Source organism: Humulus lupulus, chromosome 1 (assembly GCF_963169125.1).
Source record: "Humulus lupulus chromosome 1, drHumLupu1.1, whole genome shotgun sequence".
NCBI lineage: Eukaryota > Viridiplantae > Streptophyta > Magnoliopsida > Rosales > Cannabaceae > Humulus > Humulus lupulus.
Genome location: NC_084793.1, coordinates 265,246,827 through 265,318,915, shown reverse-complemented (window position 1 = coordinate 265,318,915; position 72,089 = coordinate 265,246,827). Strand labels below are relative to the sequence as shown.

General features: G+C 36.3%; 2 protein-coding genes and 1 non-coding gene across 3 annotated transcripts; 2 read left to right on the top strand and 1 right to left on the bottom strand.

The window, feature by feature from the left end:
• The first annotated feature begins 16,246 nt into the window (after positions 1-16,246).
• LOC133806234 (very-long-chain (3R)-3-hydroxyacyl-CoA dehydratase PASTICCINO 2) lies at positions 16,247-18,646 on the top strand. The gene is made up of 9 exons (XM_062244360.1): positions 16,247-16,479; positions 16,613-16,724; positions 16,827-16,845; positions 16,933-17,021; positions 17,144-17,197; positions 17,773-17,843; positions 17,950-18,031; positions 18,124-18,220; positions 18,309-18,646. The coding sequence occupies exons 1-9, from the start codon at positions 16,409-16,411 to the stop codon at positions 18,377-18,379; spliced, it is 666 nt and encodes a 221-aa protein (XP_062100344.1). The 5' UTR covers positions 16,247-16,408; the 3' UTR covers positions 18,380-18,646.
• A 108-nt stretch (positions 18,647-18,754) lies between these two features.
• LOC133806227 (guanosine nucleotide diphosphate dissociation inhibitor At5g09550-like) lies at positions 18,755-23,023 on the bottom strand. The gene is made up of 13 exons (XM_062244353.1): positions 22,935-23,023; positions 22,764-22,826; positions 22,587-22,670; positions 22,122-22,229; positions 21,823-21,995; positions 21,568-21,679; positions 21,014-21,094; positions 20,874-20,936; positions 20,558-20,659; positions 20,326-20,450; positions 20,013-20,223; positions 19,470-19,544; positions 18,755-19,254 (listed from the first exon to the last, which is right to left on the bottom strand). The coding sequence occupies exons 1-13, from the start codon at positions 23,019-23,021 to the stop codon at positions 19,195-19,197; spliced, it is 1,344 nt and encodes a 447-aa protein (XP_062100337.1). The 5' UTR covers positions 23,022-23,023; the 3' UTR covers positions 18,755-19,194.
• Positions 23,024-50,696: 27,673 nt separating this feature from the next.
• Positions 50,697-50,803, top strand: LOC133813525 (small nucleolar RNA R71). The gene has a single exon (XR_009884534.1). It is a non-coding gene; the product is annotated as a small nucleolar RNA R71 (small nucleolar RNA).
• The last annotated feature ends 21,286 nt before the right edge of the window (positions 50,804-72,089 follow it).

Genomic DNA, 72,089 nt, shown 5'->3' with positions numbered 1-72,089 from the left:
AGCTTGAATCCTCAACAAGTGCTCAAAAATCACAAAGGAAATGAAGGAGAAGGAACGTACGGGTAAGCTTCAATAACTTGCTCTGTTTTCCCCCTGTTTCACAGCCAAAGGTAGTTTATACTAATCCTAGGGGTAAAAAGGCCATTATACCCCTAGGTCAATTAAGGGTTTCTAAAGGCTCCCAACGGCAAATTTTTCCTTTCCAACCTATCTCGTTAATCATAATTAACGCTTTCCAATTCCCGCTATTCTCGATAATCCCAAATACCAATAATTCGTATCCTGTTACCCTTTAACTCCCGGTAACGCTCTAATCATTAAAATCACCCCGAGACTCATCCCGAGCCCCGAACTTAAACCTGTTATGACTAGACCGCTAACTAATATACCATGGTCGTCTCATGCCGAATAGCTCGACCAAACCCACATTATAATGTGGTCTCAACAACATATCACTGACATGCATACAATTATACAATTATGCCCTCAACGGGCCAAATTACCATCACACCCCTGTAATTAAAATGTGGACCCACATGCATGCATATAACATCATAACATAATATAATTCACATAAACATGCATATATTCATTTAATGACATAATTAAACAAGTATGGCCCTCCCGGCCTACTATTCCCGCCATTAAAACACATCGGAGAATTCGGGGCATTACAACTATCCCCTCCTTACAGAAATTTCGTCCTTGAAATTTACCTGAACAACTCGGGATACTGACTCTGCATATCTGACTTCAGCTCCTAGGTCGCTTCCTCGACCTTGTTGTTCCTCCACAACACCTTAACCAAAGGTATCGTCTTATTCCTGAGGACCTTATCCTTTCTGTCAAGTATCTGAACTGGCTGCTCCTCAAAGGAGAGATCTGGCTCAAGCTCCAGATCTTCATAGCTCAAAATATGGCTCACATTAGATACATACCTCCAAAGAGCTGATACATGAAATACATTATGCACGGCTGACAACGCCGGAGGCAAAGCCAATCTGTAAGCCACCTGACCAACCCTCTCCAGGATCTCAAATGGACCTACAAATCTAGGACTCAACTTGCCTTTCTTCCCAAACCTTCTCACCCCTTTCCATAGCGAGACTCTAAGGAAAACATAGTCTCCCACCTGGAACTCCACGTTCCTGCACTTGGGATCTGCATAGCTCTTCTGTCTACTCTGAGAAGCGAGCATCCGAGCTCTAATTTTCTCAATGGCCTCACTGGTCCTCTGAACTGCCTCAGGACTTGAGTATCTCCTTTCACCTATCTCATCCCAATGAATGGGAGATATGCACTTCCTACCATACAGCATCTCATAAGATGCAACTCCAATGGTATACTGATAACTATTGTTGTAGGAGAACTCTATCAAAGGCAAATACTTACTCCAAGATCCACCAAAGTCTAGCACACATGCTCTGAGCATGTCTTCCAGAATCTGGATCAGCCTCTCAGATTGCCCATCTGTCTGAGGATGATAAGCAATATTGAACTTCAGTTGTGTCCCCATGGCCTTCTGCAAACTCCCCCAAAACTTGGAAGTAAAAGTAGGGTCTCGATCTGACATGATCGACCTAGGTGCTCCATGGAGGCGCACGATCTCTCTCACATAGAGATCTGCATACTGGTCAACTGTATAAGTAGTCCTCACTGGCAAAAAGTGAGCTGACTTGGTGTAGCAATCCACTATCACCCAAATAGAATCATGCTGACCAACAGTCCTGGGTAAACCTGTTGGATTAGCTTATACAGGATCTTTATTTATTTTCATGTATATCTAATATTAAACAAATTAATACGAGATAGCCTAAAACATGTTTCTAAAATTGAATTCAAAGAAAAACAAAGAATAGAATACTTACAGTATACGCAGCGGAATTAAAGAGTCCTTCCTTCAGTTTCTCTAACTCTTGTATCCTCTCTGTCGCAGAGTATTATCAAGAAACTGAACCGATCTTCCATTTTCTTCACAATCTTCCAATGTATCCTTAGAACCACCTAGACTAGTGTGGGCAATTCTCAACACATGAGATAGATATAGAGAGAAGAAGAGAAAATAAAAAAGTGGCTTAGAAAAGGACTTGTGTTTAGAGAGAATCTAAAACTATCAAAAAATCTGAATTGTGACTTATCAAACTTATGTTTTGACTTCTCTCTAAGCACTCCTTTTATAGACTCAATTAGGGCATTTAATTTAATTAAAAAATCAATAAAATAGTAGCCATTTTGAAGCCCTAGGTCGAAATTATCATGGGCTATAGGCCCGTGAAATTTCTCATTTGATTATAAGCCCATTGGACTTAAAATCAAGGCCTGTATTATTTTCTATTGATTTAATTAATTAAATAATTATTTAAATCCTTTATCAAATTAATTATTTATAATTTGAACCTTGATTTAAATTTATTTATTAATTTAGATACCAATTTATCTTAATTAATAAATCTTCCATAATTTCTCTTTTCTTCTCAAAATTACACAACTCTGTGAAACTATCCAAAATTGACCTGGTCAACTTTGATAATTCTAATTTATAATTAAATCAATTAATTGAGACTATATAGATGATTTTATCCAAGGTACAATGGGGACCATAGGCCTATGAAATCAAGCTCCAATAAGTTACTAACTTATTAATTCCTCGTGACTCCAGTATAGACTTGGAATTGCACTCTTGAATTCATAGAACGCTCTATAACAAATATAGATACACTATTAATTATCCATTGTTACAACCATAATTGTCACTCAATCCTCTATAGACAGTCTACAATGAGATAGGACTAAAATACCGTTTCACCCCTCATTGTATTTTATCCTTAAAACACTTAGTTCCTTGTAAATGATATTTCAATAAACTAATTTAATTACTGAAATGAGATCTCTATCATTTAACACCTTGAACCAAACTAAAAGGAAACCGTCGTTTCACTTCTTCATCAGAAGTTATAGATGTTTATATCTATGATTAACACTCCCACTCAATTATACTACCGAGTTCCCAAGATGTAAGTATGGGCTAGTCCGTAGGGTAAGCTGGTAACGAACAAGTCAAAGAACTCAAATAATACAATCAGGTAGAATACTAACCACTCAGAATTGAGGTTGAATTGACCTATGGTCAACTATATGATATGACTAGAATAGATAATAATGGTATGTTTACTTATCTTATCAACTGTCAATATCGGTCCAGTCCGATGTAGTCCGATGTAACAAATACATCCGATCTTATCTACTTTGCTAATGTTCTGGAAAGAACATAACACTATAATGTGTAAGTAGATTGGCAAGTCAGTGTAAATCTTGGGCACTGACTAATCTTAGGACTAACTTATTTTGAACATATAATCATATTTATATTCCACTGTGATTACGTCACTATACATAAGATTAGCTATATGCTCGGGATTTAATAGAAGTTTATATTAAACAAATAATCATGAAAATAAAACATGTGAGCAAAGTGATTGACCAAGTCAAAAAATGATTTCTATTCTTTTATTGATAATAAAATGAGATTACAAAGAATTTGGGTTTTAATTAGGGCATAAAATCCCAACAAAACCCACCACAAAATCCATTGTGATGTCTTCCCATTTCCACTCTGGGATATCCAGATGCTGCAATAACCCTGCCAGCCTCTGATGCTCAGCCTTGACCTGTTGACAAGTCAAGCACTTAGCCACATACTCTACTACATCTCTCTTCATCTCTGGCCACCAATACAACGATCTCACATCCTGATACATCTTCATGGTGCCTAGATGCAAAGAGTAAGGTGTAGTATGAGATTCATCCAGAATCTCTCGTCTCAAAACAGTGTCTAACGGAACACATATCCGCTCTTTGTTTCTCAGCAAGCCTAACTCAGACACTGTATAATCTCTGGATGCTCTAGCCAAAACATCCTCTCTGATCTTGATCAGCTGTGAATCACTCAGCTGACCCTCCTTGATCCTCTCCAACAGTGTAGACTGTAGCGTAATATTAGCCAACTGGCCCACCAGCAACTCTATACCAGCTCTAGTCATATCATCTGCTAACTCTCTGGCTATCAGCCTCATACCATGAATCTATCCCGGACCCTTCCGGCTTAAAGCATCAGCTACCACGTTGGCTTTTCCTGGATGATACAGAATCTCACAATCATAATCTTTTACTAACTCCAGCCAATTCCTTTGCCTCATGTTCAGGTCTTTCTGGGTGAAGAAGTACTTCAAGCTCTTGTGGTCTGTATAGATCTCACACTTCTCTCCATAGAGATAATGCCTCCATATCTTTAAAGCAAAAACCACAGCCGCCAACTCTAAATCATGGGTAGGATATATCTTTTCATACTCCTTCAATTGACGAGAAGCATAAGCAATTACCTTCTCTGACTGCATCAGAACACAGCCCAAACCCTGATGAGAAGCATCACAGTAAATCACAAACTTCTCCTGATCTGTCGGAAGACTCAGAATCGGAGCTGTAATCAACCTCTGCTTCAGTTCCTGGAAGTTGTTCTCACATTTATCTGACCACACAAATTTCTGACTCTTGCGTGTCAGTTCAATCAAAGCATTAGCTATCTTTGAGAACCCTTCCACGAAACGCCTATAATAACCTGCCAATCCAAGGAAACTTCTAACCTCAGAAGCATTCTTTGGCCTTGGCCAATCTCTGACCGCTTCAATCTTCGCTGGATCTACTTTAATCCCCTCCTTACTGACAATGTGTCCAAGAAAGGACACCTGAGACAACCAGAACTCACACTTCTTGAATTTAGCAAACAATCTTTGTTCCCTCAATCTCTGTAGAACCAACCTCAGATGATGTTCATGCTCTGACTCAGTCTGAGAATATACCAGAATATCATCGATGAAGACGATCACAAACTGGTCTAAATAATCCCTGAATACTCAGTTCATCAGATCTATAAAAGAAGTAGGGGCATTAGTCAATCCAAATGACATGACTAAAAACTCATAATGCCCATACCTAGTACGAAAAGAAGTCTTCGGTATGTCTCCCTCCTTGACCCTCAACTGATGATAACCAGAACGAAGGTCGATCTTAGAGAATACCTTCTTACCTTGCAACTGATCAAACAGATCATCTATCCTTGGCAAAGGATACTTGTTCTTAATTGTCAGTTTATTCAGTTCTCTGTAATCAATACACATTCTCAGAGAACCATCCTTCTTCTTCACAAACAGAACTGGCGCACCCCAAGGTAAGAAACTAGGTCTGATGAAACCCAAATCTAGCAACTGTTGCAACTGCACTTTTAATTCTATCAACTCAGCTGGGGTCATTCTGTAAGGAGCTCTAGACACTTGCTCCGTCCCTGGTGCCAGTTCTATAACAAACTCAATTTCTCTGTGTGGTGGCAACCCTGGCAAATCTTCTGGAAACACATCCAGCAACTCACAAGCAAGTATGGTATCCTCTGGTCTCACTGGCATGACCTGAGTAGTATCAACCACACTGGCTAAGAATCCAATGCAACCATTTTGCAATAAATCCCTACCCCTCAACACAGAAATCATAGGAATGCGAGGTCCATGCATAGCACCAACAAACACAAAAGGATCCTCACCTTCAGGCTCAAAGGTGACCATCTTCCTTCTGCAATCAATGGTTGCCCCATACTTCGCCAACCAATCCATACCCAATATCATATCAAAGTCAGTCATAACCAACTCTATTAAGTCCACTGACAACTCTCTGCCCTCCACTGTCACTGGCAAAGACCTGACCCATCTCCTGGATACCACTAACTCTCCAGTGGGTACCAAACCCCACAGCATAAAAATTACAGGGTCTACACAGTCTATCAATAACACTACTAGCAACAAAAGAGTGTGTAGCACCAGAATCAATCAAAACATTATAAGGGGTCTTGGCACTAAGAAGCTGACTTGTAACAACTAAGGGAGAAGCCTCAGCTTCTGCTTGAGTCAATGCGAACACTCGAGTTGGGGTTGAGCTATCCGCCTTTATGGGTTCTTCTTTTCTTGCCTTAGGGCAATCCTTTTTAAGAAGACCCACTGCTCCACATGAGAAGCAAGCCTTCACCCTACACTCTCCCAAGTGATACCTCTTGCATCTAGGGCACTCAGGATAAGACTTCCAGGCTTCACTACCACCTGGACGACCCACAGAAATGCCACGGGGCCGCCTATCAGGACTCGGAACTGGGAACGTGTCAGGAACCTTCCTCTTCTGATCACTGGGGCCAACACCCCTACCTGAACCCACAAATGGAGGACCTGTCCTCCTGAAATCCTTTTTGGCTGCACTATCTCGCCAGATCTTATTCTCTGCACTCTCAGCTGTGAGTGCCTTCTCAACCACCTGTGCATAGGTAGTAACCCCAGCCATAGTGGTGATACATACATCACGGGCTAATCTGGGCTGTAGCCCTTGCAAGAATCTCTCCCTCCTAGTCCCATCAGTGGGCACCAACTCCATGGAAAACTTTGCCAAACGATCAAACTTTAAGGCATACTCAGTGACTGATAAATTTCCCTAAAGTAGCCTAATGAACTCCTTAGCTTTAGCTGCCCTGATAGCATCATTATAATACTTCTCATTAAACAGAGTCTGAAACTCTTCCCAACTCAGGGCATTAACATTCTTGGTCTGGGTAATCACCTCCCACCAAATCCGGGCAACCTCCCGAAACATATAGGTGGCACAGGCCACCCTCTCATTACCAGTTACCCTCATGAAATCAAGGATAGTGGTAATCATACTCATCCATTGTTCAGCCTTGGCAGGATCTGCACTGCCCTAAAAAACTAGAGGTTGTTGCTTCCTGAACCTTTCATAGAGAGGTTCCCATTTATTTCCAACCTCAGGTAGCTGCCCAGCTGCTGGCACCGACACAGGAGGTGCCTCTGATACACTGGCCACAGCAGGCGCTTGCTGCTGTTTTAGGAGACGAAGCTCTTCTCCCTGTCTTAGTATTGTAGCCTGCAGATCACTCACTATCTGCTGCCAGTTTACAGAAGCTGGCTGTGGAATCTGAGACTGGTCATTTTCTTGACCCTAACTGTTATTATTATTATTATTCTGGCCCTGATCACTCTGGCCAGCTGAAGTATTTGTCTGCCCTGGATTCATTCTTATCTGTTACCTTGCTGAAACAATGATCAATACGGCCAGTCAGGCAGTAATAACTAAACCTCTTGCCGCCTTACGGTCTAAGAACAAGCAGACAACTATCATATTCCACAGTCATTCAATTATACAGACAGATACATGTATCGCATAATAATTCATCACCAACAATACTGATGAGTATGTTCCAGCAATTTCAATACTAATTAGCACACAGTTGCTGAGGATATCATATTTCAGGGCACAGGTTTAACATGGTGTCTCATGCATACAGGTAAAGCATATATACCACATTTCAGCAGTTATACATATAACTACATAAATAGTTACCAAACCATGAGTCGAGCTTGACTTCAGTGATGTGTGTGCATACCCAACCAGTCTACAGAAACCTTCACCTTGGCATGCTCTAATACCAAGTTGTAATGCCTTGGTTACCCCAGAACCGTTACGGTGAACCAGAAATTTGACTCGCTACCCGAGTCCTTTGGTTAAAAACGTGTATCTAAGTGCTATTAACAAGCTAATGTGGAAAAATCAATAAAAAGGAAATGATATATTTTATTAAGTACATAAAACTGTTCATGGGCCCATAAAAACATTTACAAGTTATTTACAACTCAAAATGGTCATTACAGTTTCAAAATTACAAACCCGCCGACCTAAGCAGCAAAAATAGGGTAAACCCCCTAGTTCCTCTAAGAACTCCTCGGCCATGGTGGTCAAGCGGCCGCATATGTACACATCACCACCTAAGCTCTCCACTCAAGGCTGGGTGAGCTTTTCTTTCCCTTTACCTGCACCACATAGCACCCATGAGCCAAGGCCCAGCAAGAAAACACAATAAAGCATGATATAATATCATCAATGATCATTATAATCATACAGGCCTTTCAGTCCAAACAAGTAGGTGATATTTGCAAAAGTCACTAAGTTGGATTTAGCTCCCTTTAGCATTGTGACGATAGGGTCACCGGGGCTTAATAGATAGGTGTACCTTTTATTAGTTCGAACAAGATAGGTGCATGGTGACTAGTCACCAACATAACCTTCCTCATGACCATAGAGTCATAACTTTGGAACATCGTTCCCTAGCCATGTGAGAAACTGTCACTGGGGCCTTAGGCCTTGGCTCTAGTAACTAGTCTTAGACTAGCCAAGCGCTTATACGTTCATCGACCTTAGGGTCGGTACAACGTTAATGCCTTAGAGCCATTCAACGCTGATATCGATTAGATCTAATCTTCATTTGGCCATGCGTTCATGACGCTATGCCATTTCTGACTCTTAGGTCAGTGTCCCTGACTAGTCAGTACATATGCAAGTAAACAACATTCGCTAGCATTTAATAGGCAATCCATGTCCACATTTATCAATCAACATGCCTCAATAACAATCACGCATGTCATATATACACAGGGTGCCGTTTTCTTACCTCCTGTTCAAGCGAGAGATAATAATAAGAACGATCGACCTTTTGGTCCTTTAGCGGTTACCTGGTCATAACCAATTATGGGATTCCATCAATAAAATGAATAACAAAGGGTTCCCAAACCAAAACCTAGCCTCCGAGCGAATACCACTAAACCGGGTAGTAGGATCGATCCCGAGGCCTAAGGCTAGAATCCCAAAGCCAAAAACTTATTTCTGGCCAAAATTCCACTAAGGGCTGCGGCCCTCCCTAGCCATGCTGTGGCCCGCCCCTCAAACAGAGGCGGCCTCCTTCAGCACCCCTCAAGAGTCGCGACCCTCCTTGGCCATGCCGCGGCCCAACCTTCAGTTCAGCCAATACCCTGGTTTTTCTTCCCTTGCGATTTCCCTTGGAACCTACCTTTCAAACCAAGCTTAAACACCACTCAAACATCCAATACAACCCCTAAACTTGATCTATATCACATCCTTATCAAAACCCAAGTTAAACCCCAACCAAAACTTCCATTAATTCCAACTATCCACAACAAAATCACAAGCTAAAATTAAACATCAAAACAGAGCATACCAGGAAACTAGTGGCTAGAAACTTACCTCAAACTCAGGTTGTGATGCTCTTCAATGGTGGAACACTCTCCCAAACTCCCAAGGTCTACTTCCCAAGCTTGAATCCTCAACAAGTGCTCAAAAATCACAAAGGAAATGAAGGAGAAGGAACGTATGGGTAAGCTTCAATAACTTGCTCTGTTTTCCCCCTGTTTCACAGCCAAAGGTAGTTTATACTAATCCTAGGGGTAAAAAGGTCATTATACCCCTAGGTCAATTAAGGGTTTCTAAAGGCTCCCAAGGGCAAATTTTTCCTTTCCAACCTATCTCGTTAATCATAATTAACGTTCTCCAATTCCCGCTATTCTCGATAATCCCAAATACCAATAATTCATATCCCGTTATCCTTTAACTCCCGGTAACGCTCTAATCATTAAAATCACCCCGAGTCTCATCCTGAGCCCCGAACTTAAACCTGTTATGACTAGACCGCTAACTAATATACCATGGTCGTCTCATGCCAAATAGCTCGAACAAACCCACATTATAATGTGGTCTCAACAACATATCACTGACATGCATACAATTATACAATTATGCCCTCAACGGGCCAAATTACCATCACACCCCTGTAATTAAAATGTGGACCCACATGCATGCATATATGATCATATCATAATATAATTCACATAAACATGCATATATTCATTTAATGGCATAATTAAACAAGTATGGCCTTCCTGGCCTACTATTCCCGCCATTAAAACACATCGGAGAATTCGGGGCATTACACATTCCTAAAGTAATTGGGGGAGAAGTATTCTTATTCTTTTCTCTCTTATCCAACCAAATTCTTTCATTCCTTATTTTAGTAAATATGTGAATAAAAATCATTACTGAATAATTGTCATTAACTTTAAATAAACATGCCATTAATTATTCAATTTTCTAAAAAGGGCATTTAATTCATTGTGACTACAATGAACAACTTTATGTTAAAAAAAACTCTAGTATCCACATATTTAAAGTTGAGTGATGATATGTGTTTCCAAAATATGCATTCAGATTAACTAAGTTAAACTATGTGTATAATCAAGGACGGAGCCACATGGTGATTTGTGTATACACTAGAATTTAATAAATATATTTTTTAGTTAATTATAATAGTAATTTTACTTGGTGAAATGGTAAGTTTCTTCTTCTACCAATTCCTGAGTTCAAATTCTATTTTGTTAAAATTATATTGATTTAGAGGGAAAAAAATCTTAGGGGTTCAAACCCATGACTTGAGGAAATATAAAACTCACTCAACAATTGAGTTAACACTTACATGTATTTGATAATTAAAATATTTATATATTATTCTTTAAAAAAACATAAAATAATCATTACACACCAACTAATTTAAAAAAAAAAAAAATCAATTATCAAGCTCTCTCTGAATTTCTAGCTCTGTCACTGTATATAATATTTAGGGGCATATTTTAGGCGCACTTATCGTTACTCTTTAAAAATATATTTTGGTTGTACCCTGTTTGAGAAAGCTTTCACCGGAAAAAAGTGTGATGGTGTTAGAGAAGAATAAAACGACAGACACTAGAAATTGATGGAATTGCATGGTCATTAGAATGCTTAAATTGGCCATGGTTGATTGTAGGAACAAAAGTGAGAAAAATGAGAATAACCCCTTACATTTTGCTACAGATAATTTTGGGAATGAATTTGTCGGAAGCAGACAAATGAACACCACCACAATGACCACCACAATGAAGTAAAAGATGTCTATTTAAAAAATTAAAGGTCTTCTTAATTTGGGAAAAAGACAAATAATAATAATTTAATAATATATCAATATTTTATAGCTCCTTAACTAAAACCTATATTTGGTTTTTAAAATCTAAAATCTGTTTTTTGAAAACAAGTAGGGGTGTTTTCAGAAAATAATTTTTAAAGACAAAGTTACAAAAGACAGAAAATTTTGAGAACAACAAAAAGTTATTTTGTTGTTCTCAATTTTTTTTGTCAATTTTTTTTCTCACATAACTTCCTATATCTTCATTATCTTATTATTTTCTCTATTCTCATTTTCTCTCTTATCATTTTTTCTATCTCACAATTTTCTCTCTCATTTTTTTTCTTGTATCAATTTCTCTCTTCTCAATTTTTCTTCCTCAAAATTTCTCAACTTATTTTTCGTCACTTTTTCTTTCACATTATTTTATCTCATTATTTATTACAAATTTTTAAAAGATTTTTCTCTTTGTAAATATATTTATTAATTTTTATTTAAGATTTAAAAAAAAAAAAAAACTAAAAATTTTTAGAAAACATTAATCATACACATGTTGTTTTTTGAAAACTACAAAAACTGTTTTCTGTTCTCATTTCTGAATGCACAATTTTGAAAACAAAAAACAGAAAACAATGTCAAACAAGCTCATATATACTAGTTTTGATAGTGTGTTTTCACCCGTTTTTTATTAACTAAATATGATTTTTTTTAATAATCAACTAAGGTATAAATAATAAACTCTTAATTAATTTAATTTTAGTGTAAAATTCTACAAATAAAATAATCTAATGAAATTTTTATCCATATTTTATAAATGAAAAAATTAAGAATGAAATGTAAAGAACAATATATTATAAATGGAGTAAGTGTTTTTTATCAATCATGTAAAACTTTCTTATCTTCATTACTTTAAAGTAATGTTTCATCAGATTTTTCAAACCATTAATGTTAGTGAAAACAATAATCTATATGTAAAAGATTATAATTATGATTATATAATTTAGTTAAAAAGTTTTTAGAAAATATATATTTTTTTAAATAAATACCAGTACATGTAAAAATTGATGATTATTAAAATAATTATATAACTTAGTGAGGCTAAGAATTTAACAAACAAAACAAAACAAGTTAAAAAAAAATTAGGAAACAATAAAAGAAAACCCACAAAATTAGAATAACGGGTTGTGTAACGCCCTACTTCCTTAGAGTTGTTACTAAGTGAGTTTAAAACGTGTTAATCACTCAATAATCGAGATTTTAGGTTAAAAGTGTAGCCAAACTGGGATAAAACCCGTTACCAGTCATTAAATATAAAATATTTGGTTATTTATTGAAATCTCATAAAGTTTTACAGTTGGGATCCCAAAATACTATTTAGAAAATATTTACAACTCAAAGTACATTAAGGGTCGACTAGGTGACAAGTTCAAGTCTATACATAACATTTTCCCAAAAATACCCCTAGCCATCGCAGCCAGGTAGGCCTAACATGTACCCGTTGCTCCACGCTCTCCGTACTCATGGTTGGTCGACCTTTCCTTTGCCATTACCAGCATCATAGAGCATCTATGAGTTGAAGCCCAGCAATAAAACTCAACACAAAACAAATAACATATGCATATTTATCAACATCATAAAACAAAGCAGCCAACAGGCTAAACATATAGCGGTCATGTCGTCCTAGGCGCTTTACCAGGCCCTGGGTTCACGGTCTTCACCGAGAGGATGAATTCAGCATCCTAGGAAGGTATCGCCCTAACAACGTGCACTCTGCGTGCTCAATGCTGTTCCCGGCCCCTTGCCGTACTAGGCTTCCTGCCATTCTCGGCCTTCGCCGTTCCCGGCCTTCGCCGTTCCCGGCCTTCGCCGTTCCCGACCTTCGTCGTTCATTCACAAATATGCAATACATAGCATAATATCAACAAACATTTAAACATATACTAAACATAAACAATAGGGCTACGCCCTGCAATTCAATCACATAGGGTCATGCCCTGCAATACAAACAATACGGCCATGCCCTGCTCTATGGGTACAACAGTTTTCTTACCTGTGTCCCAAGCTTCCTAAGCACCGCAATCCCGAGCACAATCCTCTAACCCGAGCCTCCCTGAAAACCTAGTCACAATGCATTAACAATAGCCATCCATCAAGTTCTAATCCAATAAATAACTTCGAGATATAATTCTAGCCTCCGGGACCTTGGATTCTACCAATCCAGGTGGTAAAATCCTTCTCGAGCCTTAACATTAGGGTTCCCAAGATAAAAACCTTCAAACAGCCAACACTACGAACTTGAGCCGCGGCGCGCTCAAGTCAGAGGAAAAAAGCCTCACTGGTTGAGGGACACGGGCCGCGGCGCTCCCATCCTTAGGACGTGGCGCGCCTGGGCAGACAGAGGCTTCCAGCCTCTTCGACACACACAGGTTGCGGCGCTTGAAGAGCAGGGCCGCGGCTTGAGCCTCCAAACCCTGAAAACACCATTTTTCCCTGCGTTTTCCTCAAGCCTAAACCCTCTGAAATCAACCCAATTCAAGGCCTATACTTAGAATCCTTATTCCCATAGTCTAAACACCTTAACCATCCCATAAACAACCCCAAGACTTCTCCAAATAACCAAGAGTAATACACAATTCAGCTCACATGCATATCACCAATTCCCACAAAATTCAACAGAGTGAATTGAGTTTAAGAGCTTACCTCAGAGATGAATTCAATCTTTAAGCCACTACCCAAGCATCACAAGCTTCAATCCTCACAAACTCTAGCCTAGAATCCTTGATCTTTGGTTAATTTTCTTCAAAAATTTCCAAACTTCAATGAGAGAAGGAGTGAGCCGAGAGAGAGAGAAAGAGAGCTGGAATTCCTTCTGCTTATCCTTGCCTAATTCTGGTGGTTTCTCAAACCATCTAATTGTTTATTTAGTTTGAGCAAAAAGTCTAAAATGCCCCTTAAGTCCTCAAATATCATCAAGGGTAATTCAGTCAATCGCAAGTCCCGTTAATTCTTCGAGTATTCCTATAAATCTCCGTTTAATCCTGACATGTCTAAATCATTACTAAATTACTACACGTTACTCAATAAATCCCGAACACATATTATATTCCCAAAATACCCCTAGGCTCCTCCCGAGCGGGGTATTTGACCCCGTTGTGACTTTCTAGACAAACTGCTCCTTAGGACGATCTCAAATCGTGCATCACAAATATATCACCACTCACACGTGGTATCAATCACAATATACACAAATATTGCATTTATGACATCAACGGGCGAAAATTACAAATATGCCACTAATAACCAAATAAGGCCCACATGCATATTTACTTCACCTAAACATGCATTTCTAATCACATACTCATCAAATTGACATATTAACATAATTAAATCAATTATTATCATCCAGGCATGTTAATCAAGGCCATAAGCCTAATTAGCAAATCTGGGACGCTACAAGCTGGGTTAAAATTTGGCTTACAACCCATTCACAATTAGAGAATAAAAAATACAAAAAAAAAGGCAAAATACTTTTTTCCCCGAACTATAGCACTCGTAGACTTTTACTTCTGAATTTTTTTGCTTGTAAAAAATAGCAACTGAGCTATTCCATTTGTAAACTTTTGCCCATTCCGTCCAAAATAATAACGGTTTGCTAACGTGGCAATTAAAAAAATATTTTAAAATAATTTTTTATTAGTTAATTGATTTTAAATTAAAAAATAAAGAAATATAATTTTAAAAATAAAAAATTAATAAAAATTGAATTTTAAATTTATTAAATTATATAAAATTTAATAAATAAAAAATCAATAAACATAAATAGGTTTCAATCTAAATATAATTTAAACAAAATTTAAATCAATATTTCTAAATTAAATTATACTTTGTACTAAACTAAATTAAAATCTTTAATTTTTTGCTTGATTTTTTTCTAAATGTGTTTGATTATCTACGTTTAAAATATAGATTTGGTTGAGTTTTTAATTTAAATTAGTTTAAAGATTTTAATTTAGTCTAGAAATATTGATTTTTTTTTAATTTTTTCAAAATTATATTTGGATTATGAAAAATTTATGTTTGCTAAATTTTTTTATAGGATTTTATATAATTTCATAAATTTAAAAATCATTTTTATTAATTTTTATTTTTTAAAATGATTTTTATTTATTTTTTCTAATTTAAAATCAATTAATTAATTTAAATATTTTTTTAACTGTTACGTCAGCAAACCGTTACTATTTCAGACGAAATGGGTAAAAATCTATAAGTGTTATAGTTTGCGAGATATTTTTGGCAAGAAAAAAATTTGGGGGCAAAAGTCTATAAATGCTACCGTTCACGAAAAAAATAACATTTTGTTCAAAAGAAAAAACTAAGCCACAAAAGGACAAATATCCTCTGTCATATTCATTATTCTTAGAGCAACTCCATCCAAACTAGTCATTTTAGCTAATAATATGATCATTTTTTTTTAGCTTTTTCTTACTCCAACTATAATCTCATCATTCTAGCTATTATAACAATTTATTTTTGGACTAGCCAAATATAACTAAAATAAAAAGCTAGCCAAATTAATTGTATATTATTTTAATAATAAAAATGATTAAAGAAGGGACATAAAAGCAATATTGGCAGCAGATATCCAATATAAATATGAGATAATAAAATAATTAATTATGTAAATTATTAAAATAATCAACTCATGGTTGGAAGAAGTTAAAAAAATGACTAATTATAGTAGTTTTTTTAGTTATTTTGACTAAAATTTAGTTATTAATTAGCTAATGTATTTGAAGATGCTCTTGTATAATAAATAAATATAAACAGAACACGTTTGTTTGGTGCTAACTAAACATTTGTCGTTAAAGCAGTAGTAGAAGAGTAACCAAGTGTCCATTTTTCATTTGATGGACAAGAAAAGTCGACAGAGGATCCTGGTCCATAAAAAAAACCATAATCATCTACTAAGTACAAAACTATTTATTATAAATAATAAGAGATATTATATTTTCATTCTAAGAATATATATAGTTACTGCTAATTAAAAAAAATTATTTTTAAAACTTTATCTCATTATTTTTTATGAAATTTTTTATTTATTTTTATTTCAATAATTTTATTTTCATATAATTTTTTAAAAATAATATATAATTTTTTAGGAAGAAAACTCTTGCTTTAACAAGTTATTATATAAATATACATTTTATTTTTTTTATTTAAATATTTAGAATATATATTATTTAGAATATGAAATTAATTTTTTTTTTAAATATGAGTATTAGTTGAAAAAATATATATTATATATTATTTTTTTTAATAAAAATAGGTGTGTTAATTAAATTTTGGGGTGCATTATTATAATCATCATTTGTCGGAGTTGTTAGTTGAGGCGCTGCGGGGGTTGAGCTACACCAACATCCCTTTAATGGCGTCCTCACTAAATTAATATATAAATACCAAAAAGTTTCTCCAATCCAACCCAACATTTGATCTCTCTCCTTCTTCTGCGACTCATCAACATCCATGGCGGGATTCCCCTCTCTCCTCAGGGGCGTGTATCTTACTCTCTATAACTGGACTGTCTTCGCAGGATGGTACTCCCAATTTCCCATAATTACAATTACAATTACAATTACTACTACTATATTACTAGCTCTACTACGTCTACGTCTACATCTACATCTCTTAGATTCAGAATTATAGTCTTTGTTCATGGCGGTGGTTCAGGTTACAAGTTCTCTATTTTGCTGTTACAACGCTCAAAGACGCCGGCCACCAACATGTCTACAATGCCGTTCAACGCCCTCTTCAGCTCGCTCAATCCGCCGCCATTTTGGAGGTTTCTTTTTTCACCCCTTAAATTTATTTATTTATTTATATATATATATATATATATATATATATTGATTCGTTTTAACACTTTCTCCTTCTTCTTTCACAGATCCTTCACGGACTAGTAGGTCAGTTTTTTTTTTTGGATCATCACATTGATATTATTTATAATTTAAAATATTATATTTTGTTAATCCTGATTTTGAATGAAAAAGGCCTTGTGAGATCTCCAATTACGGCAACCCTGCCCCAGATAAGTTCAAGATTGTTCCTGACTTGGGGAATCCTATATAGTTTTCCTGAGGTTAGATTTGTTTAATTTTACTTTTGTCTTGCTTTTACTTTGTACTAATTCGATCACTGAGCATTATTTGTGTATATGCATATAATGTGTTTATGTATATATGATAAGGTTATTCATGGCAGATTCAAAGTCATGTACTTGTGAGCTCTTTGGTCATCAGCTGGTCTATTACAGAGGCAAGTATTACACGACTGTCATAATTTCTTACATATGACAAACTAGTGGTTTTCTTATATTGGTTGTCTCTATGCTTGTTGGTTACATAATCTTCTTGAACACTGTCCATGGACATATTACTTGTGTATAGCAACCTAGTCTGTTTGGTAGGAGGAACGATATCGTGTTTTCCTTTTTGTATTTGGTAAGACAGGAACTGGAGAAAATTTCACATCCTTGTATGGTTTGTAAATCATATATATAGGAGGGAAACAATTTTTTTTTTTTTGTATTGATGTACAGTGTATTGTAACTTTATTTTGGATGGTTAATTTTTTATGATTTATAGGAAGAGTCCTTCCTCTTTCATCTTCTATAATTTTTCTAATCTAGAAAAGATGCTAAATGTTGCTTAATTGATAATTTCATATCTCATTCCCTCTCTTAGGCTTTGTTTAGAACTAAAGAGAAAGTGGTCTCGTGCATATATTCTTCACACTGATTTTTGGTTCTGGTCAAGCTGATTTTGCTTTAGGGGACAAGTTACTACTGATTCCTGAATGATAAAATTTTAGATATCCTTCTGTAATTGCAGATTATACGATATTCTTTCTTTGGCATGAAGGAGGCACTTGGTTTCGCACCTTCGTGGCTCCTGTGGCTCAGGTACTAGTTGTGTTTCAAGTCCATCCAATTCTATAGAAAGGTGAAGTTGTTGGCTGTTATACTTTATTTTAAAAAAAGTATAATGATGATAATTCATGCGATTCAGATATAGCACCTTCATATTGTTGTATCCAAGTGGTATCACAAGCGAAGTTGGTCTAGTTTATGCTGCCCTGCCATACATCAAGGTAGAAAAGTGTATGCTAAATGGAGCTATTGCTTTTAGTTCTTTAAAGTTCTGCTGGAAATATGTTCACTAAATGAGATGATGTCCTTGCAGAAATCCGAGTTGTATTGTTTAAGGATGCCAAACAAGTGGAACGGCTCGTTCGATTATTTCTATGCCTCCATTCTTGTCTTAGCTATCTATGTCCCAGGTATGAGCTCATCCTCTTCCTTACAATAGGAGAATTTGTCTAGCTAAGTTATTTTATTCACTAGGCATGGCTACACCTATTATTGCAGGTAGTCCCCACATGTATAGTTATATGCTTGGGCAGAGGAAGAAAGCTCTCTCAAAGTCCAAGAGGGAGTAAAAGGGCAGCATATTTATAATGTTTCTCATAGTTGATTAGAATATTTTTTTTAATAAGAATTAGAACGCTCGTAGCCTTTTATCCTCTATTAGCAAATCTGACGTTTTGCATGTAGCACATCCAATATATTTGTCTTTGTGATTTGATATAATGTTGTTTCAATAGAATCTATTACAAAACCGAAGTCTCGTATTTGTATACTTTCAATGAATGTACAAGGATTGCAACAACAAAAAAAAATAGTTATTCTATGGAGCTTTTTCTTCATTGTGCGTGCTTTAAGGATGCTATTCTTTGTTTAATGAATTCAAAAGCTTTTTAGCAAAAAATGAAAACCACTTATTTCTTTGAATAGGCCACAGTGCTTTTGGTATATAGTCCAGGGGTTATTCCCTTACCTTAATGATCTTAGTCTCCAGAGCACATGAAATTTACAGTCAAGTAAAATCTCATGTTCATGAGGTTGTTTAGTCACAATGAACAGTTTTACTTTGAAATGGAAATGAGTCCTTGCAAGGTCACACTCAAGAACAGTTGGAGTAACTATTAGCCTATTCAAGCAGTGAATTCCAACTTTTGATATATACCAAAATCAAGTAACAATAGATAGAGCCACATCTTTTAGTTGTGGTATGGTGCATGATATTGGTAAACAAATTAGGCAGAATTAGGCAGAAGGAGCAAAATAAGTTGAAGAAATTACAAAACTAAAAAACTTTAAAGAAACACCACAAAAGATTTTAAAGCTTAAGAATGAAAGATGGTATTGTTGGACTTGGAGCTCATGTCTCCTGACCCCCTCCATGTGAGAAATCTCATTCTTCTGAATCAGCAGCAGCACTGGCAGCACTCAGATCCACAGACAAGTCGAGAGCCTGTAGTCGTGATTGTTATCATCAATATATGTGCCTTTAAAACTAATTATTTCTTCAAATTATCTTAACTCTTATCTGAGATATGTGGAGAAACACAAGAGATTCTTTTTTTGAAACTAGGAACACAAAAAATTCTTATAGAAAGTCCTGGGTTTTCTCATCACTGTGAACCGTAGCTTGTAAAATGCTACGTGTAAATGGTGGAAAATTCATACCTTTCCAGTTATTTTACTGTACAAGGCAATAACATCTTCTACAGTGGTCTCGAAGTGGGTAGTTGCATCATAACTCTGCAAAAACATTCAATTCCCAAGAGTTTATGAAAGGTTTTAATGTGTCAAGAAATAATTAAGAAATAAACAACAACGAGTTTCAATGTGCATTTAAATCTTGTGCAACCCAGCAGTAAATGTCAACTGCTTTCTCTCAAATGATCCTTTTGTGAGAAGTTATGAGTTGGGCACAGTACACAAGCTTTAATTCCGATCTATCTGGTCATTAAATTTTGTTAGTAGGACATAATTAGCCTGATTCATTCACTACTCTGGGCCTCCGGAACTAAAGTTTCAATAGGGATGGCTATAGCCCGATTAGATGGATAATTTGAGGCATAAAGTTAGGTGGGGAGAACTCAAAACATTAAAACTTTCTCATATGCTCAATCAAGTACTGATTGAAAGAACTTGCTGTAAATGTCAAAATGAGAAATTGAAATTGTTCAGCATAAGAGTGAGTAATTGGGTTTATTTTTCACTTACAGTAGATATGAAACAGTTGTCATCATCATTCTGGTTTGTAGGTTCATATCTATCATAAGTGTCAAAGAACATTTCATCTACAGGTCCAAGGAGATCTATCCCAGGCTTCAACTCCACCTGAGGGTCATCAGTCTCTGCCTCTGTCAAAACAAAAGCTATGTATTTCCCTTTTGGAGCTATATTGTGAGAATAAGAGCAGCAAAACAGGTACCTGAAACAAAGTTGTTTAAAGATTCACATCAAGAAAGATCTGATGCAAAACTATAAAGAGGAAGTAAAGTTCATAACTTGTTTTACTCAAGTGTAAACTTACATATCAGATTTACGTCCAAGTTGCTTCTGGGGCAGAATAACCTGAGCTGAATGAGAATCATTGGTATGTGGAATAGGATGACTCATAATACATATTGCACGAGCAACTTTGCCAACCTTCTTCACCTGTTGAACCACAAAAAACAAACTTGCATTTTCAATAAGCCAGAAGTCACAAAACAAAATAATGAACATTGACTAACTTCTAAAGATTTTTTTTATAAAATGTTTACCTTGTCAGAGAGATATGAAGGATCACATACAACTTTTTTGCATTTTGCAGTTTCTCCTTCTGAGGTCACTCCGTACGCCTTCCCGTTCTCGTCAAACTCCACCTGGAAATCACCCTAAACAGGTCCATAAAAACTTATAGAAACTATCATATTCATTTTTACTATCCATGCAAAGATGAAAAATAATTTTCCTAATATTTTTTGGATTGAAATCGATGGCTAATTTGGTTCAAGCACATTCAAACATGTTCGACTGATAAATTGTTAGAAGATTTGAGACTAGAATTCAGATCACTGATTTATCATAAAACAAAACCTTGCATTCTGGCTTGCCGAGCATGTAAGTGCCACCATAAACTGCACTCAACCGAGCGAATCCCTGAAATTTTTACGCGAATAAAATGTCAGGAAGAAGCTACAGACATCAGAAACTTTGAATTTCTGATGAAGATGTACCTGGGGCAGCTCTCCGAGTCCATAATGGGGATAAATATAAGGAGACCCTCCCTGGAAGCGTGCTAGAGATTCTGCATACAACTATTCAAACGAAAGACCAAACTGTGTTAGGACAGTATGTTTCATTGTTGTAGATAATGTAGAAAAAAAATGGTTCATTTTCAACAACATCAACTATAGAATAAAGAACACTACTTGGAAAATTGTTGGGAAGAAAGTCTTTCCCTTTTTAGGCTGTCTATAAATATAACTTGGCCATTATCCAATGATTTGTTTTATCAGTTTAGAACAAGAAAGAAGAAAGGAAATCACCAATGTTTTTCATGGAAGAATCTACCACAAAGTTATCATTTACTACATACAGGCTAATACCAGAAATAACTTTCATGGAATCAGTTTCATTACTGCGAAAATTAGTACCGGAAAGAAAGTAAGGCTTCTTTATGTTATATAGAAAAAATGTATGAAATGAAACTGACAAAGCATGGAATGGAGCATCTAGTAGATTGCTTAAAGCTCATAAACAACTGATACAAACAAAAGCAATTCAGTACCTTAACCCTCTTCACAAAATCCAAAGCAGGCTCGTCCAAGTAAGTATCGTTGCGATGAAGTGCTAGCGCATGTCCAATGAAGTCAACTGTGTTGTCATCAAGTCCATACTTCCTATATTAGATAAAAGAAATTGAGTCATTCTACAGCGACAAAATAACTTGAGAAAGGTCTAGTTTATTTTGAAACTGGCTTGCAGAGGAAATAGTTTCAAGTCTGGGAGTGGAAAAACTTAATAAGTCAAAAGATGCAAGTACGAAATAAGATCTCTTGCTGTAACTTTGTTGAGGTCCAGTCCTTCATGAGACTTTGGATCACTGTCTTCATAGTCTTGAACATAGATGAAAAACTTTCTAGCTCGACGCTTCTCAAACAACCCCATAAGGGGAGATTTAAGAGCTTCCACATCATTAGATGGTACTTTATGGATCTGGGAACAAAAATAACCAACCAAACAAGAAACTAAGGCTATCCATTTACATGTTCTATCCTAAAATTGTTATAACATTATATAAGTGTTTGTTCAAACAACCATTTGTTATTACATATGACATACCTTCCCTTTGTTGTACACAAAACTACCATCAACAGCCTTGAAATTCAGATACTTAGTAACATCAGTATGGATAAGGACGCGAACCAGACCGCCATTTGCCATCGTGAACTGTAGTAAAGCACAGAAAAGAATATGTGTCAACACAACACATGACATCCCTTGATTTTAAAAAAATGAAACTCTAAAAGCCCTTTGGGATGATGAAATCGCTTATTAAGTCCAGTTTTTGAACATTCATTACCTAGCCAGTGAATAAAAACCATACATGAATCGAGCATGTAAGCAAGAACAATGATGTACTGTCTGAATGAGCCCTAATCAAGGTTTTAAATCATGAAATAATAATACAGACAGGTTGAAAATGAGAATATTACCAACTCTCCCAATAACCTTTCAAGCTTTTAGAAGGTGGGCCAGCATTATATTTTTCATAATCTGAAAGATAAAGAAAATATCTATTGGTACCTTGGGGATCATGTCAACATTATAGTCTTTGCTTGAGCCCAAATGCTCTGGAGGCTTGTCAGAGTCTCTGAATCGCTTCCAAAGCTAAAGAACGAATGCATAAAGAAATGAAATCTACATAATAAAACTGAAAAATGATATAGACAGATAATTATTATACAACTCAAACATATATACCTGATTGAGGTTAAGTGAAGTAGACTCCCCTCCATAATAGTCATTCCTATCCATATGCAGTACCTAACTCATTAATTTTGATCCAAGTTGATCTTCCATCAGCCTCAATCATAAGAGATTAAAAAAAACACCCATTTTGACAAAATTGAAGAGTTGCTACTTTTAACTTACTTTGAGGCCATCAGCGGAAAGGAGGCCACTGAGAATGCATTCTTTGAGGCCCGTTCCGAGCACTACGACGTCGTATTCTTCATCCATGATTGTGTGGAAGAGGAAGAAGAAATGAGAGCAATGGAGGAAGAAGAAGAATTAAAGTGTTTGAGGCCTTTTTATGTTTTAACAAAAGCTGAAGAAAGAACTAGTCTCTAGCAAGTGAGGCGACCCTTGAGTTTCGGTTAAAACCGTTATGTATTCCGCACGTGCGGATCTAGGGCTTACTTGCACGTGGTTGGTCCCCCGCACACTCATTAGTTAGTACTCTTCTAATTTGATAAAGTTTCATTCTCTTAATTAAACAATTATAATAAACTAGAAAAAATAACCGTCTCTTTTGTAATTATTAAAAATTATATATATTTTAAAATATTTTTTGGAATGCTCTTTATATGGACACGTGAGGCGTATTGACTATAATTTTTTTTATAATGATGTTCATTATATAGCAAATATCTTACAGGTTTTTGAAAAATTCTGAATAAATAAATTACCGAAAACAAAGTTAAAAAAGTTTATTGTAGGTATGTTTTTATTTATTTTTATTATTATTATCATTATTATACGTTTTGCGTGATTTTTTTTATTAAAAAGTCTAAATTATGTATAAGAAAATTTATGTTTTGTGTAAGACTTATTTTAGTCGATTACCCATTTGAACCATTTATTTTTAAAAATTAACTTTTAGACCTCGTGTTTTGTCAAAATGTTAAATATAAGAATGAATTATTGATTATTAATCTTTTTAGAGTCAAGCCATGAAGCTAAATAAATTATGATATACAAAAACTTAAGGAAATGCTAGTACACTTGGAAAATATACTAATAGGATTTACACAAACTAACAATTTTAGATATACAATTTGTATATATACACATATATTCATATATATAGAAATTGAATATATTAAAACTTGAATTATTGATTATTACTCACTTGAGTAATTGAGAGTCAAACCATGAAGCTAAATAAATTCTTAATGAAATTAATAGTATGTGTATATATATATTGATATTTTTAATTGTTAATATATTTTTGTTTTGAATTTGAAATTTTTTACTTTTTAATAGCTCTTTAAATAAATTTTTAATCAAATTAATATTATGTGTATATATATTGATATTTTAATTGTTAAGATATTTTGGTTTGAAATTTGAAATTTTTTAATTTTTTGTTTTTTTTAATTTTTTTAAAAGTTAGATATTTAATTATTAATTAATAGCTCTTTACATTTTTTTTATCTATAGATAGATGCTATTTTTAAACTACATTTTTTTAAACACATATATCTAAAATAAAACAACATTTACGTAAAATGCATTACTACATTAATTTGTAAAACATATTTTTTGAATGTATTAATTTATATAAAGGTATAGTTAGTAGTTACGTTTTTTTATTATTACTATATTTTTTTAAATGTGTAAAATAGATAGAATAAATAATAATATCTTGTAAATATCTTATTTAAATTTAACAAACATGTAACTACATATTTTTTAATTATATGTACTTGTATTATTTAACACTCTCCTTTCTTTAATTAATTTAAAAGTATGAAGTTAAACTCTCTAATGAAGATAAAAAAAATCTCTTATTTCTATGAATGCATGTGGACAATTTGATATTAGTTAGCAATACATTTAGAGATTATTACAACTAATTTATAAGTCATCAAGTCATGAGTACAAAGAATTAAACAATGCCCAAAATTTTAACAATACTATAAGATGTACACATAATACATATATGCGTAACATACATGATTTTATCATTTTGTACAATTGTATATATATAAACATATTATTAAAACTACTCATTTAAAAATATATATATATTAATATATACATTCTTGTGATTATATATATATATATATTATTTAAACTAACACACAAATTAATGATGTAATTTTACTCATAATAATATTAAACTAAAATAGAGTAAATTATAATATATTTTCTTTTATAGAATTGTGTTGTAAATATATATTTATATATGCATACACAAATAGAGTTAATAGTAATTAGTTTATTATTATATATAGATAGAAATTTAGAAAATAAAATACAATGGAGTTAATATGCTATTATTATTATATATTTTTTAAAAAGGTAGAATAAAAATATTTTTTTTTAGAAAAAGTTGAATAAAAAATGAAAAAAAATAAGAAAATAGATTAAATGATTTAGAGCAATTTTAGAGTAACACATCATCTCATTTATATATATAGATAGATATATATTGAGAGATTTTTTATATTTTATTAATTGTAAATGATAATAGTAATTAAATAAAAAATATAAATATATTAGAACTCACAATAGCTTTCACACCATTGGAGATGGTGGAAAATCTTTCGATTAATGATGCTACAGAATCTATTTAAAAATTTATCGATTAACTTATACTTACTAATTTGTTAAAACTTGGATGTCTCTTTTTCCCAACCACCTCCAACAATCTCAATATCACCCACACAACGTAATGATCTGTAACATCTAAAACATGATTAAAAATAAGATGAAGATGTTAGAATATAAAGATTAATAATTTAAAATAAAAACTTTAAAGATTAACAAACATTAATAATTGAATAAATACTCAAACTTTAATGATTAACAAACATTAATAATTGAATAAATACCCGAGAGAATTGTGTTATCATTAATACGTAAATCAATCATATTTGAAAATATGAATTGGAATTCATTGAAAGTTGAAATTGAAAGAGTTTAAAGAGAAGAATATAAAAAAAAATTAGAATAGAGGAAAATATGAGATTAATAGAAATTTTTTAAAATATATATAGATTCACAAAGAGATATTTATCTATATTTAAATAATAATATCTTATAAATATCTAATTTAAATTTTAAAAAATTACATTTATTATTTTAATCTAAATGAATAAAAAAATTAGATTAAATGACAAAATAGATAAAGTGGTTTGAAGAGTTTTTAGAGTGTCACATCTTTTTGGTGTTCTCATTTATATATATATATATATACACAACATAATCATCCGTAATATCTAAAACATGATAGAAAAATAATATGAAGATGTTAGAATATAAAGATCAATAATTTAAAATAAAAACTTTAAAAATTAACAAATATTAATAATTGAATAAATACTCAAACTTTAATAATTAACAAACATTAATAACTGAATAAATACTCGAGATGAATGCATTATCATTAATATGTAAATCAATCAAATTTGGAAATATGAATTGGAATTCATTAAAAGTTGAAATTGAAAGAGTTTAGAGAGAAGAAGATAAAAAAAAAATTAGAATAGAAGAAAATATGAGATTAATAGAGAATGTTTAAAAATATATATATATTCACAAAGATATATTTATCTATATTTAAATAATAATATTTTATAAATATCTAATTCAAATTTTAAAAATTACATTTATTATTATAATCTATAAAATGAATAATTTTTTTTATTAAATAACAAAATAAATAGGGTGGTTTGAAGAGATTTAGAGTCATCTTTGGTATTTTTAGAGTGTTCTCCTTTATATATATATACTAGAATATTAACTACTATAAATAATAATAATAAATTAATATCATACACAGTAAGTTTAATGAACATAATATGTTTGTTTGTTCTTATATAATATGTTCCATTCTTAGAGCAACTTCTAGAGCTTCCTATTTTCTAGTAATTTTATTTTTTAGTTAAAATGATTAAAAGATTATTTTATGGAGCTATTATTATTAATTTCATACAGTTATATTCTTTATTTTAATTAATATTGGTCATTTAATAATTTTTTATACAATTAAATTTGTAAATTTGATTAATTAAATAGTTAATTATTTTATTTCTGATTACTATATTACTACTTTGTCTTTCTTCTTTGGCACTACTTTGTTGCCTTCCACCAATTTGAGTATAGTACCGCAGAACTTATTCACCAAAAGTAGAATTCTCGATTATCAGTGCATTAATGAATTAGCATTGCATTCATTCATGTGTAAGAAAAATAAAAATGTGTTTATAAAAGTAATTGTAAATTATTTGCCAATATTTCATATATTTTTTATTCTTATCTAAATTAACATCACACGAATACGAGAATATTACATTTTTCAGCAGAAATTTTTTAGGACTTTTGAACTTTCTTGATTGAATAAGATCTAGCTTGAGTATAAATTTGGGAAAGTAATGTGAATTAGGTAAGAAAATTGATGTAATGTGAATAATTTTAAGAATTCATAATTATTGAAAAAAAAACACTATAAATAAGCTATGAAAAAATAAATAAAAATGTTCGCACTAGTAGATTATATATATGTATAGTGAAATAAAGTTGTCAAGAGAAAATAAAAAGATAAAATATAGTTGTTACATTTGTTCATAAATTTAGAGGACTCCATTAAAAATTTAATTAATTTATTATAAAATAATATAATAAAATAAAACTATATTATAAAATGGGGAGGTGGTGAGCTATATATCCTCTCTATTTTGGAGGTGGTGAGCTATTATATGGAGTGATTTGATGGAGTGCTTGAAAAGGCTCCAATTCCTCTTTTGGCTAAGAAGCAATGATAGAAGATTGATGATATGCACCAAAACATTACACTAGCTGATGTGACAGTTTCATTTAACTAATTAAATTTATTTTAGACAGGACTCACTGTTTTAAAAAACAGTATCACATCAATTGATGTAATGTTTTGATGCATAATTTTGATGCACATATCATTAATTGTTTCTTAGTCTATTTGTCTCTTATTAATATGAGTTTTATGTACTTTTCAAAAATAATATTATGTTTGATAAATTTATAATGTTATTTTGCAAGGAAAAAAATAGTATTTTTTTTTTCAACTTTCAAATATTTTTATATATAAGTTAATATGGTTAATATATATATAGAGAAGACTTCTCGATGGTTATTACTCATAGATGAGTATTAACAATTATGATGATGTGGCAACATAGTGACTTGGTATAGCAAGTCACCAACAGATAAATATTTTTTCTACATTAATTTCGAATTTAGTTATTTTTTTGTTATAATTAATGTTGTTTCCAACAAATAAGAGACATTAGCTATATTTAGAAATTGACATGCATTTAAAAAATGAAAAGTTTTGCAATATTATATTTTCATAATAAGTACATGTTTTTCATCAGGTAACCCTTCCAAAAATTTGAAAAAATAAAAAATTATTTTTAGAAATATTAATTAATAACTATAAATATGGTTCATTGATCTTAATCCAATAGTTAATATTAAAGTAACTATCCATGGGTAGTAACCATTAAAAGTGCACACATATATATATATATATATTTTTTGACAAAGTGACATAATCATGTTAAGAATTGATGGTATATGAAGTTGAGAAAAGATATAATACTTGATATTAGAATTTGTTCAATCTTTGATAAAAAAATTAGTAGAGGTAATGGTAGTAGTAGATAGTGTATAGGTATATGATGTGATAAGTTGATGATAGATGATATGGATGAGAAGGTTGATGGGACAAGTCACAATTAATAAGGAAGGAAAATTTGAGTTTTTATGCTTAATGGGAGGTTGTAATTAAAAATAATGCTAGTTATTTTGATCATATGAAAATGATGCCAAAAGTTTTGACAGTACCCAAAATGCTCCTGCCACAATTCCTCTACCCTCTTCTCTTCCTTCTTCTCGTTTCCTCCTTTCTCTCTTTTGGTTCACTCTCTCTCACTCACCTCATCTCATAGCACCACTAAGAGCACCACGGGTAAAGATCCCTGCACTACCAAAAGTTGAGCAACCCCCTAAGAGGAAGCCATTTGTAGAGATAAAGAAGAAAGTAAATTTTGAGGAATCTTGGAGTAAAAACTTATGGGCAAGCAATTTTTTCTTAAATACATGTATTAGTGATGTTTCCTTTAAATTTTTTGGGTATTTCGAATAGATCTGAGCAATATTTGCACATATTTTTGGGTTTTTTTTGTTTTTATTTTTTGTCGATCTGCGTTATCTGGAATTTTTTTGGATTTGAGTTGTGCTCGATGCCTGCTCGATGGCACATCATTTTTTGCAGTTGCATGCTTGCTCGATGGTTACTCGATACATGCTCGATGCAAGCTCGATGGTAATGTGCATTCTCACTATTTCATGCATGCTCGATGGTTATTCGATGCCTGCTCGATGGTCATGCGTGTAACGCCCTGGTTACCCCAGAACAGTTACAGTGAACGATGAACCGTGAATCCTCTTCCTTCAATTCCAACTCAATTCCAATGCTTCCAAACCTCATTTTTGGTGCCAAATGAACCCAAAAACCATCCCCACAAGCCCTAAGCATCACAACCACAAGAACCCTAGCCAAAAACTCCCAACAAAACCAATCAACCAACTTAGAAATCTCAACTAAAAACCAAGACAAAAACAGAGCAAACCAGAGATTCTATGGCTAGAATCTTACCTCAAGTTCAGATTATGATGTTCTTCAATGGTGGAACATACTCCCAAGCTCTCAAGACTTATTTCCCAAGCTTGATTCCTCAACTTAAGCTCAAAAATTCAAGAAGAAGAAAAAAAAGGTATGGGAGAAGTGCTAAAGATGCTCTGTTTTTCCCTTCTTTCTACAGCCTTCAATGGCTTAAATCTATCCTAGGGGTGAAAAGACCAAAATACCCTTAGGTCAAATAAAGGTTTCTAAAGGCTCCCAAGGGTAAAATCGACACTTTCCACCTATTTCGTTAATCATAATTAATGCTCTCCAATTCCCGTCATTCTCAAAATACTCAAACACCAATAATTCATATCCCGTTACCCTTTAATTCCCGGCAACGCTCTAATCATTAAAATCACCCCGAGACTCACCCCGAGCCCCGAGCTTAAACTTGTTATGACTAAACCGCTAATTTGCACTCAAGATCGTCTCATGCCGAATAACTCGAAAAAATCCACATTATAATGTGGTCTCAACAATATGTCACCGACACGCATACAAATATACATTTACGCCCTCAACGGGCCAAATTACCAAATGCCCTAATAATCAAATGTGGACCTACATGCATGCATTTAACATCATATTATAATATAATTCACATAAACATGCATATAATCATTTAATGGCATAATTAAACAATTATGGCATTCCCGACCTACTAATCCAGCCATTAAACTGCATTAGAGATTTTGGGGCATTACAATGTGCATTCTCACGATTCATACATTCTTGATCGTTACTCGATGACTGCTCGATGGCAGTGTGATTTTGCATGTTTTCATACATGTTTGATTGTTACTCGATGCATGTTCGATATAAGTTTGATGGCAGTGTGATTTTGCATGTTTTCATGCATGCTCGATGTTTACTCGATGCAGACTCGATGATGTACATTTTCATTCTGTTTTTTGGTGTGCTTGATGGGTATTGTGCAATTTTGGCATTGTGGTTTTCATTTAAACCAACAATCTTTTTCCAAGTGGCTTTTCCTTTTACAAATACCACATGGAGGATACTTGTCATTATTTTGTTTTTCTAAATGATTCTTGTTTTTGAAAATTTCTTGTGATTTTCTCCCATCAACTTTAAATTTCTGAGACCGCAAATTTAATTTAGATTGAAAGGCATTTTCATTTGAATTTTCATTATGTCTTTCTCGCCTACTTTCATAGGCTTCAAGAGAGCCCATTAGTTCATTTGGTGATAGTGTTTCTAAATCTTTTGTCTCCTCTATCACAGAAATTATTGCATCATATTTTTCTGTACAAGAAATTAGTATTTTTTCAACTATTTTCTTGTCATAAATTATTTCTCCATAGGCTCCCATTTTATTTACTATTTCTTTTATTCTAGAATAGTAATATTTTGCAGTCTCATTATCCTTCATTTTAAGATTTTCAAAATCTCTTCTGAGCTTTTGTAGTTTAACAGTATGTACCTTGACTGTTCCTTGGAACTCCTCCTGCAACGTGTCCCATGCTTCTTTCACAGTTGATGTGCCCATAATCCATGGAAATATATCATCTGTCATAGCTTGCTACAAGCAGAATAACACTTGAGAATCTTTTTGTTGATTCTCCTCTAGGACCTTCTTTTGATTTTCTGAGAGAGATGAAGTGTCTTCCAGAATAGTAAATCCTAACTCAACAATTTTCCATAGATTTTGTGATCGAAAATAGGTCCTCATTTTGATGTACCAAAAATCATAGTTTTCTCCATGGAAAATTGGAAGAGGTAGAGAAGAGCGGTTGGAATCGGTTGTCATGATGTGCAAAAAGTATTATGCCCAGTGTTTGAATCGACTTGGCTCTGATACCACTGATGGTATATGAAGTTGAGATAGGATATAATACTTGTTATTAGTATTTGTTCAATCTTTGATAAAAAGTTAGTAGAGGTAATGATAGTAGTAGATAGTGTATATGTATATGATGGTAATAAGTTGATGATGGATGATATGGATGAAAAGGTTGATGAGACAAGTCACAAGTAATAAGAGGAATTGATTTTGTGAATATAGAAATGGCAGAATTCGTATAGGAAAGATAAGGCTTAAGGAAAATAGATTTTATTTGATTTGTGTTGTTCTTCGTACATCCATTTGCTATACAACCACACATATATATAGTGGTTAAGGTCTGTGATAACAAATCGACTTTTACAAAAATAGTTCTAGATTATTCTAGTTACTTTTTATTCTAAACACATCTAGATTTTTCTAATTCTTTAGTTTAGTAAAAATTTTAACTAGAATTTTTTAGAAAAATAACTTCTAGAAATGTGTAGCACTTTTCATCAAGACTGAATAAGAAGTGGAGAGGCTATTTTCAATCAACAAACTACTAGACAAAATAACATGACAAAGCAACTAATATAAGACAATGTTATCCTTGGAATTTTAGACAATACAACTTAAGAATACCCAACTAAGCAGTCCATGTTAGTTTGTAAACATAATATGAGCATCATTAATGCACAAAACAGATTATACAATGTCAATAGATGCTCACAATCAATCCAAGAACACATTTTGTTTAGGGCATTAATTAGAGAATAAAAAGAACATACCTCACATATTGTTCATCCCTTCATGAGCCATTTCCACACTTCAAATTTGCCAAAATCAACACACTAGATCAAATGTATATGCAAGAGAGGGCTTATGGAGAGCGAACCCTTACCAAATACCACACATACCAATTACAACTTCATGTCCCATATATCTTATTCCCTCTTACCCTAAGGGGTATTAGTGGGCTAATTAGGTTCATTATGATAGTGATGGTGGGCTATAGTTTAATGGGCCAACACATAGTCACTAGGGTGCCACCATGTGCCTCTAATACAATTAGTAAGTGTGAACCATCCCATTATAGTTATTATCAATTGATAGGAACTTTAGTTAATGGTTGCGATTATGGAATGATATTTGTGATTATATTAGTCCATATAATAATTCTAACATTCTCCCACTTGGACAATATTATCAAACCACCACAATATTGTCTAACACACATATGACAGTCAAATAAATCATGCATAATATCATATCGATAGAATACATATATTACATATGACTTGGCCTTGTAGACATTTAAATACCATAACAAGCATTAATTATCAAACCAAACATGCATGAGGTACAACAGATTGAGACTATACGCATTCATCTCCTTTTGTACCTATTACTTCGATGAACAATAATATATATATAACAACAATAAGAAGTGACTTCAAATATCATTATGAATGTTCAGAACCAAACACAAGCTATAAGCAATCCATACAAAATACTAGCATGTTCAATACATAAATAAAAAAACTTGATAATCCCATTCGGGCAACGTACTCTAAAAGCACACATATAGGTAAGTCTTTCGTTAGTGGATTTGCTAACATGCTAGTGGTAGGCATGTACTTAATAGAAATGAGGGACTCAATAACTTTCTCTTTAACAAAATAGTATTTTGTATCAATATGCTTTGAGCGAGAAATACTCCTAGTGTTCTTAGAGAAAGCTACTGCTGCGGAGCTGTCGCAATACAATTTTAGTGGGCTTGAAATAGAGTCTACAACACTCAATGCTGAAATAAAATTCCTCAGCCATATTGCTTGACAAGTAGCCTCATAACATGCCATATACTCTGCCTCCGTCGTAGAGGAAGTTGTGAGTATCTGCTTGACACTTTTCCATGGAACAACTCCTCCAGCCATCATATAAATGTAGCTTGAAGTGGACTTTTTATCATCCATGCATCCTGCATAATTGACATCACTGAACCCAACTATATCAAGAGTATCAGCTCGCTGGTAAGTCAACATATGATCCTTAGTACCCTGAAGACACCTCATGACTTTCTTAGCCGCTTTCCAATGGCTAAGTCTAGGATTACTCAAGTATCTACCCAACACACTGACGACAAAAGTAATATCAGGGTGTGTGCATACTTGAGCATACATCAAGCTACCAACTAATGACGCATAAGGAATGACTTTCATTTCATCTTTCTCTTTATCATTTTATGGGCATTAAGCCTTTGAGAACTTGTCACCCTTCACTATTGGTGCTTTCCTAGGAGAACAAGCATGCATGTTGAATCTTTTCAAGATCCGATCAATGTAAGTCTTCTGAAACAAACGAAGAATACCATTAGCCCTATCTCAAAGAATCTAAATCCCAAGCACATAGGAGGTATCACCAAGATCCTTCATATCAAAATGGCTAAACAACAACTGTTTTGTCTCAGACAATAGGTCAAAAGTATTAGAGGCAAGTTGGATGTCGTCAACATACAATACTAGAAAAATAAAGTTGCTCCTACTGACCTTCATGTATATACATTGATCTACCACATTCTTCTTGAAGCCATTTGCAGTGGAAATCATATCAAACTTCAGATACCACTGCCTTGATGCTTGTTTAAGCCCATAGATAGACTTCTTGAGCTTGAAAACCATGTGTTCTTTGCCAAACATCTCAAAACCAATAGGTTGAGTCATGTAAACATCTTCAGACAGATCTCTATTCAAGAAGGCAGTCCTCACATCCATTTGATTGAGTTCTATATCAAAATGAGCCACTACATCCATAATGATTTGCAACGACTCTTTGGTAGAAACAGGTGAAAATGTTTCTTTGAAATCAATACATTTTCTCTGGCTATAGCCTTTTGCCACAAGCCTAGCCTTATACCTTTCCACTTGCCCATTCGAGTCACGTTTGATCTTATACACCCATTTGCATCCAATGGGTCTGCAACCTTTAGGTAGTTCAACCAACTCCCAAACTTCATTTTGTGACAAAGAACTCAATTCTTCTTTCATTTCATCCATCCACATGACAGATTTAGGACTACTCATGGCTTCTTGATAAGTGACTGGCTCAAAAGTGTCTCCCACATCAAACTCATGTTCCTACAAATAGATAAGGTAGTCATTAGGAATAGTAGGCCTGCAAGTTCTCTGTGATCTTCTCACCATAACTTCATCATCCCCAACATCAAGATTTTCACCTTGTTCTTGATTCTGAGGTTCATCATGAGTTTCTACTAGAATATGTTCGATCATAAGGTCATCAATAGGAGCAAAAGCAATAGGTACATGGATAAAAATGTGTTCTTCCCTGAAAACAATTTATCTTGACCCTTGACTTGAATCAAATTCATCTTCAAATAGATAGCTCTATCTGATTCTATAACTTTGGTGGTGTGGGATGGGCAATAAAATCTAGAACCCCTTGATCCAATTGTGTAGCCTACAAAACAACCACTAATGGTCTTCAGATCAAGTTTCTTAGATTGTAGGGCCTCACTTCTGCTTTGCACCCCCAAACATGAAAATGACGCAAGCTTGGTTTCTTACTTGACCATAGCTCATAAGGCATCTTTGGGAAAAACTTGCTGGGTACTTTATTCAAGATATAAGCTGCAGTCTTTAATGACTCGCCCCATAAAAACTCTAGCAAACTAGAATGGGTCAACATACATCGCATCATGTCAAGAAGAGTGCGATTTCTCCTTTCAGCAATTCCATTATGTTGGGGTGTTCCTGGCATTGTATATCTTGCATCAATGACACATTCTTGTAAATACCTAGCGAAAGGCTCGGGGTTCCTTCCATTTTCATCATAACGCCCATAATACTCTCCACCTCTATCAGAATAGCTGCCTTGATCTTCTTCCCCTTTTGAAGCTCAACATTCGTCTTAAAAATCTTAAACGCATCCAAAGATTCAGATTTTTCACGAATGAGCTCTACATGGCCATATTAGGAAAAATCATCAATAAAGGTGATGAAGTATCTATAACCACCCATGGCAGGTAGAATAAATGGTCCACATATATCAGTGTGAATCAACTCCAACAATCCTGTGCACCTGTCTGTTTTACTCTTTCTAACCTTGGCAGTTAACTTTCCTTTAATACAATCAACACAGGTAGTAAAATTTAAAAAATCCAGATCTTGAAGTACCCCATCATTGACCAACCTTTCCATTCTGTCTCTAGAGATATGGCCTAAACATTTGTGCCACAACATAGAAGATTTCAAATCTAATCTGGCATGTTTTGAACCAAAAACAATATTAAGAAAAGAAGTAGAAGAAACAGGAGCAACATCATGCAAATCAAGTTTACATAAATTTCCACATAAAGTTTCATTTCCAACCAAAAGAGAGTCACGATTCAAAGTAAGTTTTCCAGTTCCAAAATGAAGACTATAACCTAGTCTATCCAAAATAGATACAGAAATCAAACTCCTCCCAATAGAGGGTATGTAAGTAACATCCTGTAACTCCAAAAAATGTCATGTATTCAACTGTAATCTAATTGTCCCCAAAAATTCAACTTGGACTTTTGTATCGTCTCCCATGTACACATGCTGCTTCAGACTACTCGGTCTTCTTTGACTTGTCACTGCCTGCAAGGAATTTGTAACATGAATTGTGGCTCCAGTATATAACCACCAAGAATTTGAGGGCACATAAATAATATTGGATTCTAAACTAACCATCACAAGACAGTTACCTTTCTTCTCTATGTGAGCTTTGAGCTTTCGACAATCAGCTTTCTTGTGCCCAAAATTTTGGCAAAAGTTACACTTCCCTTTGAAAAACTCATTCTTATGACCAGTAGAGGATGAACCTGACTGTCCATTCTTATGACCAAGAACTTTACTTAGCTAGTTAGATAGTAGTAGTAATAGTAATAGCTAGTAGTAGTTATAGTATGTTTATTACTGTGGATTTTGGTTTAAGCCGAGACTTAGTTGGACACTCGTAGCAACACTTGTAGATTTTATAAGTTTAACCTATAGTTTAAGAATATTAATTATAACCTAAGGTTTGATTAATATGACTGATTATGAAGATGATAATTATTATACTATAAGGTTTAGATAGACCCAATAAGATATTAACACTTGTCATGTGTATGTTTAATGAGAAATTAAGTATTTTGAGGAATAAGTTTATTAAGAGTAATATTTGAAAATCCTAGAGTCTGCCAGCAGCTTTGAAATCGTTAAAGGACTTAGTCAAGGTTGTTTACTCAATTCAAATTAGGCTGAAAAAGTGTAATTACGTGTATAATATTTCAGCGTATGCCGATATATCGCATCTCTAGGGGGCGATATATCGCCACACGGGGATACGAAAAACACGTAATTTTGCACGGCCACCTCGACGAGCCTCGGGCATATAAGCCCAGGCGATATATTGTCTATGGTAGGCGATATATCAGCCCTAGGGAATAAATTTTGAATGATTTTGAAACCGAGCTCATTTTAATCCTTAACCTCTTTATAAGTCCAGAATCTTTTTGACCAAGTCTTCAGCCTCTGCTGAACGATTATTCAAATGTTTTTCAATTAAAAAGTCATTATTTTATTCAAGCTAAATGAAGATCTTTTCATTCTTGAACTCTATAAATAGGACCTAGTACCCAGCCATTTCTTCATTCTTCAAGCCGAGTTCAGAGCCTACAAGCTTCTAGGATTACTTTAGAGTGTTAAACACTTGGGTTGGGGTTATAAGCTTTATCATTATAAGCTTAATAAACACTTGGGAAGTAAGGTTTATAGTGTATTTCGGTTTCGAGGTGTAGTTCGGGTATAGCAATTTCAAAGATATTCCTATTCTTAGTTCTTTTCAGTATTGTTTCATTAGTTTTTCTCTACTAAATTCCTAACTCAGTATTCTTTATTTCTGGTTAGGCATCTAAGTTCTTTGAACTTGAGGTTCTCATTGGTAAGTATCTTCTCAATGGTTTAGTTCATTCATTTCATCTTTTTCTTTTAGAATACTCACCTTTCTCAATTATGGTTTTAGGAGTGTTCCAAAATCCCGACCTTGCTCTCATCATCCCGATATTTTTGGTAAGGAAAATAGGATAGTTCTTATGTGATATGTGCTATGTTTATATAAAAGTGTTATGATTATGCTATAGGATGACTTTATGTGTTATGATACATGTATGTGTGGGGCTTATAGTTGTAAATAGCAAACCCTATCACTTTTATGTTTTGAGGCTTATAGTTGCCATATAGCAAACCCCAACACTTTTATGTTTTGGGGCTTATAGTTGCTTAATTAGCAAACCTCATTGTAGTTTGAGGCTTATAGTTTCTTAGTTAGCAAAACCCAACAGTCACCATGTACATGGGTTAGTATTATGATATATGTGTTATAGTATATGATATATGTTCATAGTTTATGTGTATGATTATGTTTCATGCTTGTAGTAGATTTTCCTTGTTGGGCATTAGGCTCATTCCTTTATGTTTTATATGTGCAGGAAAATAGTATGGCGACGGAAAGGTTCTTGGTAGCTTGGGAATGTATATTGAGGCAGAATGGAATCAGTGGGCTGCGCAAACGATTCGATGATGAAGTTGTTTAAGTCTTTCAATCATATTTTTTTTTATGTATTTTTCCACATCCAAGTTGTAACGAATTTTAAGATTTAAGTTATGTTATGCTTTATTTTCAAAACAATGGGATCCCATATCCTACTTATGAATTTTTATGTATTTTAAACCTTTACCTTACAGTTTTTAAATAAAGATATGGTTATTTCATATGTATGTTTTCTTAAGATTAGTGTCTGTGTATAGTAGTTTAGTAATGGTCCAAAGTCTAGAATAGTTGGGTCGTTACAATTGGGATCAGAGCAAACGGTTCATTTGCATGAAGTTCTCCTCGATACACACACTCAAAGCTCTGAATCTGACCGCCAAGTAAGTATTTAAGTTATAGTTATTATGTTTATATGTATAGCTAACAATTGTAGCATTTATGCTTCAGTTAAGAATAAACGGAGCATTAATTTATGACAATATCCAAGCCGTTAAGGGTTTAAAGAGAATTAGAGAACCGAGAAACACCGTAGGAGTGCTAGAAAGAATCACTCGGAGGCTGGTTTTGTTCCACAGAGAAATAGGTCACCTCCAAGAATCTAAGCAGATCATGATGAGAGCAACAGAGCAATATGTTTTAGTAATTAGATTATTTAGAGATTATCATACTGTAATAGCAGCCTTAGAGGAGATATGGGAAATAATGGATAATTAAGATGAATTGTCGGTAGCAATGAGATATTATTTTCTCTTGATTAGGTTCACTTCAAAAATAGAGTTTCAGTTTACAAATGAGCAAAAGCATAGAATTTTTACGAACCTTCCTCGAGGGAATTTTGAGGCACATGATAATGAGGACTATGAGGAATTAAATGATGATATGCTAGATGAAGGATCGGATATTAAAGATCCCAATTTTTAGAATAAAATTAGTTTCATTGTTTGTTTTAATTTATTATTTGTTTTCTTTTATGGTTGTAAATAGTGAAAACTTTCTTTTCCAAATTAATATCAATGTTATTTTGTTAACATGTATGAGTTTGATTTTCTTTGGCAATCATTATAAATAATAAATAAAATAAATAATGACTAAGTTCAGTGAGAGTGGATACAAATCAATGAACCAAGTTTCTATATTAAGAGTTAGGGGGCAATAGTAGTGGGAACGATTTTACTGATCCCAGCCCTCCCTCAATATGGTTAACTTTGGAACAAAGATGAGTTTCGAGCTTGAGAATTTAGTCATATAAGATGATTATAAACAAACTTAGAAAATAATAAAGATGGCTTATTTTTCTAAGTATAGAAACCTACTCTAATAATAAAGAAGACTTATATAAAATTCATAAAGAGTCATAATTAATAGGTCCGAGTTATGTTTGTTTAGATTAAGTTTTTGCCTTAGAGCCTATTAGGGTAAAGTTCTAACATGTTTCTCTCAATTGTTAGAACTCTGCTGCGATGTCGCCTCGAAGATCTGCTCGCATAAACGGAAACGCCTCCAACGCTGCTCCGGTGAACAATGAAGCCCCTCCAGTTCACAGAAGGGGAGTGCGTGCTACTGCCAGCTGCAACGCGCCGCCACTACTAGCTGACAACATTGCAAAAATCGCCAGACTGTGACAACAAGTCGAGGAACTATTGCAGCAACAATGACAACAGGCTCAGCCCCAGACTCAACCTCCGCCTCCACCGCAGCCACAACAAATGGCCTCAGCACCCCAACAAGTTGGTCCATATGGGGGATGGCCAGTGGCGAATTATGCGCCGTATCCAGTACAGCACTTGGAGCCAGTTTATGAGCGGTTCCGTAAGCATCATGCTTCGAACTTTGAAGGGACTACAAACCCTTTCGAGTCAGAAGAGTGGCTAAGAAACGTGGAGCCAATCCTGACGCACATGAACCTCACCAACGCGGACCGCATATCCTGCGTTTCGTCCTTGCTCAAGAAAGATGCCAAGATATGGTGGGACTTAGTCCAGCAGACGCATGATGTTGCCACTATGACTTGGGCTCGATTTGTGGAGCTATTCCACAAAAAGCACTATAATTCATATGTACTTGCTTCAAGAGTTTAGGAGTTCGCTGGCCTGAAGCAAGGAAGTTTATCAGTGGCATAGTATGCTCGGCAGTTCGACCGTTTGGCTAAGTTCGCACCGGAAATGGTTCCACCTGACTATCTGAGGGTGTCTAAGTTTGTTAGAGGACTTCGAACAAAGATCAAGCTAGGGGTTAAGTTAGCAAACCCATGAAATACTACATATGCCGATGTTCTAGAGACGGCAATAGAAGTAGAAAGGCTGCAGGCCAACGTTAGTAAAGAAGAAGCTAGTAAGCCTGAGCCTAGACAACAGGGTCAATCTCAGACAAGTCGGAACAACAACAGCAATCAGTCTAGCAACAACAAGAACAATGGTTAGAAAAGAAGGCATCCTGACAATAAGCAGTCCGACAACGATAAAAGGGCACGGACAAATAATGGAGGAAGTAGGTCGGGTTATGTAGAGTACCCGCCATGTGCTAAGTGCCAAAGGAAACATCTTGGGGAATGTCGGGCAAACACCAAAGGATGTTAGAACTGTGGTCAAGAGGGACATCGAAAGAAAGAATGTCCTCAACTCAAGACAGAAGGGAAAAAGGAAGATAAGATGGTTCCTGTCAGGGTTTTTTCCTTAACCCAAGGAGAGGCTGATGCTAGCAATAAGGTGGTCACAGGTCAGGTTTCTATCTTCAATAATATATGTTTTGTATTATTTGATTCGGGAACCACTCATTCGTATATCTCGTTAGGAATGATAGAAAAACTAGACAAACCTTGTGAAAGATTTAGAACTAGGTTTGTAACCGAGTTGCCTTCGGGAAAAGTAGTTCTATCATCACGGATAGTACGAAGCATACCGATCAAGATTGAGGACGTGGAACTAGAAGGAGACCTGATAGAACTGGAGATCAAGGACTTCAACGTGATACTAGGCATGGACTGGCTAGCACGGCATGGCGCAACCATCGACTGCAAACGCAAGAAGGTGACATTCGATACTCCTGACGGCCAAAGACTATGCTTCATGGGACAAGCTTCAGGACTATGCACCCCACTAGTATCATCTCTAAAAGCTCAAAGGATGATGGAAAAAGGATGTCAAGCATTCGTAGCCAGCATCACAAATGTGGTAAAGGAAACACCACTTAAGGTTGGAGATGTTGCGAAATTTATAGCTATGCAAGTGCACACAGTCGCAATTCGTAATAAAAATGGTAAAAACCGAGTATCGTCCTCAAGGACTGATTTATCAATTACCAATCAATTAATCCTTTAATTCTATTTGATGAAACAATTATCAGAGATTTTAAACTAAGAAAAATACTAACAAAGCGCAAAGAAGAATTAAACAAATTAACAAAGAAAATACAATTAGGACAATTATGATCCTCTATTTTTCCACCCTGTTATTTCCTAATGCAAGCATCTATATCCCCTTCTCCCTATTCAAGAATAAGTTGCAACAATAATTCATAATCTGGTCAAGACTTATGAAATTCAATCTAAATGACAACTTCCTATATTTCTATGGTAAGTTGAATCATGTAGAGGGCATTAGCCACGCAACTCAGAAAATAAGCAAATAACCTAGATACTTTCGTTCTAAATTAAATTTGCATCCAAACAATCAAAGCATATCAAATTTCACTTTTCAGATTTCAATTTGATTCATAAAATAACAATTAGAGGTGATCAATCAATAATCGCACAATTAACATAGATTGCAAGGAATTGAAAGAGATGAAGAAAAACATCAATTTTGCATTAAACCATAACAAGGGTTTCCAAAAGATTCACATAAAAGCCCTAAAAGAAAATTTAGCCTATGATATTCATTCTAGCCATATACTAGTTCAATTACAAACATGAAAATTGACAGAAAAAGATGAAGAAAACTCAGGGACGAATCCTCCAATATGGTGTTCTTACTCCAGCCGTCGTCGTCTCCCTTTGTTAGTCTCTCTCAGTCGCCTACATGACTCCCAAAAACCCTACTGAAAATTCCCTCTGGAAAAGACTGAATTGCCCATCAAAAATAACCAATTATGCCAGAAATCGCGACCCCAGCGCTATAGCGCTACCATTGTAGCGCTGTAGCGCTAAACTCAGAAACAAAACGGGGAAAAACTAGGCACCAGCGCTGTAGCGCTCTTTTGGTAGCGCTATAGCGCTAAAGTCAGGAACTATCTTCCTGAAAACTGCTTCCCAGCGCTGATGTTGTAGCGTTGTAGCGCTTAAGTCAGTGCTGAAGCTCTTCAAGAATTCTTCCTAGCGCTACGGCGCTCCCAAGGTAGCGCTGTAGCGCTACTTACAGAAACACCCAAAAGTCACAAATCCGTCTCGATTTCATTCCATTTTCGCTCCTTTTCAATATTTGCAACACTTAACGTCAATTACCCTGAAACAAGAACAAACGAGCATAAATCCGAAATAAAACAATCCTAACTAAAGAAAAATAACCTAAAAACTAGAACCATAAACGAGCCTAAAACTCGTTTATCAAACTCCCCCAAACTAAATCTTTACTCGCCCTCGAGTAAATCCTAAGTTAAACTAACAAAACGAAACAAACACAAAACGAACACATTAAACCATCATTATTATCTATACTACTTTGCCAAAACTCATGAAATCTCAATTGCAATAACAAAAACCAGAATTTCAGCTCAATTGCCTTAAAGTCCGATTTGTAAAGTTCAATTAGGGAAATCACAAATATATCATGAAAATGACTGCAACATTTGGACTCTATCATATATGCTCAACTCCTTTCAGACAATTCCACAAACCAAATTTTCAATACGCTTGCATCACTTGACCTTCTCCACTAATGTCAATAACATGTGTTTTGAAATCAAGAGGACTTTCACAGGTTATAGCTTGGCTTAGGCAGGGGTAGATAAAATTGTCATTTAAGCTCAATCGTTACCATAAGCATAAAACCTTAAAACCAACCAAATTTTTCTTTACCACACCAAACAATTAGAGAGAGAGATGACAACACTTTTCATTATTTTTCTTCTTTTCTTTTTCTAGACTTATCACTTTTTTTTTTTTTTTTCAAATCACACTCCCCCAAACTTATTATTTTCTATACATATATATGATCAAGGAGTGTGACAAAGTGATAATATATATTTTTTTTTCAAAGACTTCTCTCTCTCTCTTTTTTCTTTTTTGTACAATCATACTGTATTCCCATCATACCAACTTCTTACTATTTTTCCTTCTTCTTTCCCACAGATTATATGCTTATGATAACAAAAGGAAAGGAAAACAAAAATAAAGAAGTTAAGAAATTTAGGCTCAAATAGTATGATCAAGAACAAAAACCAAGTTCAAGGCTCAAAAAGGGTAACTAAGGATAATTAACTCAAGGTCGGCTTGAAAGGCACAATCGATCCAATAAAATTGCCTAAATCACTTTTCTAAACACATGTCATCAAGAATTTCGCCTCAAAAGCCAAATAATGCAAGTTCTATCGAATTCAAATTGTCATTCCACCAACCCTAGTCCAACATATATAATAAACTCCAAAATGTTGCATTTTCAAAACATATTAAAAATTTCCCACAAAACCTTTAAATTAAACGCTAAACCAATTGAACCAAGCACACAGTTGAATTCAATTTCCTTTTCATGAGCAAAAACAAAGCAGCAACAGACACGAATGATGGTTTAACAATTACACTACAACTCAAAAACAAATAAAAACAGAAAAATAAAAACAGAGACAGAAAAATAAAAACAGAAAGCCCCCCCCCCCCCCCCCCCAAACTAAAGATGCACATTGTCCCCAATGTGATAAAAAATAAAAACAGAGGAAGAGAACTTACCTGACCAGCCACATCAGTATGGCGGTGGTGGTGGATGGAACGAAGGACCTTCGAAAGGCTGAGATTGCGGAGGTTCAGGTGCAGGAAAACCAGCAAAGGACGGTGGTGGAGGCGGAGGGTAAAACGGAGAGTACGGTGGATAAGGTGGAGGTGGAGCAAAATACGTGCGATCTGAATCATCTAGCGACCAACGGTTCACCAAATTGTTTAGTTGAGCCACATGACTCACTTCATAATCATAACGCTGGCCTAAATACTGATTCACCATATGCTGCTGCTGAACCACATATTGATTCTGTTGGATTAGATAATCCAACTTCTCATTAACTTGCTGCAAGCTTGAATTGCTACCGCTACCCACTAAAGCTGGTTCATCTTCCTCCTCCACAGCAGCTTCCATACGGCGCTTTCCCTTTTTTCTTGCTTGTGGCACATATAAAGAAGGCTCGGGATAGTCATTCATCAGATTAATGGATAATGGTTGCTGCAGCGAATGATAGATATCAGTAACGAACTCTGGGACACCAGCCTTACAGCATAACATTGTGATGACTGATCCATGGGCTAAACCGCCAGTAGTGTGCCCTTTTTCAATGAAATTGATGTTGGCCTTAATCCAAATACCCGGATTAACACTCATCCCCTGCATCAATGCGTACATTAATAAGGCTCGATCTTTAGTCATATCAGATACATGACTAACAGGCATGAATCGAGCACAAACAAGGAACGCCCAAAATCTCGCCTCCCTGTTAAGCTGGCATGATGCTATACTTTTAGGGAGGCTGCCAGATAAATTCCAAGGGGCGCCTTCAAAACACAGTTTATCAGCCACAGCCGCAAAATCTATAGAACCGCCCAAGAATTGGGCATATTCCTCCTCCTCCTGTTTGATAAGCGGGACCTTGAACACCCTGTTAATCGCTTCAGCAGTGAAGGGTACACGTTTCCCTCGAACAAAGACTGTGTCATTGTGTTTATCTCGTAAGTTGGCATAAAACTCATACACCAATGACACATTAGCCTGAGCCAGCCTTGTTACAAAATCGCCCCATTTCCTATTCATGAGATTCACCCGAACCCGTTCAAAAATCGGATGAGCAAACGGTTCAGACTGAAATTCCACTTCCTTCTCGGAAATCAAAGGTTTCCTGACAAATTTCTCATACCGCTCCTGAGCCTGGAAATTGATAAATCGAGTCTCATCATACTCATGCTCAGAACTTTCTTCCCTAGATTGAGACGCAGAAGCTTGCCCCTTTCCCTTGTTTCTACCCGCTCTTTGCTTGGGTGCCATTATCTCTATTATCACCACCACAAGACAAAATTTTCACAGCACCTCCCCTATTAATGGACCTTTTTCCTCTTCACAAACAGTAGCAATATTCAACCTTTCAAGCAAATCAACTAATTTCCCCAAACCCAAGTCAAAGAAAGGATTCACCCTCTTCAATCAATCAAAGCCAGCCAACCTCAAATATCGCACCAACACAAATCGGAAGAGAGGAAAGGGAAGAAGACCACTTACCAAACCTTTGCAATTGATTCCTTTACGCTTGAATGTGAATACCCCCTTCAGAATTTCCTCTTTTTGCAAGAACTTGGATCAATGAAATTCTAGGGTTTCAAAATAGATTTGGGGCAAAATTGAAAGAGGTTGGAATGGAAAGGAAGAAAAAAAAAAGATGAAGAATGAAGGAAAGATGGAGGGTGTGTGGGGAAATTTCTGGGAAAAAGGCTGTAATGGAAAGGGTATGGAGGTTTTGGAGAGGATAGGAAAAAAAAATAGGGATGAAGAAAAAAGAGAGAAGAGGAAATGAGGTTAAAAAAATCGCACTTATCTGGTTTTAAAAAAAACTTTCTGGGCATAGCGCTATAGCGCTGCATGGGTAGCACTATAGCGCTCAGACACGATTTTTGGGGTTTTTTTTTCTCTGGAACCAGCGCTATAGCGCTGGTTTAACAGCGCTGTAGCGCTTGTTGAACTCCGACTGGCCTGTTCCTCTCTGAGAAGAGCGCTATAGCGCTGCAAGTGCAGCGCTGTAGCGCTATAGCTCCTGAAATCACCACTCTTTTTATTTATTTTTTTTTTATTTTTTTTCTTTTTCACGATTTTCACGGTTCAAAAATACATGAAAAAATAAAAATAACAACTGAATACAAAATCCCATCATTGTTCAAAACCAAATAAAATAAAATAAAATTCACAACTGAGAACTGCCTTCTCAAAGCGCTGTCTTTAACGTCATTTAGCCGGACGTTGGATCCCTCTTCAAAGGGGCTTCAGAAAGAGGACAGACTTTGTTTGATCAACAGTACCGCCCAAGTAAGGTTTCAATCTCTGGCCATTGACTTTAAAGGAATCACCTGAATTGCCCCGAACTTCTACAGAGCCATATGGAAAAGCTTGAACAACAGTGAAGGGCCCTGACCATCTTGACTTCAATTTGCCAGGAAACAGTCGAAATCTTGAATTGAACAGAAGTACCTGCTGCCCTGGTTGGAACTCCCTTCTGATTAAGTTCTTGTCATGCCAAGCCTTTGTTCTTTCTTTATAAATCTTGGCATTCTCATAAGCCTCATTTCTGAACTCGTCAAGTTCATTCAGTTGCAACAGCCTTCGTTCACTAGCAGCATTCCAATCAAAATTCAACTTTTTCATAGCCCAGAATGCCTTGTGCTCCAATTCAACTGGTAGATGACACGCTTTACCAAACACCAACCTGTAAGGAGACATGCCTATCGGTGTTTTGAATGCAGTTCTGTATGCCCAAATCGCATCATCTAACTTTTTCGACCAATTCTTCCTCGAACTGTCAACGGTCTTCTCCAGGATGCTCTTGATTTCTCTGTTCGAAACTTCAGCTTGCCCATTTGATTGAGGATGGTAAGGCAAAGCTTTTCGGTGATAAACTCCATAACGAGCCAGCAATGCATCCAGTTGCTTATTCACAAAGTGTTTCCCTTCATCACTAATCAGAGCTCGGGGAGTACCAAATCTAGTAAAAATATGTTTCTGCAGAAAATTAAGGACAGTTTTACCGTCATTGGATCTAGTTGCTGCAGCCTCCACCTAATTGGATACATAATCCACTGCCAATAGAATGTATTCATTGTTGTAAGATGGTGGAAAAGGCCCCATGAAATCGATGCCCCATACGTCAAACAGTTCCACCTCAAGAATCCCTTGTAGAGGCATTTCGTTTCTCCTCGAGATATTGCCAGTTCTCTGACATCTATCACAAGCCTTGACAAACTCATTGGCATCCTTGAATAATGAAGGCCAATAGAAACCGCTTTGTAATACCTTAGCCGCCGTTGTTGATGCTCCAAAATGCCCTCCGCATTGTTGAGTATGACAGTGATTAAGAATGGACTGCATCTCTTCTTCAGGAACACACCTTCTGATAATCTGATCAACACAGTGCCTATAGAGAATAGGTTCCTCCCAATAGTAGTGTTTCACTTCAGAAAAGAATTTCTTTAATTGCTGCTTTGACATTTCAGGAGGCACAATCTTGGCAACTAAGAAATTCACTATGTCTGCAAACCAAGGGACAGCTAAGGTTTCACTTACCCCAAACAACTGCTCGTCAGGAAAATGATCATTGATTTGCACTGCTTTCTTATTTTCAGTCTCCTCCGCCTCAAGTCTAGAGAGATGATCAGCTACCACATTCTCGCTGCCCTTTTTGTCACGAATCTCCATGTCAAATTCTTGAAGCAACAGAATCCATCTAATCAGGCGGGGCTTGGCATCTTTCTTTGACATCAAATATTTAATGGCAGAGTGATCAGTGTAGACAATCACCTTATTACCAATCAGATATGGTCTGAATTTATCGCAAGCAAACACAATAGCTAGCAACTCTTTTTCTGTAGTGGCATAATTCAGCTGAGCATCATTTAGAGTCCGACTAGCATAGTAAATAGACCTGAATACCTTGTCAATCCGCTGTCCCAGAACTGCCCCCACTGCGTAATCACTGGCATCACACATCAACTCAAAAGGCAATTCCCATCTCGGAGCTATCACAATTGGAGCAGAAATAAGCTTTTCTTTCAAGAAATTGAACGCCCTCAAACATTCGTCATTAAAATCAAAGACAACTCCATTCATAAGCAGATTCGAAAGAGGCTTAGACACCTTTGAGAAATCTTTGATGAATCTTCGATAGAACCCAGCGTGACCAAGAAAAATTCTAACTCCTTTGACTGAAACTGGTGGAGGCAGCCTTTCAATGGTAGAAATTTTCGCTCTATCTACCTCAATTCCCTCACTTGAAATTTTATGGCCAAGAACAATCCCCTCTTTCACCATAAAATGACATTTCTCCCAATTCAACACCAGATTAGCCATCTCACAACGACGCAGCACGTTCTTCAAATTACCCAAACAGAGGTCGAATGATGAGCCAAAAACAAAGAAGTCATCCATGAAAATCTCAATACACCGGTCTACCATGTCTGAAAATATGGCCATCATGCACTGTTGAAATGTTGCAGGGGCATTGCATAGTCCAAATGGCATTCTCCTGAAAGCAAATGTGCCATAAGGACATGTGAAGGTTGTTTTCTCTTGATCCTCTGGTGCAATAGCGATCTGATGATACCCAGAATACCCATCCAAGAAACAGTAGTAGATGTGGCCTGCCAATCTGTCAAGCATCTGATCAAGAAAAGGCAAAGGAAAATGATCCTTCCTTGTTGCCTTATTGAGCTTGCGGTAGTCTATACAAATCCGCCACCCCGTTACAGTCCTTGTTGGAATGAGTTCATTGTTCTCATTTTTCACCACAGTCATTCCACCCTTCTTAGGTACCACTTGCACAGGGCTCACCCATGCACTATCAGAAATTGGGTAGATCACCCCAACATCCAACCATTTAAGAATCTGGTCCAATACTACATCCTTCATGGCTGGATTGAGTCTTCTCTGGGCCTCTATGGTTGGCTTGCTATTCTCCTCCAATAAGATTTTATGCATCACTGTCGCTGGGCTTATTCCTCTAATATCTGCCAAGGTCCACCCAATGGCCAATTTATGCTCCCTTAGAACCCTCAACAGTTTCTCCAATTCTACCTTTGACAGGTCAGCTGACACAATGACCGGTAAAGTTTCATTCTCTCCCAAATAAGCATATTGCAAGTGATCTGGGAGAACCTTTAATTCCAACGGTGGTGGCTGCTGAATGGAGGTTAGCGGTTTTTCAGTCGCATCCGCTAATTCTTGGAACTTTTTTCCAATATGGTAAGAAAGAATTGATCCAGTTGACACATTCTCTGATCTCAGCGTCCTCATCATCATCGCCTTCATCACCCAATAATACTGCCTCTAAGGCATCACTGCTCATCCTTCTCTTGGAGACTGCCTTTTCTATTACATCCACACTAAAGCAACTGTCACTAGCCACCGGATACTTCATAGACTTGAAGACATTAAAGACCACCTCATCTCCTTGAACTCTAAGCTTAAGCTCTCCTTTTTGAACATCAATAAGAGCTTGGCCTGTGGCTAGAAATGGCCTACCAAGAATAATAGGGACATCTGTGTCCTCCTCCATGTCCAGAACAATAAAGTCAGCGGGAAATATGAACTTATCCACTTTCACAAGAACATCCTCAATAATACCACGTGGATGTGTTAACGATCGGTCTGCGAGCTGTAAAGTGACAGTTGTTGGTTTTGCCTCCCCCAAACCAAGTCTTTTAAACACAGATAAGGGCATCAGATTGATACTTGCCCCTAGATCACATAAGGCGTGCTTGCATTCAAACTTGCCAATGGTGCAAGGTATGGTGAAACTCCCCGGATCTCTCAGCTTTTGGGGTAACTTCCTTTGTAAAATAGCGCTGCACTCTTAAGTGAGTGCTACAGTCTCATAGTCCTCCATTCTCCTTTTCTTTGACAGAATCTCCTTCATGAACTTAACATAACTGGGCATCTGCTCCAAGGCCTCCGCAAAAGGAATGTTTATGTGCAGCTTTTTAAACACCTCAAGAAACTTAGAAAACTGTTTATCAAGGGTAGTCTTTCTAAGCCTCTGAGGGTATGGAACTCTAACTGGCTGCTCAATGACAATTGGGGGACTCTGTTCTGACTTCTGTTGGTCTTCAGTAACCCTTTCTGAATCAGATTGTGCACCCATCTCTTTTTTCTGAACTACTGCCTGTGGAGGTCTAGGCTGCTCTGTTTGCTTCCCACTCCTCAGAGTAATTGCCTGAACTTGCTCCTTGGGGTTGACTTCAGTATTACTAGGCAAGTTTCCCTGAGGTCTGTTATTGAGCATATTGGCCAACTGCCCAACCTGTGTCTCAAGGTTTCGAATGGAGGATCTTGTCTCAGTCATAAATTGAGTCTGAGTGTTAGTAAGAGTCAACAGGGCAGCTTGCAGTTCATTAGGTCTCTCAGGTTGAGGCATTGATTGTGGAGGCCTAGGCTGCATTGATGACGAAGCTTGATTCATAGGTGGCTGAGGCATGTTATTCTGAAATTGTCCCTGAAACTGAGGTTGTTGGCCTTGATTATTCTTCCACGAAAAATTTGGATGATTTCGCCACCCTGGATTGTAGTTGTTGGAGAATGGGTTATTGAGTGGCCTCTGAAAATTTCCCACCGCTTGAACTTGGGCATGATCCATTGGGGTGTTATTATTACAGATAGGGCACTGATCGAAAGAATGAGCACCACCACACATTTCACACCTCACTGCCATCTGAATCGCATTAGCAGACATACTACTCTGTTGCAACTGCTTGGTCAAAGAGGCTACTTGCGCTGTTAAAGCAGTAATCGCATCTAGCTCATGCACCCCAGCTACCTTTCTAACTCCTGATGATCTTTCCTCTGACCACTGATGGTTGTTTGTAGCCATGTCCTCCAGCAGCTCATAAGCACCAGCTGCACTCTTGCTCATAAAAGTACCACCTGCTGCAGCATCTATAATAGTTCTGGTTGTTGGACATAAACCATTGTAGAAATTCTGTACTAGCATCCACTGTTCAATGCCATGATGAGGACATCTTCTCAGGAGTTCCTTAAACCGTTCCCAAGCTTCATACAGTGACTCCCCGTCATTCTGGCAAAATTTATTTATCTCTCCCCTCAGTTTAGCAGCCTTTGACGGAGGGAAGAATTTGGATAAAAATTTCTGAGCCAGATCTTGCCAAGTGACAATGGAGTTTGGCTGCAGAGAATTCAGCCAACTTTTAGCTCTGTCCCTTAGAGAAAATGGGAAGAGCCTAAGCTTGATTGCGTCATCACTCACCCCATTATATTTGAAGGTTCCACACAACTCCAGGAAGTTGGGTGTGAGGATCTTCAGAGGGAAACCCATTGAATTGCACAGAGGACTGCACCATTTGTAAAATAGCAGGCTTGATTTCGAAGTTGTTGGCCTCTATAGCTGGTGGGCGTATACTATTTTGTACTCCCGTCAGAGTGGGTAGCACATAATCTCTCAGACTCCTCTCAGCATTGGTCTGAGCCTGAACCCCTTGGACAACTCCTGGATTTATACCATTCCTGCCATCCCCATCATTCTGTGCCATCTTCACATAATTCTGGGTCTCTCTCTTATTCTTTCTGATTTGATTGCAAGACTTTTCGATCTCGGGATTCAGAGGAACAAGTGTGGCTTTTCCTTTTCTGCCAGGCATATACCAAAATTCACCTGAGATAGACAAATTAAGCAACTAAACAGATTAGAAACGAGAGAAATAAAAATCAAATTAGAATAAAAATTAATTAGACTGATATTGATAATTTTTAGTCCCCGGCAACGGCGCCAAAAACTTGTTGCGAAATTTATAGCTATGCAAGTGCACACAGTCGCAATTCGTAATAAAAATGGTAAAAACCGAGTATCGTCCTCAAGGACTGATTTATCAATTACCAATCAATTAATCCTTTAATTCTATTTGATGAAACAATTATCAGAGATTTTAAACTAAGAAAAATACTAACAAAGCGCAAAGAAGAATTAAACAAATTAACAAAGAAAATACAATTAGGACAATTATGATCCTCTATTTTTCCACCCTGTTATTTCCTAATGCAAGCATCTATATCCCCTTCTCCCTATTCAAGAATAAGTTGCAACAATAATTCATAATCTGGTCAAGACTTATGAAATTCAATCTAAATGACAACTTCCTATATTTCTATGGTAAGTTGAATCATGTAGAGGGCATTAGCCACGCAACTCAGAAAATAAGCAAATAACCTAGATACTTTCGTTCTAAATTAAATTTGCATCCAAACAATCAAAGCATATCAAATTTCACTTTTCAGATTTCAATTTGATTCATAAAATAGCAATTAGAGGTGATCAATCAATAATCGCACAATTAACATAGATTGCAAGGAATTGAAAGAGATGAAGAAAAACATCAATTTTGCATTAAACCATAACAAGGGTTTCCAAAAGATTCACATAAAAGCCCTAAAAGAAAATTTAGCCTATGATATTCATTCTAGCCATATACTAGTTCAATTACAAACATGAAAATTGACAGAAAAAGATGAAGAAAACTCAGGGACGAATCCTCCAATATGGTGTTCTTACTCCAGCCGTCGTCGTCTCCCTTTGTTAGTCTCTCTCAGTCGCCTATATGACTCCCAAAATCCCTACTGAAAATTCCCTCTGGAAAAGACTGAATTGCCCATAAAAAATAACCAATTATGCCAGAAATCGCGACCCCAGCTATAGCGCTACCATTGTAGCGCTGTAGCGCTAAACTCAGAAACAAAACGGGGAAAAACTAGGCACCAGCGCTGTAGCGCTCTTTTGGTAGCGATATAGCGCTAAAGTCAGGAACTATCTTCCTGAAAACTGCTTCCCAGCGCTGTAGCGCTAATGTTGTAGCGCTGTAGCGCTTAAGTCAGTGCTGAAGCTCTTCAAGAATTCTTCCTAGCGCTATGGCGCTCCCAAGGTAGCGCTGTAGCGCTACTTACAGAAACACCCAAAAGTCACAAATCCGTCTCGATTTCATTCCATTTTCGCTCCTTTTCAATATTTGCAACACTTAACGTCAATTACCCTGAAACAAGAACAAACGAGCATAAATCCGAAATAAAACAATCCTAACTAAAGAAAAATAACCTAAAAACTAGAACCATAAACGAGCCTAAAACTCGTTTATCAGGAGACGTCCGCATTGTAAGAGAATTCCCAGAAGTATTTCCCGATGATTTACCAGGATTGCCGTGGACTCAAGAAATTGACCTCACAATAGAATTAATACCGGGCACCGAGCCTATCTCCAAGGCACCATACCAAATGGCACCTACGGAACTCAAGGAGTTAAAGACGCAGCTACAAGAACTCCTAGACTTGGGTTTTATTAGGCCAAGCCATTCGCCATGGGGAGCACCAGTTCTATTTGTGAAGAAAAAGGACGGAAGTATGCGGATGTGCATAGACTACCGCGAGCTGAATAAGGTAACGATTAAGAATAAGTACCCGCTACCTCAGATTGACGACTTATTTGATCAACTTCGAGGTGCGACCGTATTTTCAAAGATTAATTTACGGTCCGGGTACCATCAGCTCAAGGTATGGGGAGAAGATATTCCTAAGACAGCTTTTATAACTCGTTGTGGGCATTACGAGTTCTTAGTTATGTCTTTTGGTCTTACCAACGCACCAGCCACGTTTATGGACTTAATGAATAAGGTCTTCAAGGACTACTTGGATAAATTCGTCGTAGTATTCATCGACGACATCTTAGTATACTCCAAGGACGAAGTCGAGCACGAGGAACATTTGAGGTTGATTTTGTCACGACTAAAGGAGCATCAACTCTACGCCAAGTTCAAGAAATGCGAGTTTTTGCTTTCGCAAGTGGCGTTCCTCAGGCACATTATATCCAAGGATGGAGTTGCAATAGACCCATCAAAAGTAGAGGCCGTGAAGGATTGGCCAAGACCAAAGAACGCATCTGAAGTAAGGAGCTTTTTGGGATTAGCATGTTATTATAAGAGGTTCGTAGAGGGCTTTTCTAAGATAGCCACTCCACTCACCAACGTGATCCAAAAATAGAAAAGATTCAACTGGAATGATAGATGTGAAGAAAGCTTCCAGTTGCTTAAGGACAAGTTGTGCTCAGTGTCACGGGCTGACATTTTGACAGCAGAAATGCCCATGCAGCACCTTGACTCCTTTGAACCAAGGTCAGCCTTCCAACCATTCGAATAACAATGGGCACATTTTTCGCGCGACCGTGTGCCTCTGCACACTTCCGTCTCTCGAACAACTCTCGCTGAGTCATGCTCTCAAGCATCTATGAGTGCAATCATGCATCAAGGCAATCTAGCCAAGACACTCACACTGTCCATAGGTTCTCACTATGGCAAGGCAAATCCCAACACCGATGCTCACCCAGACATTCACAAGTCAAGGTAGCATGTGTGGCTAAGAGCCAACACCAAGCTGACGTGCCAACACCTCCCATCATGTCCCACTCGATACTATCCGATTAGCTCACATCACAGACCAAGGACTCCCATACGTCCATGGTCAAATCCTCAAGGCACCATACCATCATGCATGTTGGCAGACCCTCGAGATTAGTTGCCAGACTAGTAGCACACACTGAACCTCTGTCCTACTCAAGCATAGTGCACCCTCCAATGCTTGCATGCTAACAAGTCCCACGAATGACTTCCCGTGCCATCTCGGGTCGAGATTCATGGCCATGGCGCACCACGACATCTCTCGAAGGTTTGGGCCATGTTCCATGCAAGCGGCATCCCGGCAAGCCAAGGGAACCGTACCCTTAAACCTCTGGCAGCATACTTCGACGCACTACCAGGGCGGCCCGGTAATGTCCATGAGTACTCATACTCATGGAGACATATGAGTCCCCTCGTGGTCCTCATATGCCTGCCCTACTAGTCCTCCCAACTAGTATTAGCTCACTTGACGCACCTGCGCCAGGGGGTGGTGGAGAGCTAACACCAGGTGCTCCCCCTACAAAGAGTCTTCTGAGCTTTTAGCCTTCTACCAGGAACATATATGATTTTCGCTTGGGAGACATATTTGGCTCTCAGCTCGCCAATTCTCCGAATCTCCCAAGTCTAATCATACCATTGCATTCATTGACCCTTCAATATGGAACCTACCAAGTCTCGTCCATTTCTGGGCAATATTGAAGATATTTACGAAAATGCCACTGTCGTATAAACTAGGCATCAACATGCTCACCAGCCTGCACCCTCGCGTGTGCATCTGACCAAGCACCATCCTAGCTTGTAACATACCCTCAAGGCTGGCATGTTACACTCAGCACCAGTACTCTGTGTACCGACACCCAACGACAAGTTCGTAGTTTACTGCGATGCATCGAAGCAAGGGTTGGGTTGTGTGCTGATGCAGAATGACAAGGTGATAGCCTATGCCTCACGACAGCTGAAGGAGTACAAGAAATGCTACCCAACTCTCGATATGGAGTTGGCAGCGGTGGTCTTTGCATTGAAAATCTGGCACCATTATCTTTACAGAGAACGGTGCGAGATTTATACGGACCACAAGAGTTTAAAGTACTTATTTACTCAGAAGGAGCTCAACATGAGGCAGCCCAGGTGGTTAGAGCTAGTGAAGGATTACAACTGCGAAATCCTATACCACCCGGGAAAGGCAAACGTAGTTGCCGATTTGCTAAGTAGGAAGAGTTATGGAAGTTTAGCAGCACTAGCCGGAATAGAAAAGCCGCTGCAGCCGGAGCTGATCAATGCCGGAATAGAGGTAGTTATCAGCAAGTTGGCTAACTTGTTTATTCAGTCAAATCTTCTAGAAGATATACGGATTAGGCAAGGGCATGACAACACACTAGTGGTACAAATGGATGCAGTCAAAGAAGGCAAGGCCACAGACTTCTCAATACCTGTTCAAGGGTTATTGAGATATAAGGATCGGGTATGCGTGCCGAATGATCAAAAGATTAAGATGACGATTCTAGAAGAAGCGCATAGTACCCCGTACTCAATTCACCCAGGGTCGACCAAGATGGCACACGACATCAAGGCAATTTATCAGTGGCCAGGGATGAAGAAGGACATAGCAGAATTTGTATCTAAGTGTCTAGTATGCCAGCAAGTGAAGGCAGAACATCAACGGCCCGCAGGCTTATTGCAACCGCTTAGCATACCAGAATGGAAGTGGGACGATATAGCCATGGATTTCGTGACAGGGTTGCCACGAACGAACAAGCAGCATGATTCCGCTTGGGTAGTAATAGATAGACTAACCAAGTCGGCTCATTTCCTGCCTGTTAAGACTTCATACACGGCAGACCAATATGCTGACATCTATGTCCAAGAGATAGTACGGTTGCATGGAATCCCCAAGACAATAGTGTCGAATAGAGGATCGGTGTTTACATCGAGATTTTGGGGCAGTTTATAGCAAGCCATGGGTACTAAGTTAAGTCTTAGTACAGTTTTTCATCCTCAGACAGACAGTCAGTCCGAACGTACGATTCAAATTTTAGAGGATATGCTACGCACTTGTGTACTTAATTTCAGAGGATCATGGAATAAGTACTTACCGCTGATAGAGTTCTCTTACAACAATAGCTACCAGTCAACTATCGACATGGCACCTTATGAGTTGCTTTATGGAAGAGGGTGCCGATCACCATTGCATTGGGACGAAGTAGTAGAAAGGAAGCTTCTCGGTCCTAAAGCTGTTAGAAAAGCTCAAGAAGCAGTAGCGCTAATTAGACAGTGTATGCTTACTGCTCAAAGTTGTCATAAAAGCTATGCAGATGCCAAGCGATGCGATGTGGAATTCAAAGTCGGAGATCAAGTCTTCCTGAAGATATCTCCTATGAAAGGTGTGAAGCGATTTGGGAAGAAAGGCAAACTTAGTCCCTGTTTTATAGGTCCTTTTGAGATATTAGACAAAGTGGGAGCAGTTGCGTATAGATTAACCCTACCGCCAGGCCTAGCAGATAGCCACAACGTGTTCCACATCTCAATGCTATGCAAGTATGTGTCAGACCCATCTCACGTCCTCAAGTACGATACGATAACACTCCAGAAAGACTTGAGTTACGAGGAACGACCAGTTAGCATCCTAGATAGAGGGATGAAGCAATTACGGTCCAAGAGTATTCCAATAGTCAAAGTCCTATGGAGTAATAGTTCTGAACATGAGGCAACGTGGGAATTGGAGGAGGACATGCAGGGCCGGTATCCGGAATTATTTGGTAAGTAAATTTCGAGGACGAAATTCTTTTTAGTAGGGGAGAATTGTAGAGTCCAAGAACTTTACTTAGCTAGTTAGATAGTAGTAGTAATAGTAATAGCTAGTAGTAGTTATAGTATGTTTATTACTGTGGATTTTGGTTCAAGCCGAGACTTAGTTGGACACTCGTAGTAACACTTGTAGATTTTATAAGTTTAACCTATAGTTTAAGAATATTAATTATAACCTAAGGTTTGATTAATATGACTGATTAAGAAGATGATAATTATTATACTATAAGGTTTAGATAGACCCAATAAGATATTAACACTTGTCATGTGTATGTTTAATGAGAAATTAAGTATTTTTGAGGAATAAGTTTATTAAGAGTAATATTTGAAAATCCTAGAGTTTGTCAGCAGCTTTGAAATCGTTAAAGGACTTAGTCAAGGCTGTTTACTCAATTAAAATTAGGCTGAAAAAGTGTAATTACGTGTATAATATTTCAGCGTATGCCGATATATCGCATCTCTAGGGGGCGATATATCGCCACACGGGGATACGAAAAACACGTAATTTCGCACGGCCACCTCGACAAGCCTTGGGCATATAAGCCCAGGCGATATATCGCCTATGGTAGGCGATATATCAGCCCTAGGGCATAAATTTTGAATGATTTTGGAACCGAGCTCATTTTAATCCTTAACCTCTTGATAAGTCTAGAATATTTTTGACCGAGTCTTCAGCCTCTGCTGAACGATTATTCAAATGTTTTTCAATTAAAAAGCCATTATTTTATTCAAGCTAAATGAAGATCTTTTCATTCTTGAACTCTATAAATAGGACCTAGTACCCAGCCATTTCTTCATTCTTCAAGCTGAGTTCAGAGCCTACAAGCTGCTAGGATTACTTTAGAGTGTTAAACACTTGGGAAGTAAGGTTTATAGTGTATTTCGGTTTCGAGGTGTAGTTCGGGTATAGCAATCTCAAAGGTATTCCTATTCTTAGTTCTTTTCAGTATTGTTTCATTAGTTTTTCTCTACTCAATTCCTAACTCAGTATTCTTTATTTCTGGTTAGGCATCTAAGTTCTTTGAACTTGAGGTTCTCATTGGTAAGTATCTTCTCGATAGTTTAGTTCATTCCTTTCATCTTTTTCTTTTAGAATACTTACCTTTCTCATTTATGGTTTTAGGAGTGTTCCAAAATCTCGACCTTGTTCTCATCATCCCGATATTTTTGGTAAGGAAAATAGGATAGTTCTCATGTGATATGTGCTATGTTTATATAAAAGTGTTATGATTATGCTATAGTATGACTTTATGTGTTATGATATATGTATGTGTGGGGCTTATAGTTGTTATATAGCAAACCCTATCACTTTTATGTTTTGAGGCTTATAGTTGCCATATAGCAAACCCCAACACTTTTATGTTTTGGGGCTTATAGTTGCTTAAATAGCAAACCTCATTGTAGTTTGAGGCTTATAGTTTCTTAGTTAGCAAACCCCAATAGTCACCATGTACATGGGTTAGTATTATGATATATGTGTTATAGTATATGATATATGTTCATAGTTTATGTGTATGATTATGTTTCATGCATGTAGTAGATTTTCCCTACTGGGCATTAGGCTCATTCCTTTATGTTTTATATGTGCAGGAAAATAGCATGGCGGCGGAAAGGTTCTTGGCACCTTGGGAATGTGTATTGAGGCAGAATGGAATCGGTGGACTACGCAAACGATTCGACGATGAAGTTGTTTAAGTCTTTCAATCATATTTTTTTTTATGTATTTTTCCGCATCTGAGTTGCAACGAATTTTAAGATTTAAGTTATGTTATGCTTTATTTTCAAAACAATGGGATCCCATATCCTACTTATGAATTTTTATGTATTTTAAACCTTTACCTTGTAGTTTTTAAATAAAGATATGGTTATTTCATATGTATGTTTTCTTAAGATTAGTGTCTGTGTATAGTAGTTTATTAATGGTCCAAAATCTAGAATAGTTGGGTCGTTACATCAAGACAACAGAGGTTCTAGGATGGCTTAGAGCTGAATGAGAAATAAGAGCAACAACTATTAAATGCATGTTATAATAAAATCATGGCATTTGTTCTCTTTTCTCATAAATGATCGCAAAATAACAGATGATCATTATGTATGCTAGATTTCTTAAATAAATAAATAAAAAGATAGAACTCATTCACAAGTAAGAACAATCTATTAAGCATTATAACAAAATACTTGAATTTACTATCTAGAGGATAGACAAATTTTGGTTCATAAAATTCAATAGATTATGAGCATTACAATCATGAATCAAATTTAACAACAATAGTCAATGCTTATGCAATAACCAAGATCAAATGTATATGCAATAGAGGGCTTATGGAGAGCAAACCCTTACCAAATACCACACACAATCAATTACAACTTCATGCCCCATATATCTTATGCCCTCTTAGCCTAAGGGGTATTAGTGAGCCAATTGAGCTCATTATGATAGTGGTGGTGAACTATAGTTTAATGGGCCAATACATAGTCATTAGGGTGCTCCCATGTGCCTCTAATGCAATTAGTAAGTGTGAATCATCCCATTATGATTATTGTCAATTGATAGACACTTTAGTTAATGATTGTGATTATGGAATAATGTTTGTGATTATTTTAGTCCATATAATAATTCTAAAAGTCCAAACAAAGCAAACTTGAGCCAACAAAAAAAAGAAAAGAAAAAAAGCATGAACCAATCAGCTTATGACCCACCTGAAAAACAAAAAAGAATAATAAGTTAAACTTAACTAACAAAATGAAGAATAAAATTAAAATTAAACTACCAACAAACTTTAAGGGACCTCTCTTAGTTGTCATATTATAAGAACTTCTACTTTAGAACAAAATCCAAAATTCCACCTGAATAATTAAAACAAAGAAATTGGTCAATTACAATGTATTCATTTATAAACAAATAATGGTTAATACTTTGTTATTTTAAAGTTTGATAAAAATAGTCTAAAAATATAAAGTCAGTAATCTTAAGAGAAAAAAATATATGAATAAATTTAAGTGATTAATTATTACACGATTAAAAAATTGTATTTTTCAAAAAAGACAATATTGAAAACTACTTCTCTAAAAGATTAAATATGTGATTTGTTGATAATCTTATAACAAAAAGAATATTTTCAAGAAAAAAAATAGGAATAAATTACTTAAATAGCCAAAAAAAAAATTATTAAATTTGTGTTCCAATTGCTCCATCCACAACTCTTTAAAACAATACGAATGTTTAGATTATGAAAAATTTAAGATATATGTTATCTACTTCTTTATCATTACACCATTGGAATAATTTGGTATCTTGACTAAGAAAATATATCATTTTCGTATTTTATAGTTTATCCTAAAACTTTCTTATTTGAAATTAATACTATTTTAACTCTTTACATGTGATAAATAAATACAAAATTATTCTTTTTCACTATTTTTAATAAAATATTGATCAATGTGTAAAATTTATAAAAGTTTAACATAAAAAATTACCGGATTTAATTTTAAAATATAATTTTGAACTAAGTTATTATATTTAAAATATTAAAATTATAACATTAATTAAACAATAAGATCCTAAGTTACAAATCACATAATACAAAAAAATTCCTAAATGAGAACATAAAACAGTTTTTGGTTTCAAATAATACTGTTTGGCATTGTTTTCTATTTTTTGTTTTCAAAGTTGTGTTCTCATAAATGTGAACAGAAAATAATTTTTGCAGTTTTCAAAAAATAAGAGGTGTTTGGTTAATGTTTTCTAAAAACAATTTTTTAGTTTTTTTTTTTTTTTAAATCTTAAATAAAAAATTAACAAATATATTTACAAAGAGAAAAATCTTTTAAAAGTTTGTAATAAATAATGAGATAAAATAATTTGAAAGAAAAAATGGTGAAAAATAAGGAGTGAGAAAGTAAGGAGAGAAAATTTGAAGAAATAGAAATTGAGAAGAGAGAAATTGATCTAAGAAAAAATGAGAGAGAAGATGATGAGAAAGAAAATGAAGAGAGAGAAGTGAGTAGAGAAAAAGTGATGAGAGAGGAAATGACGAGAGAGAAAAAATGATGAGAGAGAACATTAGGATATATTAAGTGATGAGAGAGAAAGTGATGATGTAGTAAGTGATGAAAGAAAAAATGATGACATAATAAGTGATGCAAGAGAAAATAAGAAGATAAAAAATGATGAAAGAGAAAATGAAAAGATAGAAAGTGAGAAGAGAGAAAATAGCGAGAGAGAAAGTGAAGAGAGAAAAGGTAAGGAGAGAGAAAGTGATGAGAGAGAAAGTGAAGAGAGAGAAACTAATGAGAGAGAAAATGATGTAACAATAAATGATGTTAGATAATAATAATTAAAAAAGTGATGTGAGAAAAAAAAAAGATAGATAAATTTTTTTTGAGAACAACAGAAAACAACTTTTTGTTATTCTCAAATTTTTTTGTTTTTTGTAACTTTGTTTTAAAAATTATTTTCTGAAAACAACGCCAAACACCCTAACTTGTTTTCAAAAAACAGTTTTTAGCTTTTAATAACAAAAAATATTTTTTTAGTTAAGGAGTCAAACACTCTCTAATTTATTCTATGTTATACACGTCATACATATATAAAGTTTACTCAACTCTTTTTTTTTTTTTTTTGGCAAAAGTTTACTCAACTCTTTCAATTCTCTTCTCCTATAAATTATCTTGCACGTTGCATGAGCATGAGATTATCAAATTTCAAAACACAAAAAACAATGACTAAATTATATGAGAATCTAAAAGGAAAACTTGACCCCTATGCATCACAATAGGGAGTAATTTTTTTATATATCAAAGTTAAAAGTTCTCATATTTGTATGCCTTCTACTATTTTGTGGTCAAAAATACTCTTGCCATTCAAATTTCCCCCCCTCTCTCTAATTCCTGTTTTCTCTCTATTCTCTTTCAAAATCCCCGACGGTAGAGTACAAAATCGCCGTATTTTCTCCCTGAGTTTCCCCTTTTCTTTTTCTTGGTCGTTGTCATCCTTGTCGTCTTCTTGCCAGAAAATACAGGTAGATAGATTGTTTTTCTTTTATTTTTTTAGTTTTGACTTCTTTAAAAACAACATTAAGCAATTTAGCAAATGAGCATAGTATTTTAATGTATTTTGTCATATAGAATTCCATTAAAATAGATTAGACAAAATTATGATGAGATTGGAGAATGGGTTTGAAAACTTGAGTTTTTTTCTGGGTTTGGCAAGGATAACGATGCTTTAGCGACAGGTTAGCGATGGAATTATGACGCCCATCAATATCAAAGAACCATCGCTATTGTTAACGATGGGTTAGCAAAAGTGGCGATGGTATAATGATGGGGTAAAATCTGGGTGGTTTGAAATTGGTTAAGGCAAGGGGTTAGCGATGGAATTACAATGAGATAACGATGGTTAGAATTGTAAGTGGATTAGGATGTGTTAGCGATGGGTTAGAGACAGGCTAGCGTTGTGCTAGCAAAGGATAATGATTTTAGCGATGGGATTACGATGTCAAAATCAAAGAACCATTGCTATTGTTAGTGACAGATTAGCGATGAAGTGGTGATGGTATAACGATGAGGTGAAATCTAGGTGGTTTGAGATTGGTTAATGCAAGGGTTAGCGATGTGTTAACGATGGAATTACGATGAGATAACGATGGTTAGAATTGTGAGTGGGTTAGGTTGTGTTAGTGTGACGCCCCACATCACTATGGCTGCTTTCTGGAATGACGGCTGGCCCTACAAACCAAGACAAGTCTTTCCAGCGTGCTTTGTCCTCACTCGCACACTTCCTGGGAAAACTTCCTAGGAGGTCACCCATCCCTAGATTACTCCAAGCCAAGCACGCTTAACCATGGAGTTCTCAAGTGATGGGCTACCGAAAAGAAGATGCAACTTCCTTTCGGTAGCCCATCACTTGAGAACTCCATTGTTAAGCGTGCTTGGCCTGGAGTAATCTAGGGATGGGTGACCTCCTGGGAAGTTTTCCCAGGAAGTGTGCGAGTGAGGACAAAGCACGCTAGAAAGACTTGTCTTGGTTTGTAGGGCCAGTCGTCATTCCAGAAAGCAGCCATAGTGACGTGGGGCATCACATAATGGTATCAGAGCCTTGACCCAGGCGGAAGTGTGGCCGACGGGGACGTCGGGCCCATAAGGGGGGGTGATTGTGACAGTCAGAATCCCGTGATTCGTAAGGGGAAAGACCCGGTAAGCTGTGCAATCCCACACCGCCTGGGGAAGGTCAAGTCTAATGATTCTAAGACTGTGTAGGTATGGGACTACACAGTTGAAGAGGGCTTAAATGGATTGATGGGTACTACCTATATCAGGAAGATGCATCTTCTTTTCGGTATCCCATCACTTGAGAACTCCATGGTTAAGCGTGCTTGGCCTGGAGTAATCTAGGGATGGGTGACCTCCTGGGAAGTTTTCCCAGGAAGTGTTCGAGTGAGGACAAAGCATGGTAGAAAGACTTGTCTTGGTTTGTAGGGCCAATCGTCATTCCAGAAAGCAGCCATAGTGACGTGGGGCGTCACAGTTAGCGATGGGTTATCGATGGGTTAACGATGCTGAATTGGGTTATGGAAGGATAATGATGTTAGCGATGGGTTAACAATGTAGAATTGGATTATGGAAGGATGAGGATGCTTGTGATGGGTTAGCGACGGTTTAGCGATGATATAACGATGGTAAGAAATGTGAGTGGGTTAGCAATACTTTAGCGATGATTTAACAATGCTGAATTAGGGTTATGGAAGGTTGAGGATGTTAGCGATGGGTTAACAATGCTGAATTTGGTTATAGAAGAATGAGGATGTTACCAATGGGTTGTTTAGATTTGAGCAAGTTACTAGTGATTCAATAACGAAGCTATAACAATTAGATAACGATGGACTATTATTAACGATGCAATAACAATGGTTTGATGATAGCTTAATGCTGGTTTGACAATTTAAAAAAAAAATTGTATTTTTTTATTGGAGAACTAACTTGAATTGTTTTTTTTGTATTTTTTCTTTTGCAGATGACACCTAAATTAAAACACTTGACACTTAATATCCCTGTAGATGGGCATTATGCTGCTCATGTTACTTATAAGGGGACGAGAAGGATTACAAAAATAAAGGAAAATTTTGAGAAGCATGGACTGTTGGCTAGAGCGAACAAGTACGTGTTTGGACAGTTTTTCACCCCTCCTACGGTCGAGTTCTCGGAGGCGATGGTACACATTATCTTTTTACGAAAGATCAAGTCTGCACGCGAGGATGAGTTGCATTTCCTAATTGGAAATGATCAATGTAAGTTTGGGGTGCATGATTTTGCCCTTATCGCTGGGCTTAATTGTAGTCGTTTGCTGCTGTTGACTGAGTTACAACCCCATCTGACGTCCACCCGTTTCCTGGACACATATTTTCGTGTGGGACTGGATGAAAAAAAAATTAAATTTGGGTTATTGGAGCGAGATTTTGCCATATGCGAAAAGGTTGATGACATATGGAAGCTTGGGTTAGTGTATTTTGTGGAGGGGATACTCTTGTTCAGTGGGAAAGAGAGATATATTTGGCGAGAGTTATTGTACATGGTGGAGGATTTAGATTACTTTTACACGTACCCGTGGGGGTCAATATATTTTGATTTGACCTTGCAATAACTGAAGAGGGATATGGTTGTTATTCGTACTCAAGTTGAAGAGAGGAAGACAAAGGAAAATGATGTAAACAAGCGTTCGCTGATGGAATTCAAGTACACATGCAGGGGTAATCCACCGACCATACAATATTGGGCTTATGAGACTATGATCGATTTAGCAAGTGCGTTTGCCAAGCCTACAATGGGAGAGCAAAGGGCATCCAAAGCACCAGGACGTGAAAACCTTACTTAATAGGAAGCACGTAAGTTATTTAAAGTTATCAATCATTGATAGATTACTTGTTTATGAATTTCAGCATATATTAGAATATGTTCTTATATTTGTTCTTTGTGTAGATGACAATGATTCCCTTTTTGATTTCTCGACCGGCGGAGAAAGGGTTCTTTGCAAGTGTATATTCGAGGACAGAATAAGACAGTCCTCATTATGCGATGTTGATTGATATGATTCAGCCTGAGGCTGAAGAAGGAGTGGTCGTGGATCTTGTTCCTGAGGCTACTAAGTTGGTAGAAATCGTCAGTACAACTGGTATTTTTTAGGAGTCCAATGAGTCTGATCCAGCGAGCCTTTTAAGTGCTCCCCAACCTGCCCCAGTTAATGTATCAGGCATTTACAAGATAGTGGCCTCAGTGAAGATTGATGTTAAAGCGACCCACGATTCTTCGCAAGATATTGTGGCTGAAGTTGCCCACTGAAGGCTGCAGTTTCTGAAGTGAAAGTAAAACAAGATGCCATGCTTCAGTTTCATAATAAAATCTTGGAGAAGTTGGACGCCCTCACCCAGCGGGGCCCTAGTGAGCCTACTCCTGGTGACACGCCATGTGATGTCATTCCTGCTTGTTTTGAGCCCGATCCAGCCACACCTGCACCAGCAACCCAGACGGTCCTAGGTATTCATCTAATATTTGTTACATTTAATTATACTTTATTGAGTGTTGTATATCTTACAGAGCTTGTTGTGTTTCACGTAAAAGGACAAGGCAGAGACCAGTTATGTAACGACCCAAAACTTACTAATAAGGCTTAAGGGCCTTGATTAATGTATCAGGAGGGCATAATTGGTTTATATGTGATTTAAATTATTTAATGCATGATTATGTGATAAGCATGCTTATATGATTATATGGATATATGAGATGCATGATTATGAGTATTGGTGTGCACATAGGCCCTCTTTAGATTATAAGGGCATATTCGTAATTTTGGCCCATTGATGGCATAAATGTAATTATTTGCGATAAATTGTTAAGACCACATTATTATGTGAATATATTTGCAGTTTATGACTCAAGGCGATCCTAGTGAGCGATTTAGCAAAATAGTCACAGCGGGGGTTTATACCCGGCTCGGGGGAGCCTGGGGGTATTTCTGGGAATTTGGGAAATGTATTGGAGACTATTGGATATTGAGGAAAATAATTGGTCATTAGTTAAGTGGCAGGATTTAAGCGGTAATTATTAGGGGCACTTGAGGAGTTAGCGGGAATTGGGAACAAATGACCAAAATGCCCTTAAAATGTTTAAAGGCTTAGGTTTTAATGGGAGGGAAAAATGGTCATTTGGTGGTTAAAAAGAGGATAAGGGTCTTTCTGCCTTTTTAGACTTAGTGGGATTTGTAGAATATGTTAGAAGCTGGAGGAAAGAAAAGGAAGAAAGAAAGAAGAAAAACAGAGACTCCTTTTTCACTCCCTATCGATCACTTCCTCTCTCACTCTCCTTGAGGATTTTTGAAGTTGTAACTCAGAGGAAGCTTAGGCTAGAGCTTGGGGCTTGGGTTCTTGGTGAAGATAGAAGATTTAGCAGGAATTAGCTACCTAATTAAGGTAAAGTTTAAAAGTTTTGATGAGTTTTCTAAGTTTTGTTGGAGTTGATTTCTAAACTTGAACTTTGGATGGAAATTAAGGGATTTGAGCTTTGGGATCTGAGGAGCTAAAGGCTGGAAGGGCATAGAAGGCAACCTAAGGTCGAATTATCCATTAAAGGTAATAATTCTAGACTTGATCATTTGAGTTTCTGGTTTTTCTGATGAGTTTTTGAGCTTCAAACTCAATTCTTGTTTTTCTGTGATGCATGTGGCCAAGTTTGATGTTTTTGGGCCATGTGGGATGAGATGTAGTGGATGGTAGGCTTAATTTGAAGTGTGGTTGAGGTTTGGAGGGGATTTATGGAGTTTTGGCTTGGGGAAATTCGAAGGAAAAACTCAGGGGATTTCTGGTGCTGTCTGTAGCGTTGTAGCGCTAGCAGTAGAGCATTATGCCTGGGTTTTCTGGGGGATTTTGTTTTTGTTTTTAGCACTGTAGCGCCCACCTTGTGGCGTTGTAGCGCTACCCTGCCTTCATAAATGGATTTTTGGGTATTTTTTTAGGGTTTTCGCTCGGGGGCTCGCGGTTTGATTCCACCACCCCGTTTGGTGGAATTGGGGGTTCCCGATGGCTCGAGATTCGTCCCGAGGTTAGGTTATGGAATTGAGGTTTAATGATGGTTCTATTTTACGGTTGTGACTAGGTTTACGCTAGGGCTCAGACGGGATTGTGCTTGAAGGTTGTTTTCATTAATCAAAGCAATCAGAATCAAAGGTAAGAAACTGCACCCAGTTTTGTGATTATGTTGGGACTAAGAGTTCCCTATATTTGTATGTGATGTCATAAGATGGTACTACGCCATGGGGACATGCGATAAATGGCCTAAGAATGTCGGAATCAATAATTTCGCATAGGGCACGGTTCGGCCATTGGTAGCTGAGGTTAAGTACATAATCACTGAGCTCGGCCTAAGCGAGCCGGAGTCAGTGGGATAATCAGAGGGTGTGGCCTAAGGGCGTCGACCCTGGATATTGTGTGATATGTTTATTTTTGTTTAATTAATGATTGTGACAAGTTTGTTATCTGGATGACTGATTATTGGCTTATAGTTTGATGTCTCGATTATGTGGGCAATATGACCTGTTGTATATCTGAGTGATGATTTGTGAAATATTTGACTGTTGATTATCGTTTATGCTCTGTAACATGGCTTTCTTGTTGGGCCTTGGCTCATGAGTGCTGCATGGTGCAGGTAAAGGCAAGGGCAAGGTGGACTAGTCTTGAGTTGGAGAGCTCTGGGGCTGAATGTACATAGTCAGCTGATCGGCCGCCACGGCCGAGAGATGGTACAGAGACAGGAGAACCTAAAATGTCTATTTTGCCCTTAGAGTGACCAGTAGTTGTATATATCCTGGAATTTTGTAAATTTTCCTTTAAACTCTATTTCTTTTGGGATCCCATGTATGAAATGTTTATTTAAATGAAATGTATCTTTTATGACAAAAATCTGTTAACCCTAGTTCAATTATGGTTTCTGTAACACGTTTCTAACTAAATGACTTGATTAACAAGTCTTGCACCTTTATAAACACACAGTATAACGGTCTTGGCTACTCAGGGCGTTACAAGTTAGATACAAGGACTTTACACCAACGAGGAAGTGTCAGATATTCAAGGAACCAGTCCAAATCATTCCACTAAAAGAGTTGGATGAAGCACGGTTGTCCACATTCTGTCGGTGGATGCTCGATGAGATAGATAATAGTAGGCCCAGGCGCTTGGAGGCATGTGATGGGACGCCTACTTGGTTTATGCAGTTGAAGGTGAAACAACTATGGCTGGTTGACTCAGTAAGTGTCTTTTCTAGAATCATTATATGTCAGTCCAATCATCGTATTATAATAACTAACATATTGTTTATCTTGCAGCACTTGGACGTCGTAAATTATTTGTTGTGGAGACGCTTGTTCGAGTTGCCCAAGACATACCCTATCAAAGCCATCATTGTGGACTCTGTATTTAGCCAGACCATGCTCGCCAGGTATGATGATTGGCTGAAGAGTCCCAATACATACAAGTGGGATGATGTCCATGAGTTGATGAAGGAGACAAAAATAAATTCAAGAAGTCATGGAGTGAGTGTGGTGAGATATACATCCATTTGACTATCAATAACCATTGGATTCTATGTGCAGTTAGCTTCAAAGATTGGATGATATCCATCTACTACTCGGACCACTCCAACATTAGTCTGAGTTTGTTGTCGCACTACATGAGTTAGTGGTGGAAGATGCTTCCATCTCTATTGAAGAGTTTTGGGATGTTTGAAAAAAATACACATTTGAAAATACAACGGCCGAAGCATACCATTGCAAATTTTGACTGGAGGCATATTTCTAGTGACACTGTACCACAATCTAAATCTAGGTATGGAAAAAATATTTTTCTTATCTTCATTATCCTCAATAATTAATTGGTTCTAACATAGGTTTATGCATTTACAATGGAGATTGTGGTGTCTTTGCAATCAAGCACTTAGAGTTTTATTGGAATACGTACCATTATCATACGCGGTGGACGATCACATTCAGTATTTCAGAAATAAGGTTTGTGTGGACATATATTATGAGAATGTGTTGGGGGAGAGTGAGATAACACCACCACAAAAAATAGAATCTACACAAAATTTGGATTGATAAAGACTTTAAAAAGATTGAGAAAGAACTTGCAAACCCATGTAGATCAATGGAGTTCTTTAATATTTGATGAAGCTTCAAAACCCTAGGCTAGACCACCACTTTCCTTGAGCAAATCAAAACCACAAAATCAAGGCTTATACACATTCATAAACGTTGCCCTAATACTCTATTTCCCAGCCACCATTGAAGCTTGAGGCCTTCTCTTTTAGGAAATGAGGATTGAGATTGAACAAGCCATCAACTCTCTAAGTCAAGCACTTTGTTGGAGAGTTCTTGGAGAAAACTAGAGAGAGATTGGAGAGAGTGATCAAGTCTTCCAAATCGCTATTTTTGACCCATATATACAGTAGGCGCCGTCTTAGGTCCAACCAATAGGATTAGACTTGTAAAACATGTAATTTAGAGCATTTACGTAAATCCACGTAATACAGCAAGCGACGCTTCGCCTGCTAGGGTTTTTGGAAACCCTAGCCAACAGGCGACATGTCGCCTCGCCACCCCCTCTGACTTTGGACACTTCCAAAGGTCCAAAAAATGTTCTGAATGCCACCAAAATTTTTGGGAACCCTTAGATACTTTTACATATCACTTTGGACCAATATTTGCATTTTATAAGTGTCTACAATTTAAAACTCAAATTCACATCTTCACTATGTGAATTCTACTAAGTGTTTATACATTGCTTGTATTTTAACAATTTATCATTTGTATTTAACCAATCATAATAGAATGTGTACCCTTGATGGTGAAATTCTCACTTGGTAGATACTTTTTTTTATTATAAATTCTGAATATTTAACGACGCTTTAGCAATGGGGTAGCGATAGCATAGCGATGCTTGATGAATGCTATTTTTTTTAAATGTAACTACGCTAACGATGGGTTAGCGATAGTTTAGTGATGGTATAGCGATAGGGTGTTATCCATACATTTTGTAAACTTTTATAACGATGCAATACTGATACTTTAGTGATGGGTTAGCGACGCATTAACATATTTTCAATATTCCTCTATTTATAGTAACAATGTAATAACGATGGTTTAACTACGCATTAACATATGAAATTTATGAACCTAGAATAAATACTAGCGACGCAATAACGATGCAATAACAACGGGTTAACAACGCATTAACATATTTTCAATAATTCTCTATTTATAGTAACGATGCAATAACGATGTAATAGCGATGGTTTAACAACACATTAACATATGAAATTTAAGAACCTGGAATAAATACTAGCGATGTAATAACAATGGGTTAGCGACACATTAACATATTTTTAAATATTCCTCTATTTATAGTAACGATTCAATAACGATGTAATAGCGATGGTTTCACGACGCATTAACATATGAAATTTAAGAACCTGGAATAAATACTAGCGACGAAACAATGACGCAATAACAATGCAATAACGATGGTAAATACAAACATCCTTAAATTAACTTTAAAACTGACAAATTCTGTAGAATTTAAGTTGAAATATATTCTACAATGTATGCACTAAAGTCAAACTTTACAAGTTTTCCAATTATGACCACGACCACCGCAGGTGCTGCATTTTCGCTCAATCACCAATATTTCACCATTTGAAGGATGGGGTTTCTTCTTAGGTTGTCCTTGTTCTATCTTCTTTGGGTGGCCGACAGGATTTTTCTCAGCTGGTGTTCTTACTGTCATGCACTTGATGTCTTCGGGGACAGTCCATTCATCTTCATTACCAGTAGGGTATATAGTTTCTACATAGGAGGCTCTCCATGACTATGTCTTGTAATACTCAAATGTCATGGAGCATATGTTCAAATTTCTTTTGAACAATTTACATAATGTGTAACAACATGGTATACCAATTACCTGAAATACACCACATGTACAGGTCTTACTCATTAAATCCATCTCCTCATTGTGCTCACCATCAAACACATGAAACTTATGTTGCCCCATAGCATAAGGTATACAGAATCGGGCCTTTTCTGCCATCGCAACTACGTCAGCCTCATATGTCGGAGCCAGAACAGATTTACTCTTCTCACTAGTTTCTCTCCTATCACAAAACCATGTCTGAAGTGTGAATAAAATAAACTCCATAAATGTAGCTATTGGGTAGCTTCGTGCATCTCTAGTCTTGTTATTAAAGCTTTCGGCATAGTTGTTTGTCATTATATTGTATCTAATTACAAATGAAATTAAACCATTATCTATATACATCAATTAAACCATTAGAAATTAAGTTAAATAAAAGTAATTAGTTTTTATACCTCTTTCTGGGGAAGTAAGCTCGCGACCATCTATCGAAACCAATGCCTTCTAAATATTGCACTATAGCTGGGTCTTTTGCCTTTATCTTCTCAAAATGACGGGAAAACTCTGGCTTTCTGAAAGCGTACGCCGCCAAATACATCTCTTGATGACAGTGTTCTGTCTTGAATTTTGCAACAACATTCATATTAATGTAGTGGTAATAAGCACCATGATACGCATTTGGAAAAAAATTATCTAACGCGTGTGTAATACTTGCATGCCTATCAAATACAAAAGTCAAGTCCTCAACTTCCCCAAGTGCTTCTTTCAACTTTGACATGAAATACGTCCAAGAGTCATGATTTTCGCTATTCACAATCCTAAAAGCAACTGGATACAAAAATTGTTGTGCGCACCAATGCAACTGCACATAACATTATGCCACCATGTTTTGTCTTCAAAAAAGTGTTGTCCACACATAGTACAGTACGAAATCTACGAAACCCCCTTACACAAACTCCTAATGCAAAAAAACAATACTTGAATCAGTCGTCCTCTATGACAAGATCTGTCAATGTACCACAACTTTTCAGTTTCAACATGTACAAGTACGACAGTAGCTTCTAATAGGACGCTTCAAGTGTCCCCCTCACGTACATAAGAGTCTTCTCTCGGCATCTCCAAAAATTTTCATATGACAACTCAATGCCAAAGTCATTCTTATGTTGTTTGCCTTGTAGTCATTTACTCTGG

What these genes read in the sequence shown, in the direction of transcription:
- LOC133806227 (XM_062244353.1), bottom strand. Translation starts at nt 23,021, where the DNA reads ATGGATGAAGAATACGACGTCGTAGTGCTCGGAACGGGCCTCAAAGAA. An exon ending in CTTGGACGTAAATCTGATAT is followed by an intron (nt 20,224 to 20,325) that starts GTAAGTTTACAC and finishes ACTTTGTTTCAG; the next exon opens with GTACCTGTTTTGCTGCTCTT. An exon ending in ACAGTAAAATAACTGGAAAG is followed by an intron (nt 19,255 to 19,469) that starts GTATGAATTTTC and finishes TCACGACTACAG; the next exon opens with GCTCTCGACTTGTCTGTGGA.
- LOC133806234 (XM_062244360.1), top strand. Translation starts at nt 16,409, where the DNA reads ATGGCGGGATTCCCCTCTCTCCTCAGGGGCGTGTATCTTACTCTCTAT. An exon ending in TCCTATATAGTTTTCCTGAG is followed by an intron (nt 17,022 to 17,143) that starts GTTAGATTTGTT and finishes TATTCATGGCAG; the next exon opens with ATTCAAAGTCATGTACTTGT. An exon ending in CTTAGCTATCTATGTCCCAG is followed by an intron (nt 18,221 to 18,308) that starts GTATGAGCTCAT and finishes CTATTATTGCAG; the next exon opens with GTAGTCCCCACATGTATAGT.